Source organism: Equus quagga, chromosome 6 (assembly GCF_021613505.1).
Source record: "Equus quagga isolate Etosha38 chromosome 6, UCLA_HA_Equagga_1.0, whole genome shotgun sequence".
Taxonomy (NCBI): domain Eukaryota; kingdom Metazoa; phylum Chordata; class Mammalia; order Perissodactyla; family Equidae; genus Equus; species Equus quagga.
The window spans coordinates 96,072,554-96,136,971 of NC_060272.1; the positions used below are offsets into that span (position 1 = coordinate 96,072,554).

General features: G+C 41.8%; 1 protein-coding gene across 3 annotated transcripts; it reads right to left on the minus strand.

Moving 5' to 3' along the window:
* Nucleotides 1–12,248: 12,248 nt before the first annotated feature.
* Nucleotides 12,249–58,247, minus strand: GCNT1 (glucosaminyl (N-acetyl) transferase 1). 3 transcript variants are annotated; one of them, XM_046665126.1, is made up of 5 exons: nucleotides 58,111–58,199; nucleotides 57,462–57,666; nucleotides 57,184–57,348; nucleotides 18,816–18,964; nucleotides 12,249–16,997 (listed from the first exon to the last, which is right to left on the minus strand). In XM_046665126.1, exon 5 carries the CDS (start codon nucleotides 16,955–16,957, stop codon nucleotides 15,569–15,571), a length of 1,389 nt encoding a protein of 462 aa, XP_046521082.1. In that variant the 5' UTR covers nucleotides 16,958–16,997; nucleotides 18,816–18,964; nucleotides 57,184–57,348; nucleotides 57,462–57,666; nucleotides 58,111–58,199; the 3' UTR covers nucleotides 12,249–15,568. The 3 variants fall into 3 exon arrangements, with proteins under 3 accessions (XP_046521082.1, XP_046521081.1, XP_046521080.1); XM_046665125.1 differs by lacking the exon at nucleotides 57,462–57,666 and having other exon boundaries at nucleotides 58,111–58,247; XM_046665124.1 differs by lacking the exon at nucleotides 58,111–58,199 and having other exon boundaries at nucleotides 57,462–58,093.
* Between the last annotated feature and the right edge of the window lie 6,171 nt (nucleotides 58,248–64,418).

Sequence of the window (64,418 nt, forward strand, 5' to 3'; positions counted from 1 at the left end):
CCTGGTGTCAGGGACATGGTGGTGAATAAGACAAACACAATCCCCGATGCTTACATTCTGCAGGAGAGACAAATGATACACAATAATTGGCACTGAAAGTAATTGCGATCATGGTAGTGCTGAAAAGAAGTAGAGGAGATGTCATGTTTAAGGACTCTTTTGATCCTTTTTTCAATTTAGAAAGAGAAAGAGAAAAAGAAACCCAGGATAGTATTTCATTTCTCTTGAGAATCAAACAGAGAGAGAAATATTCCCCATACACTGATCTTTACTCCTTTAGGTTCAGCTGCCTTTTCTAAAAGTGAAAGACTATTTCAGTTGTGCTTTTTTCCTATCTTAATCCTGTGGTGGTAACCTAATACTTGTAGACTTCCATTGCATAGAAGAATTTTTTTAAAAAATCTAGCTGCTTATCTCTAGTCAAAAGAATAAAAATGATTTCTCCAATGAAAGCTCAACAAATGGTAGCAGCCACAGGTACAGCATAAGGCATAGGTGTAGCTTTAAAAATTTTTTCAGTTGGGGCAAAACAGTAAACTGGAATGTCATAGGGCTGGGTGTCTTAAGAAAATTTTATAATTTTGCACCATCACAAATAGAAGCACTACTTTACATTCGTAAATTGTAATTTAGAGTTTCTTCAACTTGGCTATATATCACAATACCATTGGGAGCTTGTTAAAAATACAGATACCATTGATCCTCATTGTTCATGGATTCTGTATTTACAAATTCTCATACTCACTAAAATGTACTTGTAACCCCCAAATCATTAGTTGTGGTACTTTTTGATGGATAGAGAGGCAAAAAATCTCAATCATCCAATCCACACATTCCACAGTTCCACAGTGAGGCGGTACAAGCAAGGCGAGGCTCTGCTTTCTCATTTCAGTTCTCAAACTGTAAACAAGTGCCCTTTTCACGGTCTATTTAGTGCCACGTGTTTTGCATTTTGTGCTTTTTGTTGACAATTTCACTGTTAAAATGGTGCCTCAGAGCAGTGCTGAAGTGCTGGCTAGTGTTCATAAGCACAAGAAGGCTGGGATGTGCCTTACAGAGAAAATATGTATTAGAGAAGCTTTGTTCGAGCAGGAGTTACGATGCTGTTGGTGTGAGTTCAATGTTAACGTGGGTTCAACATGAAAGGAAGAGAAAATTCGCTGATCTGTATGTGAGGCCACCCCAGAAAGTGCTAAAGTATCACCTCAGTATTTTATGAAGCTACAGAAAAGATGGAAAAGCAGCCAAATTTGTGGATTCATGAGATGATGACAGATTAAAAGAAAAAAGTACAGTGGACTGCATTATTGTGAGGCTGAAAGTGAAGGAAATTTATGGTCCTGTTATCTGGAGTCACGAAATGTTAAACCTTTTTCGGCTAGTGCTGGCTGCCTTACAAGGTTCGAAAGACGATAAGACATGAAATATGTGAAACTTGCAGGGGAGGCTGGTTCTGCCAATCAGGAGGCTTCAGAAGAATTTTTAAAATATTTGCTAAGTGTTATACAAGAAAAGGGTTATGTGGAAGAGCAGATTTTCAGTGCTGATGACGTTGGTTTGTTTTACAAGAAAGTTGGCAGACAAACCTATATAACACAGCTCTTGGGTTGACAAAAATGTGGTGACCAGAGGTTCTTGGAAACCTAACCCTGTATTTCCCCCTGCAGCAATAGGTCAATAGATGCTAATTTAGTGCTTGCAGTGACTTTGTAGAACATTACTACCGCAGAGAACAAGAATCGACTCTCCATGGTTCACCCTCATTAATTCTGAAATCTAAGGTGGGGCCCAGACATTCTTTTTAATCAATTCCTTCATTTGCTTCTGAAGCAGCCTAGTATTTGAGAGTCATTGATATAACTAGTTTCCACATACTTCCAAAAACTTACCATAGTTTCAATAGGTATCATTTTTTGGGGGTTATTCGGATCTGATGGTGGACCATTTGGTCTGCCCTCTCACACGGATTGTTTTTACATCCTGCAATTGGCTAGAAAGGAAGTAATTTGGTGACATTTTTTTTTTTTCAAACACTGCTGATTCCTAAGAGAAGTCATATCTACCTACCAAGACATCCTACCGTCCATCCATTCATCTTCCCACCCATCAGATTTAAGCTGCATATGGGCAGCAACCATGAATCTTTGGTTCACCAGTGTAAATCTAATACCTGGTCAGTGGTTTTTCATATAGCAGACCCTTCCCAGGCACTGTGATGGGAACTGAACTCTTCCTATAAATCAATAGTTCTCAAGTAAGGACAATTTTGCCTCCAGGGGACATTCGGCAATGTCTAGAGGTATCTTTGGTTGTCATGACTGGGAAGGGGGCTGCTGCTGGCATTTAGTGCGTGGAGACCAGCGATGCCACTAAACTTCCTACAAGGTGCAGAACAGCCTCCACCCCATAACAACGAATTATCCGGCCCCAAATGTCAATAGTGCTCAGGTTGAGGAAAACCTGCTGAAATGGATGTAATCATCACAGTAGGCAATTTCTCCTCCTTGGACACCACACTCTGGCCAGTCTACTGTCGAAATGACACTGCAGTCCTGAATCATGTTGCTCCCCACAGCCCGCCTACCCCGCAGTAGTGCTGTGGAAAGATTCCTGGGGAAGGCTTTCCTCTCTCCTGGCACACTGGTTTGTTGTTGCTCGTCCTAAGCCAAGAATGCATGTATTTTTTTTCCCAAATTTTACACACACGTCTTCTCTATTTTCATTACCCATCCCTATTTCCTTGTTTGTACCTCATACAAAATCCAGTCCAGCTTCGTAGGAAACAGGTGTAGCCTGACCACTTTGTGGAGTTTCTATAAATGGCTTGGAAAAATGTGTCCAGAGGCCCACAAGCACAGCCTGCCTCCTGCTCCTCCTCCCTTCTCTTCCCCTAGTGAGTGAAAGGAACCCGACCTGCCAGAGACCCAAACTCTTGGAGCGCACATGCAGAATTGGACCAGCCTTCCAGTTACCTCAGTCACGTGCTCACGCAGGGAAGAAAGAACCCCAGATTCCTAAAGATCAAATTTTCTGAACAGAAATATTTGTGGGCAGGGAAAAAAAGGACAGGACAATTTAATTCAGGTGTAGCATTTCATTTTCAGTAAGGTTTGCTTTCACAGAGAGCATAAAGACAAGCTGAACTCAGATGGTTGTAAAGCCAGATTTTTCCCCTTCTATTGTTATGATTTCTATTTGAGATGAAAAAATATATCTAAAAGGTTTTTTTCCTTAAGAGAGGTTAATCAAAATTAAGCAAATTAATTGTCTTTCTCCATTTACTACATATTTAATGAGTACCTACTGTATGTCATGCTCTGTGCTAGGCCTGAAAATATAAAAGTGAAGAAGACACAGTCCCTTCCCCCAGGGAGCAATGTCAGCTATTAATTTAACATTTTTTCTTTTTTTTTTCTGAGGAATATTAGTCCTGAGTTAACATCTATTGCCAATCTTCCCCTTTTTTTGGTTGAGGAAGATTGGCCCAGAGATAACATCCGAGCCAGTCTTCCTCTATTTTGTACGTGGGATGCTGCCACAGCATGGATGATGGGTGGTGTAAGTCTGTGCCCGGGATCTGAACCCGCAAACCCGGGCCGCCAAGGCAGAGCATGCTGAACTTTAACCTCTCGACCATGGTGCCGGCCCCTAATTTAACATTTTAACATACATTTGTTAAAAAAATAGAGTCACAGGCTGAGAGGAAATATTTGCAAAAGACATAACTGATAAAGGACTGTTATCCAAAATATACAAAGAATCTTAAAACTCAACAAGAAAATGAACCTGATTTAAAAATGGGCAGAAGACGTAAAAAGACACCTCACCAAAGAAGATACACAGATGCCGTAAATAAGCATATGAAAAATTGCTCAACATCCTATGTCATCAGGGACTTCAAATTATAACAATGAGATACCACTACACACCTGTTAGAGTGGCCCAAATCCAGAACACTGACAACACAAAATGCTGGTGAGGATGTGGAGCAATCAGAATCTTCATTCATTGCTGGTAAGAATGAAAAATGGTCCAGCCACTTTGGAAGACAGTTTGGCGCTTTATTATAAAACTAAACATACTCTTCCCAGATGATCCAGCAATCACACTCCTTGGTATTTAGACAAAGGAGTTGAAAAGTTATGCTCACACAAAAACCTGCACATGTATGTTTACAGCAGCTTTACTCATAATTGCCAAAACTTGAAAGCAACCAAGATGCACTTCAGTAGGTGAATGGATAAATAAACTGTGGTACTTCAGACAATGGAATATTATTCAGCACTAAAAAGAAATAAGCTATCAAACCATGAAAAGACATGGAGGAAAGTTAAATGCATCTTATAAGTGAAAGGAGCCAATTTAAAAGGCTACATCCTGTATGATTCCAACTATATGACCTCCTGGAAACATGGATAAGGTAAAAAAAAAGTTCAGTGGTTGCCACTGTTAGGGAGGGGAGGGATGAATAGGCTGAGTACAGAGGATTTTTAGGGTAGTGAACTACTCCGTATGATCCTACAGGTGGATATACGTCACTATACTTCCGTCCAAACGCATACAACGTTCAACACCAAGAGGGAACCCTAATATAAATGATGGAACTTTGGGGTGATAATGATGTGTCAATAGGTTCATCTCTTATAACAAATGGACCACCCTGGTGTGGGATGTTGATAGTGGGGGAGGCTGTGCGTGTGGGAGGGGGGACGGGGTAAAGGGAAACTATGTTCCACTCAATTTTGCTGTGAACCTAAAAATAATGTCTATTTAAAAAAATATACACCCAACTACACAAACAGGTACACAAATAAGTTCAATGACCTATTTTAGATGGTGGCAGTAAACTCTGCATTTGGTACTGTGGAAGCTGGAGATCAGAGTGGTCATTTATATAAGGTGGAGTGGGGGGTGGGGTGACAGGAAGGACCTCAAAGAGGAGATGATGCCTGAATTGACTGTTGACGGGTGAGGACATTCTAGTCTGAAAGCCTGGAGAAACGTGTTCTAGCAGAGTGTGTATTGTGAATGAGGACCTTTTCTGATGCACGTTCTTAAAAAAAAAAGAAAAAACTAGCTCGAGCTCAAGCAATAAAAGAATTCATTGGATGCTCCCAGTGAACAGGCCTGGGCTCAGCTTGCTCCAGGACTGAAAGGACAGCCCCACGACACGGTCTGCATCCCTCCATTTCTCTACTTGCTTCCTCAGTGTTGGTTTACTCTCCGGCTTTCTGTAAGACGACTGCAGAAACCCAGGACCCTCTTATTGTTGGTTCACATTCAGTGGGGACGAAGTAAACAGGCTGAAAGTGAGGGAAGAGATGATTTCTCCTGACGCCTGTTTAATCAGATGTGTGCTGAGTAGATGACACCAGGGGCAAAAAACCCTATTCATGGAGACATGAAGTAGCATCATGTGCTCTGAGAACCACGTGTTGCCAATGGATAGAGCATTGTGTGCAAACAGAAGGTGGCTGGAGAGGCGGGTAAAGGCCAGATCACGGAAAGCCTTATGTGCCATTTGCAGAAATCAGGATTTTATCTTTTAGGTATTAAAGAGTCATTGAGGGCCGGCCCAGTGGCCCAGCAGTTAAGTTCGCAAATTCAGCTTTGGTGGCCTGGGGTTTGCTGATTCGGATCCCGGGTGCAGACATGGCATCACTTGGCAAGCCATGCTGTGGCAGGCGCCCCATATATAAAGTAGGGGAAGATGGGCATGGATGTTAGCTCAGGGCCAGTCTTCCTCAGCACAAAAAAAAAAGGAAGAGAAGGATTGGCAGTAGATGTTAGCTCAGGGCTAATCTTCCTCAAAAAAAAAAAAGTCATTGAAAGGGTTTAAGCAAGAACGTGAAACTACCAAATTTTCATTTCTGATGTATCACTCTGACAATGGAAATTCTATGTAACTTGGCCGAGAAACTTGATCTCTCTCAGCTGCTTCACTTCCTACATTTGTAGAATGTGGACAACAACTGTGACCATATCATAGAGTTGTGGTGAGGATTAAATGACCTAATATTTGTCGAATGCTTAGGACAGGGCTTGGCACATAGTGAGAGTTAAATAAGTATTTGCTTCTACTATTATTGTTACTGTTATTATTGTTGTTGCTGTTATTGGATTGGAAGAGTGAGAGATCTGAGGTAAGGAGATGAAAAGCAAAACCATCTACACCCACACCGTTTACTGTCTTCATCAGCATAACTTTACTGTTCCAGAAAATTCTTGCCCTGGAAGGTAAAATTTGCAAATAACTTCATTTTTCACTTCAGGAACATCCTCAAAGACCCATCAATTCTGCTCTAAAAAGCATCAAATGACAGTTTATACCTAGAAACTGTTTGAGTCATTGGCCTCAAAATCCTCACCTTGCTGTGTCCTCCAGGCCTAACTATTTTATCACTGTCATTATCCAAGATCCCACATCGTTGGAGCTAACTTAACCATAATTCAGAAACTCGTAAACAGCCCAGCTTGGCCCTCCTCCCACTGAGATGCTACCAGAAGCCTGGAGATGGAGCTCTCCATTACTGCAGTGAGCAAGAGACTCTGGTCCATCTTTGCCCAGATTGTTTTGGTGATATTTTCAGGAAGCCAGCATTCAGGAACAGGCAGCTTGGAAAGTGGTAACGCTCTGGGAGAAAGATGATGGGGGACTGAACAGGGCTCGAGGGAGAGAGAGGAGCGTTTGAATAGAAGCACTGTTAAGAAGAGAAACCCGGTAACTGGCTGTAGGGAGAGAGAGAACACTCAAGATGCCTCCGAAGTTGGCAGCTTCAGTAACTGGGTAGGTCAACAGAAGGGTTTTCCAAAGTAGAACCTGTAAGTCAGCAGGTGCACTGACATATCATAAGCGGGACCAGCTTTCTTGGGCTTATTCTGCTTTCTATCCATCCACTGCCCTCTCCACAAAGACCCCCTCAGAGCTGGGAGGGCCTGGAGGCAAACAGTTTGGGTTAGGCTTCTCAGGTTCCGTAAGAAGATGCCATCCCCACACCCTGCTCAGTTATAATTCTCTCCTTAATTGGAAACTTTGCCTGTATATGGCTGGGTCTACTTGTGGCCTGCCTGTTCTTTCTCTGCCTAGCTGCGGAACAATTTCTGAATTGCTAATGCCCAGAAAACATAAATTCCACTCTCAAGGCACTGATGTAGATTTTCCTGAAGATTAGGGGAAAAGACAAAAGTAGGGTGACCAACTCATCCTGGTTTTAGCACTTGAAGTCCAGGGTCCCAGGAACCTCCCAAATCCTGGGCAAATCGGGATGGTTGGTCACCTGAGGTCAAGGAGAAGGTTAACACACCCTTTATAATCTCCCCTTGCCCTCAAGTTCTTCTCTACAGGCTGCTGGCCCACCCATCACCCTGCCCCCAACATCCTTTGTGGTCTTTCCAGCTGGTACCTCCTCCCCTCACACTCTTTACCAAATTCCATCAGTTTGCCTAATTCCTTCAGCAATACAAAAGCAAGCACACAGGGCTCAGCCAAACAAAAATTACCTACGGTTCCTCTCATTCCGGGGCCACCCTTCTTTGTGTGTGGGAGGGTGTATCTATCACATTAGCCAGAGAAACAGTGGTCACTATAGGAAAGCGTACCTAAACAGAGACTGTCTCTGGAAGCAGACATATATTTTATGCCAAAACGTTTCTCTCTCAAACCTCCAATGCATTCATCAAGTGTTAAGACTGACAGCACTTCTTGAAACTATTCACCCTTGGGGCTTCTCGACTCCCCTCTCCTGCTTTTCCTTCTTCCTTCAGGACTGTTTTGTTCCAGGATTTCTCACCCGCCTCTCCCCTTCTCCCGTTGCCCTCATGGAATTTGTGCTCACCCACCACAATTCCGTTCTTTCTCCCCTCTGTCTCCACACTCTTTTGGGGGTGATTTCAGCAAGACTCAAGGATTAATTATCTTTGTTTCCACCCCTTTTATTTTTCAATGCGTTTGCTGGTTTAAAAAAAGTGCTACACTCAAAGCAGGGCAGGGTCTGGGGAAGGAGATGGGTCATTGAGATGGTGGAATGGAGGTGCACAGATCAGAGAAAAACATTCTTTTAAAGAAGCCATTTGTTACAGACTCAAGCGCTTCTTTGTCCCCTTTGTAAACGAGGCCAGTAACAGCACCCTCTTCCAACGTTGTTGTGAAGTGAGAGGAAGTGACACACGCAAAGTGCTTGGAAGATGCAGGAAAGAAATGCTCAACAGGTGTGAGCTGTCGTCATTATCATCACCTCAATGGACTTCAAGGAACACATTTCAAGGGGCATTTTCCTTTGAGGGCAGGAGCAGGAAAAGCTTCTTCAAGAGAAAACATTTCTCCTTTGAATCAAGTTAAATGAAGGAATTCTGAGCGGGCCAGGAAGCATTTACTAATAAGTCTGATGACAAAGAAAGTAAATTAAAATGACCAGCAATGTTGAAGCTAGTGATTAGTTCTGCAGAAATAAATCACTTAAAAAAAAAAAGTTTTTTTTTTTTAAAGAAAGCATTGGTTTCTGTTTCTCAGCTAATCTTAAAGGTAAAGACTTCATATGAAACACACAAAGTTCTCAAGTTTAATGAGATCGTCCTCCTGCACCAAGATTGCTCTTCCAAGTTCCTCCCACAGATGGTTGAATGAGTGCTGGAGACGGTGAATATTTTCAAGTCCTCCTGTGGAAGCGGAACATCTGTTTTGCATTGGCATGCAGCTGAAAGAACCAGACCATCCTCACCTAGCAAGCAATTAACATTTACTGGTATCAGAAAGTGAAATTCCCTATGTAGATTCTCAGGAGCTAGAAGTAAAACCTCTGGCAATCTAAGCCCCCTGGGATCTTGAAGCCAGGTTGACCGTGCCCTGTAGAATTGGTTAAACGATTCTTCTGGTAAGTGCTGCAAAAAATTCTCTCCACCCAGGGTGTACAATTGGACTATCTGAGAAGGTTGCCGAGTATAAGGCCTCGGGACACATTGCTAAGCGCCAAAGCTTAAATCTACAAACTTTTCGTGGGTGAAAAAGGAGTGGAGAGAAAGCAGGGCTCCTTCCAAGTAAAGGCTGGGGGTGAGGAGCTTTAATAAGATTCCCTAAGGCAAACCATATGTGGAAAACGCTCCAAATAAACACTTGGCAAGCAACAATTCCATGGAGCTGGAGGGAATCGCTCAAAATATCAAGATGTGATATTCCAGGGAAATTCTGAATGCTCCTTTCTGTTCAATATCATTTTTTTACATAATTGGGATCACATTATACATGATTTTCCAGTTTACTTCTCTTATAGTAATTTTCCATGGCATATGCATACTGTAAGATTCCATGATATCCCATCAGAGGAATGTAAAAAAAAAAAAGTACAGTTATTCCTCTGTCACTGGAGATTTATGTATTGTTACATTTCAACATGAATAAGGATGTGACAAACATTGGGCTTAAATGTGGATCCAGATCTCTGATGATTCCCTTAGGATATTTTCTAAAAAGTGAATTATTGATCAAAGAATTTGATTTTTTTTTCCTGCTTTTTCTCCCCAAATCCCCCAAGTACATAGCTGTATATTTTTAGTTGTGGGTCCTTCTAGTCGTGGCATGTGGGATGCCACCTCAGCATGGCCTGATGAGCGGTGCCATGTCCTCGCCCAGGATCCGAACTGGTGAACCCCTGGGCCGCCGAGGTGGAGCGCGAGAACTTAAACGCTGGGCCATGGGGCTGGCCCCAAGTTTGAATGTTTTTAAAGTCTCTTTGTGGGATTAAACTGCTTTTTCAGTAGGTTTTAACAATTCTCTGCAGTATAAGCATGTGTTTCTCAACATAGTCTCATAAGTATTGAGGACAAATATTAAAACAAAAAAAACCCTGCTAATTTTGCTAAAAATTAAATTGTTTTAATTTGGATTTTTATTGAGTTTCAATTTTTCATATTAGCCATTTCAATTTCTCCTTCTGTGAATTGTTACATATTTGGTTCATTTTACTCTTAGCATCTTAGTGCTTTTTAAAAATGTATTAGTATACAGGGGTGGAGGGTTAACGAGGAGTGACCACTCAAGGGGACAGAGTTTCTTTTGGGGGAGATGAAAATGTTCTAAAACTGATTGCGATGGTTATACTAAAAACCATTGAATTGTAAACTTTAAATGGGTGAGTTGTATGGTAATCTCAATGAAAAATATTAGCATCCATAATTTCCATATTAAGGTATTCACCCCCCCCTTTCAAAATTTTTTGGCCAATTTTCCAATTCTGATTGTCTTTGGTTTTTTCAATATTCCAAAGACACATACTTTTAGTTAAATCTATAATCTGTTCCTTAAAATGAATCCTTCTGTGGCCCTAATTTGCAAAATTCCATCACATGCAGATAGTCACTGATGAGGTCTGCTTTACTTTCCCTCTTAGCCCCCTGGATTTTGGTGTCCATTATAAGGCTATAGTCTAATGTTCTCCAAACAGGTGCTTACTGAATCAATTACCCTTCCCTTCCTATGTTCTGATGGTTCCTTTGCAATATTTTACATATACTAACATCTATTTCTGGGCTGTGATGACTGTTATTGCTCTGAGAGTTAAATGTAAATGAACAGTACACTTTTAGTATTTTTTAGCTTTACAATATGGCTTCATACTTAGTATTAGAAGACCTCATTAATTTCCTCTTTCAGTGTATTCCTAGCTATTCTTGCACATTTTTAATTTCTGATGAAACTCAGAACAATTTTATCAACCTCTTGAGAATGTGACTGGACTTACCTTTAACTGATGGATGATCTGGGAAGAAGGGACATGTTTAAAGTACTTATCAGCTAAGAGCACAATGGATTTTTCCATCTATTCAGGTCTTCAATTTTCTTCATATAGGTTCCACACACATCTTACGTTTGTCTATCCCTTTTACAGTTTGTTGCCATGATGAATGGTAACATATTCCCATGATATCTTAAAACTATCTTTTTGCTTGAATCTGGAAAAACTTAATTTTGTGCTATCTGGAGGCAGTTTGCTAATTTCATATTAATTCTAAGATGAGATTCCTAAGCGGTCTGCTTGGACAATCTTATCATTTGCAGTAATGAAAACAGTCTTTTCTTTCCCAATAATTATAAATCATTGCTAGTCTGGGTCTTATTGCACCAAGAAATATTAAATCAATATACTGATGACAAGCCCTGCAAACTGTAAGAAAGCACACATTAAACATTCAATCTCTGACAGGCTTATAAAGGATAGGGAAAGCTCTCAAGCTTTAGAGAAAGATCTGAGGTTAATCCATTTTGTCACTTTCTGCAGTCTGTTTTATCTGACATGGGGCTGAAGAGCACACAGAAAGGTTTAAGAGATCAGGTGAGAGGACGTTTGGAGGACACCAGTATCTGGGAGAGGGGGGTGGTTTCCCTTCTCCATCAGCTGTGCCCTGCACATGCAAACCACAGCAAGTAACAGATCCTGTTTGTGTTTGTGTCCACTGAGCTGGAACCGACTGGAACACTGCTTCCCTCCGCCAGCAGACACCAGCTGAAGGTAGTAAGGCCCTAGAAGGCAATCCTGGCTATTAAATTGCATTCTTCTCAAGTCCCCTTCTAAATCTTTCTGAATAATCTGTGTTAAATTTTCAGCCTTTGCCACACCCTTTTCCTCTCAAACAGTTTTGCCTGGAGAACGAATCTTATGTTTTTAATCACTGCTCATACACTACATTTGTGAAGCCAGGTACCTGAGGGTTACTGTAGATATTAAACCAATTGGCTGTTTTCCTGTTCAACTTGAGGGGTGACTCAGGTCTCAAGGATTTGTGAGCTTGTTTTGCAGATGAAAGAGAATGCCTACGGGGAGGTTACCATCACCAGATGGCTGGCCCTCAGCAGCTACTGAAGCCCAGAAGTCAGACTGCCCAGGAGCTCATCGGGAGTGACTCCCTTGTTTCCACGAAGCTCCTCCTGCCGGGCCCCTTAGCTCCATAACCCCCTGCTTTCTGTTCTTGGGGAGGTGGATTAGAGCGAACCCAGGCTCCCACCTACTGATTTGGCCAATTCTAGTAAATCATTCTCCATCTCCAACCACCAATGTCTGTGTTTGGCGTACTGTCCATCGGGCACATGAATTTGAGACTAACAGTATCATTTGTTCGTTACAACATACCACATCAACTACTTAATTTAATATTTGAGAGCTGGTAGCTAAGGAAAAAAGCATAATTTATAGAAACAAGGCATTGATTTCTGAATCGTCATGCCCACATTCAAAAGAATAAAACCGACTGTAACCATGTTTGCCATTTAATAGTATTGCATTTATTTTATATTGAACGTAACAAGAAATGATTTTTATTTTTCTAAGCCAACTGAAAAAGTCCAGTTCAATTGACCCTACAGATGAAATGAGTCAAAATATGGCTTCCTCCCCAACAAATAACTACAAAAGAAAATCCACTTATGTTATTTCATTTAAGTGAATTGTACTGGATGAATGACACAAATACATGTTTAGAGACAATAATGCTTCACATTTGCAAGGCTGAGCAGCTGTTTACCATGGTCTGGGAAGAGCCTAGGTAATTGCCTAAAAAAGAACTGTTTTTTGTTAACTCTTGTCCTTAATACGTGAATCTTGATGCAGTACTTTCTTAACTAGAATAATCCTTTCATCACAAAAGTGCAGTTCATGTATGTTTAAAGATTTATTTGTGAATGATTTCTAATAATTCCCTACAAAAGACCTTAAATGACAGTTAAAGAAATTAAGTGTTTAATAACTGACATACATGAAGCAACTTAAACAACTTCTATAACTTTCCCAAAGAACTTGTATTTTGCTCCTCCTGAATGCACCATAGACTTCCTGTTGAAACTGTCTTTTTGACTCTTCAAATTGCTGGTCCCAGTAGTATGATTTTCATTTGCTTTAAGTTATGCTGGATAGTATAAAAATAACGAATTACATACAATCCCTCTAAGAGGCATTAGCAATAGGGTAATGTTGGGACACGTCTCAACAAGGGCTATTCCAGAAAGATGAGGTACCACAGCTACAGGACAGATGGTGGGTCCACAGTTGCAGCATCGGGCTTGGGAGAATGGCCTTCAGAGTCCTATTTTTATACCTACGGTAGAGAAAAGTCCCTCAAAACCTGCCAATTTAAATGTAAATCAGACGCAGACACACCAGAATAAGAGTACTGAGATGAATGACATGAACTTCAGGTATTTACATATATATTTTTAACGTTCAACTTTGCTTAATTCAAAAATTCATATAATTTAAAGCAAATGGGCATGATGTTAACAACCAGTGACTCCAGGTGAGGGTTATATGGGGTCCACTGTACTATTGTTTTCAACTTTCCCATAGATTTGAAAATTTCAAAATGAAAAAATGTCCATAAGACAAGACACCATGAATAGAGTGAAAATACAAGGCACAGACACAAAGTGTCACTGAATATCACTGATTTTAGAGCAAAAATGCCCTACCTTAAAGGTAAAATCTTTCTGCTAAGAGAGAGCACGGGAGAAATATTTCACATGCAATCAAAGAATAAACAGGTCCAGACAGTCATGGAGATGGAACACTATGCATATAATGGCCTCACTGACATCATTTCTTGAGTTTTCAAAGCAAGTATGTTTTTTTGGGTCCAATATTGGCTGCCACATCAAATCATGCAACACACAGCAATCCACTGACTTGCACGTTTACAAATGATGAGAAAGGTTTAAAAAACTGAAGCTTTCTTTCGGGAGGGCCAGTATAACAAAGCTCTCCATAAAATAAAAATGCTTTCTACCTTTGAGGAATAAAAATGTTTTCTCAGTTGAATGTCTGAAAACTGATATCACAAACTTCTCATGTACCATTTAAGTGGGCTATGTTTTAAAAATAAAGTACATCATTTTGATTCTTGTTTAAAAGTCCAAGCTAAATGATAAACATTTCCAGTTAGATCATTGGCTGAATGGTATCAGTTTAGCAAAAGAGCAAGTTTTGAAAAAAATCTTCATTTACTTTGAGATATGAGACAGCACAAAAGCAACCTTAAATCATCCGTCTTTTGGCAAAAAAGTAGAGTAAAAACAATATGCTATGAATAATACCAATACTGAAACCATCTGCCCCAAACCTAACATTCCCTTTAGGGTTCCCAGGCCTTCATGCGGAACAACGTAACAGCTCTTCCCTCCTCATAGGTTCTAGGACAGAAAGAAACTTACAAGGGCTAAGGAACAACCAACGGGCAGGGAACATGAAGAAGAGAGGAGAGCAGGAGCCAGTTCCTTTCAAATGGAGACAAAGGTGACATAAGCATGCAACACCCTGGGAGGCTGGACACAAGTGGATCCCAAGAGCAACAGTCTCAATGTCTAGGAATAGTGCCCACTACTGGGTTTTAACATTCATCATAGGCCTCAGAAATTGTCTAAATATGACTCCTTCTCTTCCCCTCTCCCATACCAACTTCACCTTTGTGTCTTAGTTCTCCACACTAATTACCGTGGATCGGATCACTCAAGAGAGCTGAGGCAGCCACACAGGGCACTAGGAAAACAAGTTTTTATACAGCTTGATAGCAAGGTCTAGGGAGACTGAAGGGAACAATAGAGAAACAAATATTTGGAAAAACTGAGTGTTACTCTGTAGAAACTGGTAACAACAGACAAAGATACTTAACTTTTCTAATAATCTAAGATGATATCTTTTCTAATAACCTAAGACGATTCATAGAATCAACTAAACCGGAAATAGCCAGTTTTTTGTTTTTAAAAACAAATGCATATTGTTAGAAGCAAAAAATTTGTCAGAAATATTCAGGTTCAATCAAGCCCATTTTTCAAGTTCCCTGAGATGACATACAGATACACTACATAGAGCAATATGACAGCAGAAACTGAATTATTTAGAAGGATCATTTAAAGTCAAAATTTCTATTTCAACAAACATAACCTATAAGTTAAATTACATCCTTACGATTGGTTGTTGCTATAAATGTATTCAAATCAGGAAAACTGTCATATTTAAAGCTCTCAGAGTAATTTTGGCACAGGTCAAATCTTGTTTTAAGTCCCTGAGCACTTTTAATAGGCTGGGTTTTTGTGTTTTTTAAAGTTTTTTTATTTTTCCTTTTTCTCCCAAACCCCCTGGTACATAGTTGTATATTTTTAGTTGTGGGTCCTTCTAGTCGTGGCATGTGGCACGCTGCCTCAGCATGGTTTGACGAGTGGTACCATGTCTGCACAGAGGATTCGAGCCTGCAAAACCCTGGGCTGCCGAAGCGGAGCACGTGAACTCAACCACTCGGCCACAGGGCCGGCCCCAGTAGGCTGGTTTTTATATTCGGCCTCTTCCCTGGCCACCTCTCCCGACAATGCCTTGCAACCTGCCCTGGCGTCACATTAACTCTAGGTCAACATTTAATGCTGGAACCTTTCTAACTGACTGTGTTCTGCAGAAACCATGTAGCTTCTCTGACATGAAGAATTAAGAGTCCCCACCTGCTATAGTTTTTCTGATGTTTGTTAACAGGGCAGAAGCATCAGAGGGGGCACCTCTCATGCATCCTTCTGATTGTTTCTAAAATTGTCTACAACAAATGGTCAGTGTTTTAACGTCTCCAGGGCTTTATGCCTCAGATGCTCATCCAAACACTGGATGGCAAAGAGGTCAATGTCCGTGTCAAACTTATTGGCAAACAAGTGGTGCATGCGCAGCATCCAGTTCAAGTCACCTGCTCCAAAGACGCACACAGAACGCACGTGGACCCCGCTGCAGGGTGGGTAGGGGGCACCCTTGGAAATGTCACCTTCAAAGTACTGCCACTTGACAAATCTAGCAATCGCATGCATGTCGGACATGTCATACTTATGGCTTAAGGACAGCGAGCCTGGGACTTCAGGGATCCGCTGAAGAGTGGCCCAGAGATACTCATCCGGGCTGTATGTGTCTTTGGCCCACTCCATAAACTTCTGGATTTTTTCATTCTCTAGAACGTACTCCACATACTCCCTACTGACCACAAAATAGGCACTGCCTGAAAACAGAGGCGTTTCAAGAGGAGGGTGCACTTTGTCAGTCCCTGTGTTTGTCAGCTTTCCATTTACAACTGCATAATGCTTTTTCCACCTTTCTTTTTTATTGGATGGCATTCTCTCAGTTTCTAGGTTGTTTTCTCCCATTAACGACTTGAGCTTCCTGACAATTTCCAGGTTGGTTTTAATAGGAAAATCCATACCACAAAGATTGATCAAGTACTTCCAGTCTGCACTCATTCTGTAAAGGTCCTGCATGCAGTTGAGGTCAGCCTGAACGCGACTCCATGAGGCGTACACCACGCTCTCCAGCTGACTGGCCACAAAGACATTACTGAAACAGGATGCGATGCCAATCACCGCCGCCAAAAAGGAATCCTCTGATTTTCTGTCCACATGAATGCAATAGAAATTCTGTGGCATGTAGATGGCCCTCAGGAGCCTGTCAAGCATTTCAATTTTGTGATGAACGACTATAGAATATGCTATTGGAAACTCTGCCTCTTCTTTACTAAGGGGTTCTACAATATATTTGCGCCTCTTGATGAAAGAAGTACAATCACTGGTCATGTTTATGTAGTCGTAGGCTGTCCACCGGGGGCGCTTTCTAAATTTCACTGTTAGAATCTCAAGCTTTACCTTTTGGATTTCATCAACATCACCCTGTAAAACTTTGGTGCAATTAATATCACTACTAGGATTCTCGCCAACCAGCTCCAAATGTCCAACGCTTACAAATTCAGGCTTTTGATGAATTCTTAAAACAGAGAAGGTGACTACGGAAAAAACAAGCAGCAAGAAGTAGTATTTTGTGGGATAAGAAAAAAGTCTTCTCCGCAGTAACTTCCTCAGCATCTCAAACAACAATCGGGGACTTTCCTTCATTAAGGGCAGTCTTCTGGGCTTCAAGCAGTAATGGTTTTCCCTGTCGTGGCCTTGAGAGTTGTCAGTTTGCATTTATCAGAAGTGTAAAGACATCTTGAAATGGAAAATAGCACTAAAAGAAAAATAGAAAGGATATCTATGAATACAGTCCTTTATAATATCTTCCTAGGCTCAAAAACTGTTCTCTTTGCTATTACGTCAGATGTTTAAAACAAAGTGGGTCAATCAGAGGAAAAGGGGTGGTGTTACAGGAAACCAGTTTCCAGTATTAATGCCAGATTTAAAAAAAAAAAAAGTCAAGTACAACGATGTGCTAGAATATCCTACAACAAGCATTTTACCTCTCAGGTATATTGAGGTGCAAACACAGTTGAAGACCAAGGTTATAATGACTGAACTCTCCATAGTTGGTGAGTTTTTGATCCCATGCCATTTCTAATTAGCATCCCTCACCTTGAAATCATTACTAATCTGGATTCCACCTGACATTCATTAATGTCCATCAGTTGGCATCAGCAACCTCAAATATTTGAAGAGATTGGATCCATTCTGCTTTTCCCAATTTCAGATTGGGGTGTGGGGGGCTGGTCTTGGCCACGCCAAGATATGTCTCTTTGGCATGAGGATTATTTGAGGCTGGTTTCTTTGCAGACAGGAAAGCAACTGAAAAGTAGAACTTGCTTACCCTTTTGTTAAGAGACATTTACATTGTAAAAGAACTCTCCATCTGTAAAGATATCTGTAAAGATATCTCCCTCTGTACCAGGAAGAAGGGGAGATGACCTTATCTCTAGAAACGCTTACTCAATGGGGAAGGCAAGGACTTAAATCTGCATTTTATTGTGCTTGTCTGGTAACCTCCTGTAACTAACTTCCCTCCCCCTCCCAACGTTGGCATTTCTTTAAGGATTAAGCATCTTTCCTTTGGCTAGGAACTGATTGCTGCGCTCACCTGCGACTGCCCAGCTCAAGACAATAGACTTGCCTCCGGCTACGCTCTCTGAGACAGCAGACCACTACCTGCTGTGTCCATCAAGCACTGTGCTGACAGGGCAATCTTGTGACTATTGTGGGAGGGACATTTCAATCACATGTGAAACACCCTGTTTGGGGGTATATAACCACTCTGTATACCTCACTTCTTCGGTGCCCTTTCTTCCTTCAGGAAGAAAGGCCCTGGGCCATGGTCCTCACAAAGCTTTGTTTAATTTTCTCTTGCTATTCTGTCTCATGTAAATTTAATTCATTCTCTGGCCAGACGAACCCAGGTAATGGAGAGGAAAGGTCTTCCTCCCCTACATGGGCTACACTTAAGGAGAAGTTCAGACACGGCTGTGACTTTTAAGGATCTTTGAAAGAAAAGCAGGTCAACTGAATTTTCAAACGGGACTGGAAAGGGTCAGCTGAAACCAAGCCAGATTTGGGACCGTACTGGGTTGACCTCACTTAGGTCACTTCACTTCCATTCCAGGCGCCACAGGAAGAGAAGATATACACAAGCCAAAATAGAGACACAGCCTTACATTTCCTGCATTGATTACAAGAGGTTATAGTAAGTAAGCCTGGCAGAAAAACAGTTGTATACAAATTGTCATCTATGACAGACTTTTTGTCTATATTCAAATTCCAGGGACCCGACCCGTTTTTATTATGCAAAATGCTTACAAATATTGTTTTGTTTCCAAAAGTCAATTTTATAACTTGGTAACTGGTTCTGTAACTAAGAAGTGCTACTGTTCTAGCAAAGAAAGTCAAATACCATCAATTGTCTCCATACCAGATTTATAAAGATTTGAAACTAGAATTAGTACTAAAACTTTAAAATATTTAATTAGGAAATAAATTGGGAATATTAATAACACAAATAAAAATAAATAATTGACCATTATTAGTATAGAATAATGTTATGAAAAGTCCTTAGACTTTTTACCATTTAGGGTTAAGGAAAGTTTGGATCATTTAGTTCTGATTCCAGGTAACATCCTTTGCCCAGGTAGAGTGCCTCTCATGCAGTCGGGTTTCTTGAATGTAGTAGCCATCCAGCAATGGTGTCATGTCCCATGAGGCTTTTTAAACAATCTGTGAAATGAAAAGGGAAATCAATGAAGGGATGTAAGTATACACTCACTCAGAAAGCATGCTGTCGAACTAATCCCACATATTCACTTTTTTTCCACAAAATTATGGCTGGGTGAGTTTTCTCTTTTAACACTTGCTTCTCTGCCGTCTTATTTTTCTAACGCTATGTTTGTGGATTGCTACAGGTTTGAAAACATCCTGCAATTAAGATTGAACTTTTTCAAAGAAAACTCCAGTAGCATGTCCCAAAGTGTGTGTCAAAGAACCGTTTAAGGGTCTGATGTGACTGGAAAATCCAACATGTGCTATCGCTACTGGGAGGAGTCCCAGTGCTCACCGGCTCGTTACAGACAATCCTGCCACTGAATTAGCCGCTTATGTCCTTCCAACTACCTTGCCCATCACTCAACTCCAAACCTCTCTTAGGAAAGCAAACATTGGGAGATTCTGCTAAAATACAAAAGCATCTCAACCATGAAAACATCAGATCCCTACACAAAATTACACCCTTAAGTAATTTCTGCCCCAGATTGGTTCAAGGTATTTGACAAAATCACTATCGGGGCCAGCCTGGTGGTGCAGCAGTTAGTGCACACGTTTTGCTTCTCGGTGGCCTGGGGTTCGCCAGTTCGGATCCTGGGTGTGGACATGGCACTGCTTGGCAAGCCATGCTGTGGTAGGCGTCCCACATAGAAAGTAGAGGAAGATGGGCACGGATGTTAGCTCAGGGCCAGCCCCCCTCAGCAAAAAGAGGAGGACTGGCAGTAGTTAGCTTAGGGCTAATCTTCCTCAAAAAAAAAAAAAGAAAAGAAAATGACTGTCTAATCATTAGGCGACCTCTAAGCTAACAGAACAGAGACTTATGTGGCTTCACACAACAAAAAATATAGACTTTAGCAAATTTACCCAGGAAAGTCACTGAACTAGTAGCAACACAAACCCTGGGCAGGGCAGGGGCAGAGGTCCGATTTCCAGAGCTGACACATTATAAAATGTCCACTTTCAATAGAAAAATTACAAGCCATGTAAAGAAATACGACATACATACACAGGAAAAAAGCAGCCAACAAAAATTATCCCTAAGAAGTCCAGGTGTTGCACTTAACTAAACAAAAACTGTGTCAGCTATTATAAATACGCTCAAAGAACTAAAGAACAAAAAGAAAGCATGAGAATGATATTTAACTAAACTGAGAATGTGAATAAAGAGATAGAAATTATAGAAAAGAACCAACAGAAATCTGGAAATGAAAGTACAATAACTGAATTGAAAAACTGATGAGAGGGGCTCAACAGCAGATTTGAACTGACAGAAGAAAGAATCACTGGAATTGAGGACAGGTCAAGTGAGAGTATTATATCCAGTCTGAGAAACAAAGAAAAAAGAATTAAAGAAAATGAACAGAGCCTCAGAGACCTGTGAGATACCATTAAGCATATCAACAAATGCATAACAGGAGTCGCAGAAGGAAAGTGGGGGAGGGGAGGTAAGAGAGGAAAGAGGAGGCTGCATGCACGAACAGGAGCAATAGAAAAACATTTAAATAATGGCTGAAAACTTCCCAAATTTGATTTTAAAAAATTAATCTGCACATCCAATAAGCTCAATGAGCTCCAAGTATGTAAAATGGCACAATCACTTTGGCAGCCAGCTTGGCAGTTTCTTACAGTTAAACATAGGCTAACCATTTAATCCAGCAACCACATTCCTAGGTATTTAACCAAATTGAAAACGTACGTCCACACAAAAACCTGCATGTGAATGTTTACAGTAGCTTTATTCATAATTGCCCCAAACTGGAAGCAATCAAGATGTCCTCCAATAGATGAATGGATAAACAAACTGTGGTACATCCACAACATGAAATATTATTCAGTGATAAAAAGAAGTGAGCTACTAAGCCATGAAAAGACATGGAGGAAGCTTAAATGCCTATTGATAAGTGAAAGAAGCCAATCTGAAAAGGCTACATACTGTATGATTCCGACTATATGATATTCTGGAAAAGGCAAAACTATAGAGACAATAAAAAAGATCAGTGTTTGCCAGGGAGTGGTGGTAAGGAAGGAACGCATGAACAGGTTGAGAATAGGGCATTTTTAGGGCAGTGCAACTACTCTGTATGATACTGTAATGGTGGTTATGTGATATTATGCATTTGTTAAAACCCACGGAACTGTACGACAAAAAGAGTGACCTTTCGTAATTATAATTAATAATAATGTATGGATATTGTTGCATCAATTGTAACAAATGTACCACATTAGTGCAAGTGATTAATAATAGGGGAAACTGTGTGAGGGAGTATATGGGAACTCTGTACTTTCTGTACAATTTTTCTGCAAACTAAAAACTGCGCTAAAAAATAATCTATTCAAATTGAAAGAAAATTAATCTTCACATTCAGGAAGCTCAATGACTTCAAAAGATGATAAACTCAAAAAAAATCCACATCTAGGTACTTCAGTTAAACTGCTCAAAGACAAAGACTAAGAAAGAATCTTGAAAATGGCAAGAGAAAAGTGATTATACAAGCGTCATAAAAATTATGAATAGCTTCAAATCAGAAACAATGAAGACCAGAAGATAGTGGATAACATATTCAGTGAGTAGAAAGAAAAGATCTTCAATGAAGAATTCTATAATCAGCAAAATTATCATTCAAAAACAATGAGAAATTAAGAAATTCCCAGATAAACAAAAGCTAAAAGAATTCATCACTAGCATACCTGCCCAAAAGAAATACTAAACAGAGTCTTTTGGGCTGAAATGAAAGGATGTGAGATAATAACTCAAATCTACATGAAGAAATAAAAAGCAGCAGTAAAAGTATATACATATGAAATGCAATATTCTTTGTAAGTCTTTTCATATGAAATTTAAAAGACAACTGCATAAAGTAGTTATTATAACACTGTGTTGACAGGCTTGTAATGTATAGAAATGTAATTTACATAATAATCGTACAAAGGAGGGGAAGGGAACAGTTATAGTAGAGCAAAGGTTTTGTATACTATTAAAATTAAGATGGCATTAATCTAAAATGAAATGTTTAAAGTTTAGAAATTTTTTTTTGTAATTCCCAGGGCGATCACTTAAAAAAATAACTAAAAAACATATAGCAAAGGAGACATCAAAGGAATTAAAATAGGATCAGCAAACCAGGTTTTTTTAAAATGATCCAACAATATGATTCTACAAGAGACACGATTTAGATTTAGAGACACAATTAGGCTGAGATAAAGGAATGCAAATAGATATTATGTAAAAAAATAGCCAAAAAAGGGCTAGAGTAACTATACTAATACCTGACAAAATAGACGTTAAGACAAAAATTAGAAATAAAGGATATTTTATAATTATGAAATGGATAGAAGAAGGTCAACAAAGAAACACAAGACCTGAACAACACTATAAACCAATTAGACCTAACAGACATTTATAGAACACTGCACCCAACAAGAGCAAAATGTACATTCTTCTCAAGAACACACGGAACATTCTCCAGGATATGCCATATGCTACAGCATCAAACGAGCCTCAATAAACTTAAAAAGACTGAAATCAAGAAACATATGTCCTTTCACTACAAAAGAATGAAATTAGAAATCAGTAACAGAAGGAAATTTGAGAAGTTCACAAATACGTGGAAATTAAACTATACACTCCTAAATAGAGTCATGTGTCGCTTAATGATGGAGATACATTCTGAGAAGCGCATCATTAGGCGATTTCATCCTTGGGCAAACATCATAGAAAGTGCTTACACAATCCTAGATGGTATAGCCACTACACACCTAGGCTCTATGGTACAACCTGTTGCTTCTTGGCTACAAACCTGTACGGCATGTTACTGCACTGAATATGCAGGCAACTGTAACACAATGGTGAGTATTTGTGTATCTAAACATAGAAAAGATACAGTAAAAATATGGTATGAAAGATAAAAAAATGATATTCCCGTCTAGGGCACTTGCCACAAATGGAGCTTGCAGGACTGGCAGTTGCTCTGCGTGAGTGGGGGGAGAATGTGAAGGCTAGGGCATCACGGTGCACGACAGTGACTTTACTAACACTGTACACCTAGGCTACACTAAATTCGTATAAAAATGTTTTTCTTTCTTCAATAATAAATTAATCTTAGCTTACTGTAACTTTTTTACTTTACAAACTTTTTCATTTTTTTAAAACTTTTTGACCCTCTTGTAACAACACTTAGCTTAAAACACAAACACATCGGATAGCTGTACAAAAATATGTCCTTTATGTCCTTATTCTATACGCTTTTCTCTATTTTTCAATTTTTTCTACTTTTTCAAATTTTTGTTAAAAACGAAGACACAAACACACACATTAGCCTAGGCCTACGCAGGGTCAGGATCACCAAGATCACTGTCTTCTGCCTTCACATCTTGTCCCACTGGAAGGTCTTCAGGGGCAATAACACACACGAAGCTGTCATCTCCTATGACAACAATGCCTTCTTCTGGAATACCCCCGGAGGACCTGCCTGAGGCCCTTCTTCAGGAGGTGTCACTCTTTTAAAAAATATGCCCATGGTGGTTTGCTTCCTTTTTTTTTTACCACAGATTTGCTTGTAAGCAAGATAATGCACCAGGAACGTTCCTCTCTATTAACGAAAACCTTTTTGGTGTGGGGTCCATGTTATCAAACTTTTGAAGGAGTTTGTTGAGGTCTGCAAAAGCTTCTGATAAACCCTTCATTGTGAATTTTCTTGGCAGCTTTTCTTCTTTTTCTTCTCCTGTACTTTCCTTTCTCGTGCCTCTTCTTGAGCTACGTGTTCCTGTTCCAGTTCCAACTCCTCATTAGTCATTTCCTCAGGAGCTCCTCAGCGTCACGCTCATCCACATCCAGATTAAAGTTGTTTGCCATCTCAACCCGGTCTTGTTGATTTTTGGAACCTCTCCACCTCATCCTTGGAAAATCCTTTGAAGTCACGGATGAACCTCTTGAGCGTCTTCTAGACGCCATTCATATCCTCCTTGGTGACATCACCACAAGCCCACACAAGGTTCTTGATGCAGTCATAGCTGTTGTAATCCTTCCAGAATTGCCTCCATGTCTTCTCAGTGTCTTCCTCAGTTGCAACAATAGCCTGAGCAAAGGTCCTCGTCAAGTAGTAGGCATTAAAATCTGCTATAGGGGCTGGCTCTGTGGCTGAGTGGTTAAGTTTGCATGCTCCACTTTGGCAGCCCTGGGTTCACCGGTTTGGATCCTGGGCACAGACCTACACACCACTCATCAAGCCATGCTGTGGCAGTATCCCACATGGAAGGACTAGAATGACTTCCAACTAGGATATACAATTATGTATGGGGCTTTGGGGAGAAAAAGAAAAAAAGAGGAAGATTGACAAGAGATGTTAGCTCAGGGCCAATCTTCCCCACCAAAAAAGCATACCTTAAAAAAAAAATCTGCTATAACTACTTGATCCATTGGTTGGATGAAAGAAGTGGTGTTTTAGGGGAGAAGCACGGCTTTAAGTTTGGGATGAAGATCATCAATAAAAGGAGAATGTGTGGGAGCGTCATCAACAATAAGCAAAATCTTGAAAGGTAGGTTATTCTCCACGTGGTACTTCTCTATTTCACTGGCTGCTTTAGCAGTTCAGAAGGGCATCTGGAAGAGGAGCTGGGTCATCCATGACTTCTTATTGCTCCTGGAGTACACTGGCAGTGTGTGCTTACTGATATGCTTGAAGGTCTTGGGGTTCTCAGTACGCCAGATCACAAAGGGTTTCAATTTGTGGCCTACAACATTGCCCCCAAGCAAGACTGTTAAATTGTCCTTAAAAGCCTTGAAACCTGGCATTGACTTGGCCTCCTTATGGATGAAAGTCCTCACACAGGCATCCACTTCCGGAATAGGGAGATTTCATCCATACTGAATTTTTGCTCTGGCAAGTAATTTTTCTCCATCATCAGCTTATCCAGAGTTTCCAAACAGTCTTCAGCTGCCTTGACATCAGTACTCACAAACTCACCACACACTTTCACACTGTGTAATGAATAAGAACTATCGAATTGTTTAAACCAGCCAGAGCTAGCAGTAAATTTAATATCATAGCTGGGTCCAGCTTTTCTTCCAGCATCGCAAACAAACTTTTTGCTTGGCTGTGATCAGATCATCATGGTGCTGAGAGGCTTATTAGGTTTGTGTCGGCCCTTCCATCCAGGTCATTACAAGTTTCTTGTCTGATACAGGCCCTTCTTTAATTTTTGTTAATCTCACCGCCTTCATGGAAGCAGATCCTTTAACAGCTTCCATCACTTTGTTCTTGGTCTTCAAGATCATAGCTATAGCAGAATGGGATACGCCTGATGGGAGAACAATAACCATCGCTGATTCCCAGCCTCATAGTCCTTAAGCACTTTTAATTTTCTTTTCAGGTCAATCACTTGATGTGGCCTCTTACTGATAACATTAGCAGCGGATTTTGTATGCTTAGGGGCCATGGTGAGCAAAACAACATGAGATTAAATCAAGCACAAGAGAAAATGATGCAATCAAGAGACTTGATAAACACAAAATGCTGCTGGCATAACATGGCATACTGTTTTACAGTAAACTTTTTTTATTAGTATAAAGAGTATACCCTAAACAGTAAAAAGTATAGTATAGTAAATATAAAAACAAGTAACACAGTAGTTTATCATCATTATCAAGTATTGTGTTCTGTATATAATCGTATATACTATACTTTTATAGGACTGGCAGCACAGGTTTGTTTGCACCAGTGTCACCACAAACACGTGATGCATTGTGCTATGATGTCACTAGGTGACGAGAATTTTCCAGCTCCATTATAATCTTATGGGACCACTATTGTACATGCAGTCCGTTGTGAACTGAAATGTCGTCATGTGGCACCTGACTATAACCAATGGGTCAAAGAAGAAATCACTAGGGAAATAAGAAGATATTTTGATATGAATGGAATGAAAACAAAAATAAAACAAAAAAACCTTATGGGATGCAGCAAAAGCAGTGTTCAGAGAGAAATGATACCCATATTAAAAAAAGAACTCATATCAATAATCTAAGCTTCCACCTTAAGAAACAAGAAAAAAGGAGTCCAAAAGAAACCCAGAGCAAGCAGAAAATACTGGTGCAGAAATAAATGAAATTGAGAACAGAACACAAAAGGAAAAACAACGAAACCAAAGGTTGGTTCCTTGAAAAGCTTAAATAAATAAATCTTTAACTAAATTGACCAAGAAAAAAGAGGAGAATCATTACTAAAATTAGGAATGGAAGAGGGAACATCACCTCCAACCTTACATAAATAAAAAGAATTATAAGGGAATATTGTGAAAAATTGTATCCCAGTAAGTTAGAATTGTATCCCAGTAAATCTAGGTTATTCCTTATATAACCTAGATAGATGGGCAAATTCTTAGACAGATACCAACTACCGAAAGTGATGCAAGAAGAAATAGAAAATCTGAACAGAGTTCTAACAACAGTTATCAAAAAACCTCCCACAAAGAAAAGCCCAGGTCCAGATGACCTCACTGGTAAATTTTACCAAACTTTTAAAGAATTAACAACAATCCTTCAAACACTCTTACCAAAAAAATGGAAGAGGAATGAACACTTCCCAACCCACTCTATGAGGCCAGTAATTAATTACCCTGAAACCAAAATCAGACAATGACATCACAAGAAAACTATAGATCAATATCACTTATAAATATAGACACAAAAATTCTCAGCAAAATACTAGCAAACCAAATCCAGCAACATATAAAAAGGATAATATGCCATGACCAAGTGCGGTTTAGCCCAGGAATGCAAAATTTATTTAACATACAAAAGTCAATGTAATATACCATTATTAATATAGAATAAATGACAAATACTCTGTTATCATCACAACTGACACAGAAAGGCATCTGACAAAATCCAATACCATTTTATGATAAAAATACTAAAATAAACTAGGAATAAAAAGAAACTTCCTCAACTTGATAAAGCCATCTATAAAAAATGCACAGCTAACATCATACTTAATGGTGAAAGACTGGCTGCTTCCCCTTAAGAGCAGGAACAAGACAAGGATGTCCATCCACTCTTGCCACTTTTACTCAACATTATATCGGAGGATCTGGGCATGTCAATTAGGCAAGAAAAAGAAATAAAAGGCACCAAGCTTGGAATGGAAGTAACACTATCTCTATTTGTAGATGACACAATCTTCTACAGGCATACCTCGGAGATCTTGCGGCTTCAGTTCCAGATCACAGCAATAAAACGAATATCCCAATAAATCAAGTGACACAAATTTTTTGGTTTCCAAGTACATATAAAAACTACGTTTACGCTATACCGTAGTCTGTAAGTGTTCAATAGTGTTATGTCTAAAAATACATACATACCTTAATTTAAAAATACTTTATTGCTTTAAAAAATGCTAATCATCATCTGAGCTTTCAATGAGTTGTAATCTTTTTGCTGGTGAAGGGAAGTGCAATAAAGCAAAGTGCAATAAAGTGAAGTGTGCCTCTATACAGAAAATCCTAAGAAATCCATGCACACAAAAAAATTATAATAAATGAGTTTAACAAGTTTGTAAGATATAAGATCACCATACAAAAAGCAACTGTTATTTCCATACATTAACAATGAACAATCCAAAAATAAAATTTATAATAGTATCAAAAAGAATAAAATACTGTAAGGAAAAAATTCAAAAAAAGAAGTGCAAGACTTATCTGCTGAAAACTACAAATCAAAAAACTTTAAGACCTGAACAAATGGAAAGACATTCTATGCTTATAAATTAGAAAACTTAGTATTGTAAAGATGGCAATATACCCAAAGATTAACCAATAAAGTTTTCAACACAATTTCTATCAAATTCTAGTTCCCCTTTTTTGCAAAAACTGACAAGTTGATCCCAAAGTTCATATGGAAATTTGCGGAACCCAGAAGAGCCAAAACAATCTTGAAAAAGAACAAAGTTGGAGGACGTATACTTCCCAATTCCAACACTTACTTTAAAGCTAAGGTAATCAAAAGAGAATGATGGTGGTACGAGAACAGATATATAGAACAATGGAATAGAGTTCAAAATATAAAGCCTTACATTTACAGTCAATTGATTTTTGACATGGTACCAAGAGAATTCAATAAGGAAAGAACAGTGTTTTACATAAATGGTGCTGGGGCAAGTGACTACGCGGATCCAAAAGAAAGAAGGTGGATCCTTACCTCACAGCATATACAGAATTTAATAAAAAATGGATGAAACGCCTAAAGATAAGACCTAAAACTAACAAGAAAACAGGAGTAAATCTGCATGACCTATGGCAATGGGTTCCTATATATAACACCAAAAGCTCAAGCAATAAAAGAAAAAACAGATAAACTGAATTTTATCAAAATTTAAGTTTTGTGGTTCAAAGAACCATCAAAAAAGTGAAAACACAACCTACAGAATGAGAGAAAATACTATATTTTCAAATTCATTATTTGGTAAGTATCCAGAAAATATAAAAAACTCCTACAACTCAACTATAAAAAGGACAACCCAATTGTGTCACCAGTGGGGTTTTTTAAACAAGTAGAACTATCCTAAACAGATTTTATTTTTCTTAAGATTTTATTTTTCCTTTTTCTCCCCAAACCCTCCCCCAGTACATAGTTGTGTATTTCTAGTTGTGGGTCCTTCTAGTTGTGGCATGTGGGACACTGCCTCAGCATGGCCTGATGATCAGTGCCATGTCTGAGCCCAGGATCCGAACCGGTGAAACCCTGGGCTGCCGAAGCAGAGCTTGCGAACTTAACCACTAGGCCACGGGGCCAGCCCCTACACAGATTTTTTAAGAATATGAGTACAGAAGGAGTCAGTCTAAAATGCATAAAGAATATGCTAAGCTCCTAACTTGGATCTCACCTCACAAAGGCGTAAGTCTTTACCATTCTCATCCACACCCAAAACATCCACCATGCTTTGCAAAATGCTTTTTAAAATGTAAAATCACCTTAAGTGTCTATAAAGTAGGTAAATGTGTGAGATAAGTGTATTTCATTAATAATGCTTTTGACTTTGTGTATTTATCACTATGGTAAATGGAGAAGATAAATTATCAAAAGAAATTTTAATTAACCAGCCTAACTTCAAGACATAGAATATTCTCTTAACTAAAATTTGCTGAGAATTAGAAGAAAGCTGATAGGAAAATATTTCATAGAGAAAAGGATTTCTGTGAGGAAAAGTTTAAAGGAAGCAAAAAGTGCATATGCTATACTAATTTAATGAAACTTCAGTCATCAAACATGCCTTAGTTTAAGCACACACACGAAGAATATTCAAAATACTCAAAAATGAATAAGAAAGCATGGCAGAGGTTAATACTGCTGGGCCCAGTGTTTCCTCACCTTCAGATTTCACAAAGGGCATAGATAAGAATCGGGAGTGAGAACAGTCAATGACTAAACAATAAGACCTCATGAATGCTGAGACAGAAAGAAAAATACAAGTCCCAAACACATGCCAAGCCTTCCTCACTGAGGGTCTCCTACAAGACTCGGCAATTGTCTTAGCGAGTGTCCTGGAGAAGGTCCCTCATTGGAACACAGATGCCTTTCATTCATGAAAGAGAAGACTGGCCACAAAAAGTTTTAAGTAGAAAAACACAACCTTAGAAGAAATGGTGGAAAAAAAATAATTCCACCATGTGAAGAAAAGAAGGAAAGCCAGTACCTGAAGGCAAGGGTTCTTAATTTGTGGCTTCTTGAAATCAAAACCAAGAAGCGCAAGAATACTAAGTTCTATAGACAATGACAGTAAACTCTGATCTTTCATAATGCTCGTAACAAGGACAGCTAGTCAAGGAAGGGGACAAGAAAAAAAGTATCAAATGCATCCGAGGTAACAAAATGGTCACTAGAAGTATTCTAACATAAAATGAACAGCTCCAACCGGTCAGGATTAGGGTGCCATTGAGTATTTCCTGGAGTGGGAGGACAGACAAAATGACCTCAGAGAGCACGAGAGGAGGCAGCAAGTAAAATGCGAAAAGCAGATGGATGAATGGTAACTGAGTAAGCAGACCTAAGAAGCCCAGACTGACAGCAGGAAGGAGTGAACCAGCTGTATTTACACTACGGGATCGTCAAAAGGTTCAGGGGAACGGTGGCACAGATACCAAGGGAGGATGAGAGTATTTAAAAAAAAACGTATTGACTGACAGCTGTTTACAAAGCAGTTGGGTCTCCACCACAAAACCCGGCAAAGACCCAAGATTTAGTCTCTGCAGAGGTTCTCCAGGCTGGACACGCCGGGCACAATGGAAAGCAGAGCTCTAATCAGAAAACAGCGGGAGTAAGTGAACCCAAGGACAATGAACAATGAGACCTCCTTTCCTATCCAGCTATCAGCTCCCAGAACTTTGGCAGCCAAGCCAACGCAGGCGTTTATTTACCAGGGAATCCAATCAGACCAAGAGGAAAAGACTTAAATGTGCTGCTTACATTGAAAATTCCCCCAAATGTTCAAAGGAAACACTGCAGGGAGAAGAAAACTACTAATAATATCCTCAGAGAGACAAGAAAAGATAGTGCATTCAGTCAATCAATCAATCAATAAGTGAGGCAGATTACACTGTCTGAAAATAGGCAAAATACTCCCATCCCATAGGCTCTTCCACAATGCGACCTTTCCACTCCCCAATCGAATTCACTCCCTTTGAATTTGGACAACTTATGATTACACTGACCAGTAGAGTTTGGCAGAAGTGACACTATGGGGCCACCAAGGCTGGGTCATGTAAAAACACGCAGCTGCCACCTGATCGTCTTGGAAAATTTGCTCTCCAGAAGCTCCCTTTCAGAACCAGCTTCTGTGTTGTGAGAAGCCACGTGGAGAGGCCAAATATAGATGGGTAACCAAGTCAAGAGTCCCAGTTGAACCCACACTTCAATTCATCCCAGCCCAGGTGCCAGACATGTGAGTGAAGAAGCCACTAGACGACTTCAACCCCTGGTCACTCAAGTCTTAACTGAATTCCTGACCCACAGAATGTGTGAGCAAAAAATAAAATGGTCATGTTTCATGTTACTCCATTTGGGGTAGTTTGCCTCATAGCAATGATGAAAACAAACAGGAAACCACATAAACAGAACAACTAGCAAATAGAAAGATCCTAAAAATTAAGGACATAATAGTAAAAACTGAAAAGTGCAATAGATGCATCGGAAAATAAAGTTGAGGAAAACTCTCAGGGAATTAAGCAAATAGGCAAACTGATTAATGGAAAAATTAGAGAAAAAAATATAGTAACTTAGAGAACCAGCCCAGGAGATCCACCCTCTGAATAACAGGACAACCAGAAAGAAAAAACAGAAGAAATGGAAGGAAGTCATCAATTAAATAATTCAAGACTATTTCTCAAAATGAAAGAATGGTTTCCAGACTGAAAAGTCCCTTGGAAAACCAGCACAATGGATAAAAAGAGACCCACCCCAAGATGCATTCATTAATCATGAAATGTCAGAACACTGGGAAAAAGAATATCATGTAGGTTCTCAGAGAGGGGGGAAATAAGCCGCACAACAAGGATTCAGAAGCAGAATGTCTTTATACTTCATAAAAACCAACCGCAGAAGCCAGATGATAATGGAGCAACACCTCCAAAGTGCTGAAGGAAACTGAATTCCAGATGGGAATTCCTAGAACCAGATGAACTATTAAGTAAATTACAGGGAAAATAAAAACATTTTACATTTTAAGATAGGCAAGGTCTCAAAAGACTTACTTTTATGCACCCTTTCTCAAGAAGCTACTGGAGGACGTGCTCCATCAAAACTAAAGTACAGGGGGCCAGCCCAGTGGCCTAGTGGTTAAGTTCACACACTCAGCTTCAGGTGGCCCAGGGTTTGCAGGTTTGGATCCCGGGCACAGACCTATATACTACTCATAAAGCCATGCTGTGGCGGTATCCCACATACAAAATAGAAGTAGACTGGCACAGATGTTAGCTCAGGGCCAATCTTACTCATGAAAAAGAAAAAAAAAAAACCCCAAAAAACTAAAGCATAAACCAAGAAAGAGGAAAACATAAGAATAAGAAAGAGTGTCATGACATAAGAAGAAAGAAAAGGAAATACCAGGATGCTAGTAAAGGAACATTCTAGGCTGTGTAACAGGCCAATAGACAATCATAGTAGTTAGAAGCAGATCACAAGACCCTGGGAGAATTATCTTCAAGAAGATGAAACCAGGGCCAGCCCTATGGCCGAGTGGTTCAATTCGTGTGCTACGCTTCGGTGACCTGGGGTTTGCCAGTTCAGATCCTGGCCAAGGACCTACACACTGCTCATCAAGCCATGTTGTGGTGGCATCCCACATTGCAGAACCAGAATGACTTACAACAAGGATATACAACTATGCACCGGGGCTTTGGGGAGAAAAAAAAAGATAGGAAGATTGGCAACAGATGTTAGCTCAAGGCCAATCCTAAAGGGAAAAAAAGAGATGAAACCGATGGAATAACTGATGGGAATAAACATATTGAGAACCAATTTAAACAACTGGTAGAGTTTGGGGGGTGAATTTGTAATAACCACATTGAAAACAAAGCAAATGAAGGGGGCCCAGGAGATAATTATTGACTCCAAAGAAATCAGAGTCATGCAATGATGAAAAAAGCAATCATACTGTACTATAGCATACTATGTACGTGGCAATGGTGTACTCTGTGGCTTAGCTCTGAAGACCATCCATCTTAATAATGTAAACACTAGTTTTCCAACCGAGATTCAGTAAAACTCCATTAGGAGCACAGAGCAATGGGAAAGATGGGTGTGGAAAGAAACGGTCTGCGTACATTGCCCAACCTCATATAACTGGCCATGGGGGATGTTTTGAATTCCATTGCCGCTCCAAGTTAAAGGCCTCTTTCTAAATGTCTTCTACCACCAAATGCTCATGCCTGCAACAGGTCAAATGCTAAGGATCAAATGGAAAAAATAAAGTGGAGGTAAAGGGGACAGCTCAGTGCAGGACTGTTTTCACAGGGATAAATAGGAAGAGATACATGTAAGAGAAATCCAAAAGCCACTGATCATCAAATCTAGATTTCAGCCTGGAATAAGTAAGAAACATTAGAAGACCTTACGATGTAAAAAATAAGAAGCTATAGCAGCATTTCAAAATTAAGATCTATTAGATATGACTAGCATATGCCTCTGTATTTTAAAATAAATCAATTCTAGGGGCCGGCCCCGTGGTTGAGTGGTTAAGTTCACGCGCTCCACTGAGGCGGCCCAGGGTTTCGCCGGTTTGGATCCTGGGTGCAGACACGGCACCGCTCATCAGGCCATGCTGAGGCAGCGTCCCACATGCCACAACTAGAAGGACCCACAAATAAAAATATACAACTGTGTACCGGGGGGCTTTGAGAGAAAAAGGAAAATTAAAATCTTAAAAAAATAAAAATTAAAAAAAAATTCTAAAACATAATATTCACCCCAAACATACAATACACCTACTAGTTTAATTTAGAAAAATATCATTATATAGAGAAGAAAATGAAAAAAACATTTAAAGAAATGAGTTACATGTGGCTCAGGCTATATTTTCCTTAATTCCTTTTTTAATAATAAAAAGAAAGGCAAGGTGTGGGGCCGGTCCCATGGCCGAATGGTTGGGTTCACACGCTCCGCTTCAGTGGCCCGGGGTTTTGCCAGTTTGGGTCCTGGGCACGGATATGGCACCACTCACTGGGCCATGCTGGGGCGGCGTCCCACATGCCACAGTTGGAATGACCCACAACTAAAAAATGCACAACTATGTACTGGGGGCTTTTGGGAGAAAAAGGAAAAATAAAATCTTTAAAAAAAGAAAGGCAAGGTGGGAAGAGGGAAGGAAAAGGGAAATATATTTATTTTATTATAAACTAACATGATGTAACATATTCAGAGCTTGAAGTAGAAGGATTTAATCTATTTATGTGACCATACACATACACACATACATACCTCTAAGAAAAATCTGGATTTTCCTGTTCAACCTCTATTTACACCCGAGATTCCTAGACAAGTAGAGCGATGAGAAGGGCTCTGGACTGGTCAGCTTTGTTAACCTTTGTTAAGGTTAAAGCTGACAGACATAACTGTCAACTATAATAAAGAAAGGGATAGAATTTTAAAAGGTAAACTCTTTTTTTCTCAACAGTTTCCACCAAGGTAATTCTGGTTTAGGTCCAAACAAAACTGTTATTAATAACTCTCCTTACCTATTGCCTATTGCACCTTTTTTAAAAGTAGGGGAAATATGCTTTCTTAAAAAAATACACGCACACACACAAACACTTACAAGTATACGTACACATCTGTGTGTCTGCACAGACGTGCATAAACAAACAGCTGGGTGGATACATGAGAGTCCACAACCCACTGTCCTTCTGCAGCAGGAAGCACGGCCTAAGTTAGTTCACATGGCCCACGGCATACTCCTCTGGGGCTCAATTTCACCCACTCTCCAAGACTATTGTTCTGTGGCCCAGAGGCTGCAGTGACTGGAGCAAAATACCCCTACTGTGACTGATGCCAAGGCCATGCAAGTATCTCAGAGGATCGTGAGTCAACTGAGGATGCCCAAATGTCACCCGAAACAGGCCAAGGGAAGGAGCAGGAAGCAGATAAGATCCCAAGGCGATCCCTTGCCATTCAGGGTGGAGTTCTTTCCGGCATCTGTGCCTCCATGGCCTTCCCCCATCTGGGGGTACCTGGTGTCTGCCCCATCCACAGGCTTGCCCTGTCAGGAGGGTGGTCTCCGCTGCCTGGCTGCTGTCTGTGACTCACTGCGGTGAGCTGCCTAGCTTTTCTGAGGTCTCACACTGAAACAAAGTCTTGAGACCCCAACCACGCCTGCCCCTCCAGACTTTTCCAGACAAGAAAAGCTCTTGAGGCCCCCATAATTAACACCATGATTAAAAACACCAAGCTCCACAGTTTAGGCTGTTGTCTCTCACAATTCATCCCAGTTTTCTTGGGCTCCAGCCAGGGAGACAGAGGTAACAAGGGAACTTCTATGACCAGCACTGGACCACATTTCCTGTGTCTCCTTTGGAAAGCAGGCTTTCTACATGAAATAAGATATTACAATTAAAGCCAGATGGTGTGATGAAGGAAGAGGAGGGCCAAAATCATGTTCCCTTCTTCAGATCCCCACATCCCAGAGCAAGGCACAGAATGTGGCACAGAGAACCACTCAATTATGTTTGCTGAATGAATAAAGTCTCCTTCAAGTGAAGCCCATGTTCCTCTGCTAAAAATCTAACATCTATCTAAAAATTTAACATCTATCCCCTTCTCCCTTTTGAAGGTCAGAGAAGAGTTCTGTTTCCAGTCTCTACACTTGCAGCACGGACTAGCCTATTTAGAGAGTATATCTAAAAGGAGGATCTGTTTAAAGATGAAATGATAATAAGTGATTTTTTAAAAAGCTCAAACCCCTCAAATACAAAGAATATAATGGAAGAAATGACATCAAAATTTTCAAAGCTAGAGCAGGTGAATGGTAACTGACTTGGCGATGTCAGAAAGCTGAATCCTAAAGCAGGCACTAGGGGAAGCTGAGAGACAACCCACTTTACAGCACAGCTGCCACCCCCGCGCCCAACATCCGTCCCTTCCTCCAAATGCTCTGAAAGTGGCAGCACGATACCTCTGGAAGCAGTGGTGAAGTGGTGTTCAAAACTAAGGACTGGTTGAAAATCCTTTCAAGAGGCACTTAAGATTCCCAGGCCCCTCCCCGTATCCATCATAACCCAGTAAATTACCCTTCCAGGCACCAGCAGAAGACTCTGGAAAATCTAAAACGGAAAGGATCTGACCTGGAGGGCAGAAGGCACAGTGAGGGCAGGGGTACTGACCTGAAAACAGGGGAAATTAAGTCAAACTTTCTCATTTCCAGAATGTTGGCAGGCAGCACATACCTTCCAGGCTTATGCCTCAGAGAACAGAGAACCAGCAGCCTCTAGGAAAAGCTCATGATCCAAGGGAGATCAAAAGAGAAAGAAAAACAACTGCGGAGGGTATCAGTTAACTCCTTCTATATAATCAACCACAATCCTTAGTGACTTAAAACAAGAATTTATTATTTCTCACTACTTGTAGAGTTGGTTGGGCAGTTCTTCTGGTTTCCCCTGGGCTCACCTAGGCAGCTGCATCCAGATGGAGGACTGTCTGGGCTGGAGGGTTCAACATGGCTCATTCACGTCTGCACATGGTGCTGCTGTCAGCTGGGGTGTCTCTCATCCTCCAGCAGGCAAGACAAGCTTCCTTACATGGCAGCCTCAGGGCAGTAAGAGAGCAAACACAGCAGCTCCAAAGCCTCGTAAGGCTTACGCTCTAGAAAATGCACAACATCACTTCTGTCACATTCTTTTGGTCAGAGAAAGTCACCAGCCCAGATGCTATTCAAGAGGAAATAAGGTTCTACCTCTGGATGGGAAGAGAAGCCAAATCATATTCCAAGGGACATAGATTGTGAAGTGAAGAATCTGGACCTAATTAAATATTCTACCACATAGAAAAATTAAGATCAAGCAAAGAGATAAAAATTTCAACAACAAAATCCTAGTATTACTATCTGCAGAGACATAAGAGAAACAATTGCAGCCATGAAACAAGAACAAGAGGCTATGGGCCAGCCTGGTGGCGCAGCAGTTAAGTTGACACATTCCACTTCAGTGGCCTGGGGTTCACCAGTTCAGATCCTGGGTGCAGACATGGCACCACTTGGCAAGCCATGCTGTGGTAGGCATCTCACATATAAAGTAGAGGGAGATGGGCATGGATGTTAGCTCAGGGCCAGGCTTCCTCAGCAAAAAGAGGAGGATTGACAGCAGATATTAGCTCAGGGCTAATCTTCCTCAAAAAAAAAAAAAACGAACAAGAGGCTATGAAAAAGGAACAGAAAACAAAAATGAGCTTTTAGAGATCAAAAATATGATAGCTGACATGAAAAACTCAACTGAAGAATTAGAAATTAAAGTTGAGGAAATCTCCAAGAATGTAGAACAAAACAAAAAGTAAATGGAAAAATAGGAGAATTAGAGGACTAACAAAGGAGATCCAATATTCAAATAACAGGTGTTCCACAGAGAAAGAAAAAAATACAGAGGAGAGAAATCTATCAAAGAAAGAACTGATGGAAATGAAGGACAAAGATTTTATCAGTCTGAAAAAGCCCTATCGGTACCCAGCACAATTCATTAAAAACAATCCTAACCAAGGAAATTTCCTGTGAAATTTTAGAACACTGCAGAAAAGAAGATCCTACAAGTTTCCAGAGAAGTGATGTTCATAAATCCAAAGCGGAGCCGGCCCCGTGGCCGAGTGGTTAAGTTCGCGCACTCTGCTTCAGTGGCCCAGGGTCGGATCCTGGGTGCAGACATGGCACCACTCATCAAGCCATGCTGAGGCGGCGTCCCACATGCCCAGCTAGAAGGACCCACAACTAAAAAAAATAAACAACTATGTACCGGGGGGGCTTTGGGGGAGAAAAAGGAAAAATAAAACAATAAAATAAAAAACAAATCCAAAGAATCAAGAATTTCAAACGGCAGTGAAGTTCTTAACAGCAACAATGAAAGCTAGAATAAAATAGAAAATTTAACATCTACTCTCTCTCCCTTTTGAATGCCCAAGAGTTCAAAGTTCCAAAGGAAAACTATTTCCACCTAGAATTTGAGATAACCAGCCAAGCTATGGTTCAAATGTGATGCAGAATAAAGGCATCCTCATGCATACAAAGTCACAGGCACCTTCTCTCAGCAGACTCCTGCAGGAAGCATACCACCAAAAGATGAGGTACACCGGTAACTACAAAAGCACTAACACCATTTTGGAGCACTTAAGACGTTCCAGGAGCTCTTCTAAGTGACGTGCCTACGTAACTCATAGAATCTTCACGATAAGCCTACACAAAAGGTACTATTTTCCAGATGAGGAAACTGAGGCATAAAGAGGTTAAATAACTGCAAATGTCACATAGCTAGGGAGTGGAAGAGCTAACATTCAAACCTACACAATCCAGCCCCCAAGTTTGTGCTATGCTGCCCATCGAGAAAAAGACAGAGGGGCCAGGAATTAAGGCAGCCAATAGAAAACAGAGGCAACAGAAACCACCAGGATTAAGGAGTAGACAGATCCCAGGACATGTTGGGGTCCTAGGAAGAAACCAGCCAACTGAACCAAGTCAAACAGCTATAAAAGAAATTTCTGTAAGACAAAACTGAGAGAACTCCTGCTGCAAATGAACGTATTTCGAAGAGATTTTGACAACTAAGGTAGAGTTCAGAGTTGAATAAGTAACATGTACAGGGTAAACAAAAAAACACGAAAATAAGACTATCTCTGGAGAAAACAAAAAAAGCACAAAGGAAGAAATCATGTTATGCTACCATAGCTCAGCTTATACACGGCCATAACAATACAAGCATTGAGTTGTAGTCTAACAAAAATTATGATAATATTCAGAGGATCTCAAAACTGTTTTCATAATAGTGCTGAGACATCATTCACCCTTTTCACTGCCGTTTTCTTACAAGTACACAGTGCAGTTTTTCAGAGGCCACATCATGTGTGACTTCTCAACAGAATGAGGGCAGAAGTATTTTCTGTTTTCTGTTAAGCCAAACACTAAACAGATTTGCAAAAATATAAAATGTTGCTACTCTTCTAATTTTTATGAAACGGTTTTTCATAAAAAATATTACTGGGGTCAGCCCTGTGGCATAGTGGTTAAGTTCAGGGTGCCCTGCTTCAGCAGCTGGCTCGGTGGGTTCAGATCCCAGGAGATCTGCACCATTCATCAGCCATGTTGTGGTGGCGACCCAGAGATAAAGTGGAGGAAGACTGGCACAGATATTAGCTCAAGGCTAATCTTCCTCAAGGAAAAAAAGGGAGGATTGGCAACAGATGTTAGCTCAGGACTAATCTTCCTCAGCAAAAAATATATATATATATAAAAATATAACATGTTAATATGTAAAGGTCTTATCACTGTTATTTTGACATGAACATTTATTTTTTCTCAGTTTTAATTTTTAATAGGATAAATACTGATAAACATACCGCACATAAACGAAAGTTCTTTGTGACCTTCAATAATTTTTAAGAGTGTAAAGGCTATTGAAAGCAAAGTTTTCAGAACCATTGATTGGGAAAATGGGAAACAGCTGGGAAGTGAATAGGGGGAAAGTTTGGAGATAAAAGAGAATTAACTCCTCTTTAACAGTAGAGAGTCAAGAGGAAGAACCTAAAACTGAAAAATCTACAAACAGTATAACCATATTATTTAGAGAGAGAGAAATACACACGAAAGGCCCACCCAGTGGCGTGGTTAAGTTTGCACACTCTGTGTCAGTGGTCCAGGGTTCGCAGGTTCAGATCCCAGGCGTGGACATACACAACACTTGTCAAGCCATGGTGTGGTGGCATTCCACATACAAAAAGTAGAGGAAGACTGGCACAGATGTTAGCTCAAGGACAATCTTCCTCAAGCAAAAAGAGGAAGATTGGTTACAGAGGTTAGCTCAGAGCCAATCTTCCACACAAAAAAAAAACAAAGAAAAAGAAAGAAACACACACACAAAGAAATCTGTAAAAAGTTGAAAACAGTTCCCTCTACTGTTATGCTGACCATATGGCAGCCACTAACCACATGGGGCTACTGAGCACTTGAAATGTAGCTGGCTTGACTGAGGAAATAAATTTTTGTGTGTTTATTTTAATTAATTAAAATTAAAGTTTAAAAATTGAATCAGTATAAAATGTCTTTCCGTGAAACACAACTTTATTCTTGTGGTAGGACTCCATTTCTCTTTGATGGCTGCATCGTGTTAAGATACTACTGCTGTATTTTAACACAGGTATTGGACACAGGTGTCATTTTAATACCTCATTAATAACTTCTTATATTGCTTACCTTTTAAAATGATAAAATTTTGGATATACTGCATTAAATATTAAAATTAATTTTATATGTTTCTTTTTTCTTTTTTTTTAATGCAGCAACTACAAAATCATGTGTAGCTCACTTCGTATTTCTATTGGACAATGGAGTTCTAGAGAGTCCGAAGTTCTGGGGGGTCATAGGGAGAAGGGTGCAGTTTTTTATAACTACAACTCTTTGTTGGGAGACAATGCTCCATGCGCCCCCCACATTTATGCATATCTTGTGAAGCATTAATTGTTCTTTTTGTTCCGGGCTATTTGTTCAAGGTTATTTGTAAAGCAAACAGCCTTGAAGGACAGAGACAGTGTTTTCCTGAAAGTTTCTCAATGACCCATTCCAAATTTTAAATTAGATAACATTAAATAAAACTAGGTTTCATCTGGTGGTCACCTACCAAAGGAAAAAAAGAAAAAGGTTCAACATGCCTCAATTAATGGCATGAAAAGTTCTACAGAATTTTTTTCACATACTCATTACACTAGTTTGAGACAAAATGTCACTTACATAACGAACTCTTGCATTCTCATTCATTACTAGAAATAGTATTCATTCTTCTCTGTTCCCATTGCTTCCCCCACCCCGACCCCTGCCCCGGCACGTGTAGGGACACAAGCGGTTGACGGCCTGAGAGGTACTGAAACCTACCATTTCTGCTTACAGGCTTGGCAGGAAAGACGAAATACCCCAGCTGATGCCACGGAATGGACAGCTGCAAGGCCATCAAGAGGAAAAGAAAGAATCCAAGAAGGCTTCCTCGATTCCAGTTGGCCAGAAGCTTGAGCGATGGCTAGGATTGAGATATTAGGAAATAGGGCAGAAGTGCATTCCCTACTTTCTCTGCATACTTAGGAAGTGAAAGCCTGAAGCAGAGGAAGCCTAAAAGGAAGAAGCGATTGTGAATGTGTAAGGAAAGCAGTTTTAAAAAGAAGAGGAAGATGAGTAAGACCTAATAGCTGTTTGTCACTCAAGTTCCCTAACCCTAAAGCTCCTCCTTTCCCACTCTCTTATGACATGAAGTCTGTTCCTCAATATGATGAACCACAATGAACAGATATTTCAGCCCATCTGTGGAAACCAGGGCAAGATTTCAGGAAAGGAATCATAAGAGTGATGATAAGCAGGGGACACAGACACACACACACACACACACACACACACACACACACACCCCAAATGATGAAAATGCTCACTCATAACAAAGAGCCCTTCTGAGCTGCAGCCCGGAAGGCTGTAGAAAAGTTCTGCACTGAAGGCAGCGGTGGTGCCCTGGCTCTGGGGCCAGCTCTGCCCTTCCCTGGGATGGCTCCTCATCCACAAAATGAGCTTTGCTCAGTAATAATGAAAATAATGAACATGCTCAATTTCCAGAAAGGAGAGAAACTGAGAAGAACCAAGATACTGTTTCAGACATTTCCCTTGCAAGTGTAAGGTAAACAGTAAGTACAGAGGTCAAAGAGACTAGACCCGATTTGCTGCTTGTTCTCTGAACACCTTCTTTTCATTGTCCATCCCTTACACACACACGCTTTCTCTCTCTCTCTGAATATTTGAGACTAAGGACCAATGCTCTTCATCTGGGCCTCTCTTGAAATGCCCAATCACAGCCTGAAAGGGTGAAAGGCCAATAACTGGCCTGTGTTAGTCCTTTTCCCAAGGACTAAAGGAGTCAAAAAACAAAGCTGAGGGATGGGATGAGGGCACCACCAGGCCACACACAATGCATCAGTGAGCTTGCTGAGGGCCTTTCTCTCCCAGGGTCATCTCTTTTCCCCGTCAGGTCATCTGTGTCCTTTGAGCATCCGAGCAGGGCCCATGGCTGAAGAAGCAGGCCTTGAAGACACTGGTTCCAGCTCAGCACAGAGGCAAAACGGGAAACGAAGAAATGCAGGGGTAGAGCAGCTCAATTCAAGCAGGATTCTATGTTTATGTGCCCTTAAGACTTAATATTTGTGCTTTCCACAGCAAAAAAATTCCATTAATCCCACTACTGTTAGTTCCAGTGTTGTCTCATTATCTTTCATCCAACTTCTCTTTAAATTTAAGATTTAGTGCTAGAACTATATATGGATTTAGCCGTACAAGTTCTATACACTCCCTTGAAAGCCAAAAAAATGTGCGTGATTGTACAGAAGTATCAGGATTAAGACATCATATTAGTACGTACTTAGGAAAAGCAAATGATAAACAAAATGTAGGGTATACATTCAATGGAGTATCATTCAGCCTTAAAAAGGAATGAAATTCTGACACATGCTACAACATGGATGAACCTTGAAGGGATTACAGTAAGTGAAATAACCAAATCTAGAAACAGATACTGGTGATGGCTGCACAACACTGGGAATATACTCAATGCCACTGAATATTCCCTTCTCCATCAGCGACACAGTTTTAACCTTGAGGGTTATTATTTTCTTTACCTCTTTGTTATGATTTTAAACCTCCAGAGTAGGTGAGGACAATTAGACAAAGAATATTACTCAGAAAAGTCTTTTTAAATTAAGAGAAGGCAGACAGTGAAGGAAATATACAGACCATAGGGAGGTGTTACCCCAAGTTATCTGAAAACAAAATAAAAAAAGAACCTTTTCCAGTTTAGTGTCGTGAAAATTTGGAAGTAAAGAACAATGATCATCTGTCCAGCTCCTTCTCGAAGACCAGTGTTTCCTGCTGCCTTGGTGGCTTGAGTGTTATCCCGGTTTCCTTAAAGTCTGAGTAATGGCTAAACTCACTTTGAAATGGGAAAACCTGTCCTCTAAGATAGCAGAGTTCATCCACACAGGCTGACCTTGATGGACGTGAGGAGAAATAGATCTGTTTATGCACACACACACAAAACAGAAACACAAAACAGTTTTTTTTCTTTTTAAAGGAATCTTTAACCTCATTACCACTGCAGGGCAAAAATGAGTATAAAAGAGCTCATTGTGCACTTTAAAATTCCAGACTGAAGAGTAATAAACATTTTGTTTTCTCTCCTTTTTTAAAATTTTCACCTAATAGTAAGCTGTTTATAATACTGAATAGAACACCATAGTTTCATGGAAACAACATGTTAGATTTGAAAAGTGCTTTAAAGTTCATTTTTTCCACTCTTAAAGATGAGAAATGGGGCCGGCGCCATGGCCAAGTGGTTAAGCTCGTGTACTCCATTTCGGCAGCCCAGAATTTGCCAGTTTGGATCCTGGGTGTGGACCTAGCACCGCTTATCAGGACGTGCTGTGGCAGCATCCCACACAGAAGAACTAGAATGACTTACAACCAGGATATACAACTATGTACTGAGGCTTTGGGGAGAAAAGTAAATAAATAAATAAATTTTCATTTCCCTTAAAAAAAAAAAATGCGAAAACTAGGCCACAGAGGTTACGGGGTTGGCTAGGCCACACGTCAAGAACAATACTTTGGCAGAGACATCTTAACAGTGGCCCTGGTTTCTGTCCCACCTGCTCTCACACAGCCCACAGGTCCTGGGTTTTGGGAACAATCCCAATTTTAAATACTCTAGGCCTTAAACACTTCCTAGGACCCAAAAATTCTAATTCCAAAAATACTGGATTCCCTCTTGTTTTCAAAGGAGGTTCTAAAATTCCAGGTCATACCATGTGCCTAGATTTTTGGTTTCTAAAAGTGATTGCCACAGTCAATATTCTCAATCCGTATGACTAAATGTAAGGCTAACCATTGGCAAGAACGAGAAGCGCTCTCTTTGCCTGATTTCCTCCAACATGTTAAAATCCAGCCCAACCTTCTTTGAAACCCAATATCACTCACTATTGGAGGTCGCCGAGCAAACCGGAAGTGAGAAGTCAAACAGAAGTGAGTATAAGTCCCGATTGCGCCACATCCTCAAACGCAGCTTCAGCAACCACCTGACCTCTCTGAGCCTCAGTTTCCTCATCTGAAAAACGGAGCTCATCATACCCTCCTGGTTTGGTTGGTGGTGATTACAAACCCATAAAGCACCTGCACGATGACTGGTACGCAGGAGTTGCTGAGCAGGAGTTGTCACCATCGTCTCTCATTTCAGCACTTAATTCCACATAACGCGTCTCTGTGAACTGAGCCCTGCACGTGCTTGGTGAGCTCCTAGTAACCAACGTCTGGTCTCAGGCTTCTTTCCCTCCCCCTTCTACTCACAAGGCTCCCCGCACCGAGCACAGGCTTATTCAATTGGAAAGGACTCAAAAAATGTTTTAAAAAAACAGACAAAAAAGTCCAAATATTTAAAAGTCCACTCCCTTCCACTCCAAAAAGGTAGGGCAGTATCTTGGATGCTTTTTGTTAAATGTGCCTTCTAGCTCAGTCTTTTCCAGATAAGGAAATGAAAGCACCACATTTAAATGCTCTAAATTACAGTGGGTCGGGGAGAGCAACATGAATTCAGAGCACTGTGTTGGGTCTTACAGAATATCTGCAAAGAAACCCGAAATGACTGGCCTCATCCTGGGTGGCTCTCACCCTGTCTTCAGAACTGACCTCACCTTTCTTGACCTTTCTGCTCTTCAGTCCCCTCACCTGTGCACAGGAGCGGCTGGGTTTGCTTAGGGGTCCCAGCCCCTGAGTGATAAAGCCCTTCGCTGTTCCTCAGCAGATGGGTGACGGGTGGGGACAGGGGACTGAGCACTGGCTGGGCTGAGTCAGGAGAGGGGAGGATGCTGGGGAAGTCCCGCTGCCAGACAATGCTAATCAGCCTGTATTTCCAGTGTGAGAACTTATATTTTTCTCACATTGACATTTTTGAAATCGATAAGCATCTGACACACTGATACAACATGTGTTCATTACTATCGTGTTTCTTTTTCCATTTCCTTACACGCTGATGTTCAATGAATGGTGCTTTTACAATAGAAGTTATCTCAGAATTATGGAAACAATTAACGTTAATGGTTACCAAGTACTTTGCCAAACATTTTACATACATTTTCTCTTTAATTCTCACAACCACCCTGTTAAGTAGCTACTATTATTCTCACTTGACAGTTAAGGAAACTGAGGCTTCGGTGGCTTCGAAGATGGTCATTTGCTCCAGTTGACCAGCAGGGAGGAGGTGAGCGGGGGCTCAACCAGGGCTGACGCCCCCGAGGGCAGAAGCAGCAGCAGCCCCTCTCTCTGGCCAGAACACCACGGGACCCAGTTATTAACAGCTTCGAATTAGCCCTCGCCTACCTCCTGACCTGCCAAGGAGCCCCAGAACCTTCCAAATCTTCCTGCGGGTATAAACACGACGAACTCCCCCGAAGGCTTCAGCCCTCAAGCACCGCAGAGCGGCCTCGTCACCCTCAGACACCCACCTGCGACCTGGGCCCTCAGCCGTCCCTTTAGGAGGCTTCAGAAACCTGAGCGGCAAACTTCAGCATTTTCATTTTAGCTAAATCACATTTAGCATATTTGTCGAATTTGAAAGTATTGCCAAAGCCAGGAATGAAGGAATTCTCTACTCAACACAGAAAAGGGGATTTGAGATGAAACGGCATCCAGAGAGGAGCTGCGCCTCAGTCTGCACAGAAGAAACCCATGAAAAGACAAGCCTCCAATTACACTGACTGTGCAGGGAAAACGCTGGAAAAACGTGAGAAGCGCACGCAGAGCTCTGCAGGGACGGCTTCCTGTTTGCGGGGGAGGGGGACGTATTCTAACACTCTTGTAAAGTGTGACTTTTTAATTTTCACTTCAGGAATTTTTTTTAATTGCAAATTGAGGTACAATGGCCTCAATCCTCCAACATAAGCTCCAGTTAAATATGTTTGCAAAGCATTAAAGATAATTTCCAAATGGAAAAAAGCCACTCACAGTCCCAGCCCCGTTACACTTCACTTTCATGTCCCCTTCTGAGGCCTGAAAATCCGACTTTCCTCTGCTCACTCACACCTGTGCTCAGGCGGAATCGCAGCTGGGATTCCATTTTCTCTTCTGCTTTCTTCACTTAACGGACATCAAAGAGTCTTCACTGTTTTCACTGGTTAGTTTGTGCCTTGTGTTTGGATACTAAGGGTATTTCCAAATTATGTTACAATAAACATGAGCCATGAACACTTTTGAATATGCTCATAGCTTTGTTTTCTCTTAGCTTTTTAAAGGGTTTCCTTGGAAGTCCCAGGAGCAGAATTCTTGAATTGAAACTTAAAAATTTCTATGGCTCTTGATTGCCTTCCAAATGGACTATACTTATACCGCCACCAGTAGTATCTAAGTACCATTTTCTCCACATTTACTATATAATTATCTTAATTATGTACTGCAGAGTCATAGACTGTATAATTATTTTTGTCAATATTGCAGCAGTAAAATGGCACATCACTGAGCTTTCATTTCGTATTCCTCTCGTAACCAGTGGCTCAGTATCTTCTCCTGAGTATGTTTACATGTGAGAGGAAGGAGAGTTTGGAAGCAATGATTCCAGCTCTTGAGCCAGACTGCCCAACTCAAAAACTGGGCACCATCATCCACCAACTCAGACTTCAATAAGCCCTTAACCTCTCCAAGCTTCAGCTTCTTCACTGGTAAAAAAATAAAGAAAGAAAAAAATGTTTAAGTGATTTATTTGACACATAATGAGCCCTTAATAAATATTAGCAATTTATTCATTATTATTGTTTAGATTTTCTGTTTTCTGGACTTTGTTCAAATCTTTAATTCATGTCTAAAGGTAACTTTTTCACATTTCCAAAATGAGAAACTGTATTTCAAGTTTACTAACAAATACCTAAATACACTCAATTTAATTCCACTCTGAGCATCCATTATACAAAACAGAATCCTAGGTTGGGGGGGTAGGGGGGAAATGCAATCATAAATGATGTATCTCCCTGATCTCAAGGATTCACACAATGGTTATTTTCTGGGGGAAATTATAGGGTTGGTCAATAGAGTTAAAAACTATTTAGGGAACAATACATCCATTGTAGAGATGAAAGGAACTCTGGAGGGCATCTAGACCTGCTAGCAACACCAGCTCTGGGAGTAGTCACTAGGTCGTGGCGGTGGGGCTGGATTCTGTGGCCCAGTAAATTAAGAGAAATGCAGTCACAAAGAAAGTTAGACAAGACTCTGTACTCATGAGCTTCTTATTTCTTAGCCTTTAAGACAGCAACGCTCACTGTGAATATTTAAAGACAGAGACAGGTATCCAGTATTTCTCAAAATTATTGGACCAGGAAAGGGTTTCAGAGGAGCCTATTACTAGACCATAAGGAAAACTCCATCTAGTCCCAAGCCCCACTCTCCCCTCTAGCTCTCGAGGAAGCAGGGCCCAGGGGCACAAGGGTCTCTAAGGGCCAGCAACGGCAGAAGGCAGGCTAGCCAGCGCTGGGAACCTCGCCCTGTGGGAGTGTGCCCCTTCACACTCTACTGCACTGCCCAACTCAGTTCCTTCTTGGGGAGGAGGGAGAGCGGGCCACCCACAGAACCCCAGATGGGAAATCTGACTTTCCTTTGAGCTCAGTTTCCATCAAACACGGCTTCACTTTTTTCCATTCCCGCTTTCAATACAGATTCAAATTTCATAACCAAAAAACAGGAAGAAAAAAATCTCTCTCTGAGTCAAAGAAACCTAGTCTATTTTTTAAATATTTATTTATTTTTTTTAAAAGATCTTATTTTTTTTTCCTTTTTCTCCCCAAAGCCCCCCCGTACAGTTGTATATTCTTCGTTGTGGGTCCTTCTAGTTGTGGTATGTGGGACGCTGCCTCAGCGTGGTTTGATGAGCAGTGCCATGTCCACGGCCAGGATTCGAACCAACAAAACACTGGGCCGCCTGCAGTGGAGCACGCGGACTTAACCACTCGGCCACAGGGCCAGCCCCCATATATTTACTTTATTTTTAACAGCCCACCCCAACTCAAAAATGGTATTACTGAGCATGATCAATCTACATTGTAAGGCTGACTTTCGTCATGTTCCAAAATCACATTGACCATCAAACACTGGTCCCTTTCCTAATGGGTCCAATTCAGCACAGAGGACAATCTTCAAAATGGTCAGAAATGTTGGTGGATACCAAACAAGGTGTTTAGTTTGAAAGCACTCATTTCAACTTACACGTTTTTTAAAATCCTGTCTTTTTACAGCCATGTCTCCTATTCTCAGGGAACTCACAAGTTCTCTGATAAAGGCAATCAACACAACGTTGTTAGGCTGTCTATAATGTACTTTAAAATACCTCTGAATAGGCAGTCAGATGTAAACGTGTGGTTTTCATCGACAGCCCAGGGCTGGGAGGTCAGAGCCCCAAAAGGAACACATTCCTGGGCCCCACACTCTAGAAGCTGCAGCTACAGGTGCTTCGGGCATTTTCATTGCAAACCACAGGTTTTGTTCAGCAGGAGTGTTAGAACTGGGTCTTCCCAGAAGAATTTAATGACTGATTAGCAAAATAACAGATGTGAGAGAAGAGTGAAGGACAGTGAGATCCGGTGCTCCATCCATGTGGATGGTTAGGGATATTCTAGAAGCTCATCCTGCACTTACTTCAAAAGCACAAACAAGCCTGGCTAGTAGCATAGCCAAGGATGGTGCCCTAGGCACGTTCCTGGGTCCAGCTGCTGATTCCAGAAAATTCCTGATTACTTGACTCCAACTCGATGGTCAGCTGAATCCTGTGCCTAGAATGCTGACATGACTGCCTTATGTGAACCTTCCACGAGAGATGCAGTCAGAGCCCCAAACAGGGCAGAGCTGACCGGAGACTTGCTTTTACCCTTCACCTTCACCTGCCGGGAGACCTCTAGCCCTCTCCAATCTGTGTTTACCAAAGAGACCCAGACTGGCTCAGGCAAGTTCTCGGACAAAAGCACTGACAAGGCTAGTGGACAAAAGAATGAGAAACCGCACGGCCTATGTTTAAATGACAAAGCATTCACCTATCCGGGAGCAAAGGGATGATCACAAGATTTCTGGAAGTTCCATGTTTGTTTTTTTAAAAAGTATTTAAAGGAGCTTATTTAAAGGAAGTTTACGGGCCGGGCCTGTGTCCGAGTGGTTAAGTTTGCACGCTCTGCTTCGGCGGCCCAAGGTTTCGCTGGTTCAGATCCTGGGCGTGGACATGGCACCGCTCATCAGGCCACGTTGAGGTGGCGTCCCACATACCACAACTAGAAGGATCCACAACTAAAATATACCACTATGTACTTAAAAAGAAAAAGAAGAAGATCAGCAACAGTTGTTAGCTCGGGTGCCAATCTTTAAAAAAAAATAAAGGAAGTTTAATGTACACATTTCAAGAGAAACAAGATACACACACACTGTATTCATTACTTTTCAGAGTTGAGCACTTATTTCTACTCTAGGAGCAATTCTATTTTACACTGAATGAACTATAGGAGCACAGCATGTGGAAGAGGCAGTTTTAGATTAAAGTTTATGAGGAAAGCAAGTTCTCAGATAGTGTGTGTATGTGTGTGCATGTGCGTCTGTGTGTGTACAGAGAGAAAGGAGACTTTGATTCAAAAATTTAATGATAAGCTTGCAAAATTTTTACTACAAACACTAAGAGTAAAACTTTTGAGTAAGAATCCTCAATAAATGGACACTTCTTTTAAAATTATATGTACTACTTACTGTACAAGCAAACTATGTGCATTACAAAACAAAAGGATGGTGGAAAGAGGAAATAAAACCTATTAGTTTAGTCACTTAGGGCATAAAACTTCTTGTTCACTATGAATTGTTATTATTATTTGTAACGAAAGCAATACATGAAATATGTTTCATTGTTTTTGAAAACTCTCAGTTAGTTACTTTGTGATTCAGCACCCTGAGGGATGGCTTCCAGGCTCCGTGTAGTCTAACATCCTGTTTTAATGGCTGTCTGGGTGACAGGGACACACTGGAGAAACAGCAGAGCACTCCTGGCTCTGCTACCTAAATCTTGACACTTAGTTTTCAATCCATCCAACAATTATACAAAGTTTTTTGGTGAAATTCAGCTGGTAACTTTCAATCAATGTCCTTGCAAAGTGGTCAGGAGGTGTCACATGTTTATAAATTTAACAAATGGATTCCACACTCATCGACATTCTTCACTTAAAGGTTTTAATAGACAAGTCTGTTTCCAAATTTTAAAGTTTTGTGGGTTTTTTTGAGCATCAATAAGTCACAAATCTGCCATATTTCTTAGCAAGACGTTAGCATGACTACGAAAACATTTCCAAACAGCCTCTCTGTAGCATAAATTTCTTTTGAAAAGCAGTCACTGTCCATCTCATCGTGAGAACTTCACATTTATCTTGGATTGTCCCTTCTCTGCAGAGTATCTGTGACTACTGATCGCAGAGCAGAACTGGCAAAGGGCAGCAGATTGGGAAACCCTGCCTTTCTGTTAAAGAAAGGTGCAGCCACCTGTAACCTCAACCACTCTTGGGTACGTGCCCACAGAGAACCTGGGATGCTCTGAGTGGCACAAAAGATGGTCCCTGCTCTCTCCCTTTACAAAGACCTGTAAAGCTTCTACCATCTGAAGCAGCGATTCCTTTTCACACCACGACACACATCCAGAAAGGCAACTGCTGGACTTCAGCTCGCTCAGCTGACAGGAGAGGGCTGAGAGAGAATCACCATGGCAGACACCTGTGACCCACTCAGGAATGAGTCTAAGGCCGGATGAGAGATGCTCTGATTTAAAGCCTTTGTGTTTGTAAAATTAAACGACTCAGGGATACCCTGTACCTCTTAAAATGCAATGTTTTACAATACGCTTAACAGCCTTAACAGCCGGGTGAGCAGGCCTCGCCTCCGGCCCCGCCCCCCCGCAAAGCATCTCCGCCCGTAGGAAATCACACTCACGTGCAGGACACAAGCCTGAGAAGGCACCTCTGGCCGTAAAGACTTTACACGTTAATTATTAATGCAGCTTGACTTCTTTCTTAAATGCTTCTAAAATTATGATAGAAGGTCTGAGACTTTCCTTCGACACCCCACAGGACTGCCATTCGCATTCTGCTCTGGATGGCAGTGTATTTGGTTCACAATGGTCTCAACTTCACCTTCACCCCCACTTGGCAAATAACAGTAAACTCCAGGGAACCGGCTGGAGCTCCACAGGGCAGATGGCTTCACCTGGTCTCAGGGCCACCTCCTAGATGACTGGCTCGCAACTCGAGCTGTGCATGGAACTGCCAGGGAGCTGTCAAAGAACACCATTACCTGAGTCCCCCCCACCAGAGATTTGATGGAATTGGTGTGGAGTTTGACCTGAGCAGCAGGAAGTTTAAAAACTCAGAGGACCTGGACATCTATCTACCTGTGCGCTGAGGAGGGGGTTTGAAAAGCCTTTCCCCTCCAGGAACCTCACCCCCAGGCTTTGATGTCCTTCAGAAGAGTAAGCTCTCAGTTAGCATTACTGCCTCTAGGCGTAAGGTTAAAGGTGGGAAGTAATTTGTAGAAAAAGTGGTGAGAGGCTATTTCAGGTTTACAGGGCTGAGCTGCTCTTACGACACTTCTGACACCAGATGTGGAGGGGTTTTCTCCTCCTGACGCCAACCAATTTCACACCAACTAGATGTCTAACCATTCAATTCAATTCTGTCACTAACTACCTGAGTTAGTGCAGACGTCATAGATTAAGGTCTCAGTCCCACAAGGCTGCCCCCACCTCAGATGCCAGCTGCAAATGGGCTGCCTAGGGCAACTACAAATTTGGGGGTTCCCATGATCCGCTCCCCAGATTTGAAAATTTGCTAGTACAGCTAGGACTCCAGAAAACACTTTACTTCCTACGACCAGCTTTTTAGAAAGGCTACAACTCAGGAACAGTGAAACGGAAGAGATGCACAGGGCGAGGAATGGGGGAGTGGGGCAGAGCGTCCATGCCCTCTCGTGGCACGCCACCCTCTCGGCACCCTGATGTACTCGTCAACCAGAAGCTCTCCAAACAGCAGTGCTCAACAGTTTCTATAACCCAATCTCTAGGCACACTCCCCTTCCAGAGGTCGGCAGCTGGGGCTGAAACTTCGAGCCCTCTAATCACTTGGTCTTTCTGGTGACCAGCCCGATCCTGAGGCTACCTAGGCCGGGGACCCCCACCTAAGTCACCTCATTAGCATAAACTCAGGTGTGGAAAGGGGCTCCTTTATGAATAACAAAGGATGTTCCTATCACCCTATGACTCAGGAAATTCCAAGGGTTTTACAAACTCTGTGTCAGAAACCAGAACCAGGGACAAAGACCAAATATACATATTTCTATTACATCACAAGGCTGGCAATCAATGTCATTCGTATACCTTCCAAGGAGCCTACCACAATGACCGGCACTGGAACGTGCCCAGTAAATACTGGCTGAATGTCTGACTTCACACACAAACACATCAAACTCAGAAGACGGTTTTGCCTCCTTCTTCACAGAAAACAGAATTCTGGTCCCCAAATCTAAGGCCTCTTTATCCATCCTCTCGCTCCCTCTTCCCGTCAAAGACCAAGCCCCACGCTGTGTTTTGGAATCCATCCTCTTTAGCTTTCTCTGAAAGCTGGCGCTATCATTTGTTTCTCACTCCCACATCTTTAGTCTCTCTACCAGAAACTTCCCAGCAGCATTAGAACATGTTCAAGTCTCTCCAGTCTCAAGTGGGAAAAAAAAAGGAAGAGAAAGCCACAGACCCCATCTCCTCCTCATCCCTCATGCAGACTGGCTTCTCGGTGGCCTGACGCCCCTTATCCTTGTCTTCCAAACACAAGGATCTGGCTCTCCAGGGCCAGCCCCTTTCTCCTCTCATCTACACCTTTCTTTGGATGATCCTTTTTATATGCAATGATTATTTACATGCAACAGGCCCCAAACAGGTATTTCTACCCCAGATCTCTTTCCTGGGTTCCAATTGCCTATTCTTGTCCCCACCTGAATGTTTCATAAGCAAAACATGTTCAAAGGGAACCATCTTCCCTCCCACCTCATGCCAACCCGTTCCTCCTGCAGTGTTACTCTAACACCGTAAATGGTGTCACTAACCTAGCCCACTCACTTATTTATGCCAGAAACTTCTGAATCATCCTTGATACCTCCCTCTCCATCAATTGTATCCAAATAATCACGACTTTCTTACTTTTGTTAACTACGAACTCAACCTCTCTCTCTCCTACCACTGACTTCTTCTCAGCATCCCTGCACCATCCCTGGGTGACTGCAAAAGCCTCTGCACTATTTGCCCACACGCCATGCTCCCCCTCCTTAGGGTGGCCATGTATGTGCAAAGTGACAGCTGAGGGGCTGAGGCCTTTGGCCTGGCCTGGCTGGGACAAAGCAGTACCTCTTTTCTAACTGGTCCACCCAAAAGGAAGCCTTTTTCTAGCTTGTGCAAAGGCACCATAGAGGCCAACAGGGCCCAGCCCTGCAAACCATTCTCCACATAGCACGATGATCATTTAAAAACCCCCAGTCTAATCAACCATCTCATAACCCATTTAACACCCTTCAGTGGGTTCCCACTACCTTTCCGTTAAAGTCCGAAGTCCTAAAAATGACCCGAGAGGCCTCACCCCAAGCCGCATTCCTGCCTTGGTCTCCACCCTTTCAGCCCAGAACTTCAGCCCCTAACCCACCTGACTCCATCCTCGTCATTTTCCAGGCCTCATTTTCAAGATCACTTTCGAGGGAGACCCACCCTGAGTAATCCCCTCCCCTGGGTTAGGTCCCCAGGGGAAAGGCTCTCCGGACACACTGTAAGAGCCTGTAGACCATGTGCTCATCTGTGCGCCTCCTCCAGCCACTGGACTGGATGCTCATGGAGGCAGCGCCCCTCCATCCTGTTCACAGTTGTAGCCTGAGCCAACAATGCGGGGCATCTAACAGGCGCTCAGTAAACAGTACCTAGGTACCCAGGGCCATCACAAACAATTTGGCTATCTCTTTAGCAAAAGAAAAATTAATCGTGGGAGGAATTTCTTAGTAAATTTAGTTCATTGATTACCAAATACATGTAGACTCCTGATTGGAAATATAATCCAATTGATTGGAAGTATAATCAACGAATCAGAAACTCTGACGCTTCGTGGCAGCAGTTAACGTTTCCTTCTTCGGGTTTGCATTTGCGATTGCAATCCTCTTCTGAGCCGGGGACAAAGAGTTTTATGGGGGCAGCTTCCTGGGTGCGCAGCCAGTGCAGCCGCCCGGGGCCGGCGCTGTGCTGCATGCGCCCCGCCTGCCGCCATCTTGAAATCCTGAATAATATTCAACAAGGGGCCCCACAAATTGTGAAGCATTCTAGAGTCTTACAAATGAGCTTGATTTCCAGAGAGGGCCCAGTGGACAGCCAATCCCTAGCTAAGGATGCATCTTTCATAACCAGGGCTGCTGTGTTTGCAACCTCCCAAGCTTAATGTCTAAAAAAAGGTTATATTTTCAGGACATTTTTTCTTCTAGTATGTAATATTGTATATTATGTAGGGCTGTTTCATAAAATTAAGATTTTTCAAACTACAGAAACACATGGTTGTCTTATTTACTGCTGTTGGCTAAAAAGGTTTTAATTTTTCCTAAAACTCAATTCTACTGCAAACATGATTTACACTATCATTATTAAAATTTTGCCTTCAAATTTTTCTTTAGGGTTCTAATATTAGCGATTGTGTCAATTTCCCCAAATCAACACACATGGCCCATGGATACTCCATCGCCTTAAAAAAACTGAAAGACTGGGGTTGGCCTGGTGGCGCAGCGGTTAAGTTCACAGATCCACTTTGGCGGCCCAGGTTCACCGGCCCGGATCCCGGGTGTGGACATGGCACCACTTGGCAAAAAGCCATGCTGTGGTAGGCGTCCCACAAACAAAGTAGAGGAAGATGGGCACAGATATTAGCTCAGGGCCAGTCTTCCCCAGCAAAAAGAGGAGGATTGGCAGCAGTCAGCTCAGGTCTGATCTTCCTCATAAACAAACAAACAAATAAACAAAAAACTGAAAGACATCAGGTATACTAAAAGGAGAAAAATGAAAACTACTGTGGAATTCCTTTTTAGTTTCCACCATTTTAAACTTTAGAAATTTAACAACTGTATCAAACATTTGAAATTTCTTTGGAGATAAAACCTGGCAGGACACATGGGCCATTCATGAAGAACGCTGGTTTAGTCATGTTTATTACAAAAAATATTTTAAAAATCAGATGTTTGTTTAAACTTTACAAATAGCTTCTCTAGTCATTAGGATTTTAAAGTTATTGTGTTTAATTTATAGTTTAGTTCATAAATATCTAGAGCATTTTAAATGTTGGCTCATCTTTTTCTCAGCTGGGTGACTTTGTCCCCAGGGGACAGGTGGCAATGCTGGAGACATTTTCGGTTGTTGTAACTGGAGGGCGGGGACCACTGGCATCTGGTGGGTAGAGCCAGGGATGCTGCTGCCCATCTTACAACGCACGGGACAATCCCCACAACAAAAGATGATCTGGCCAAAGATGTCCAAAGTGCCAAAGTTGAGAACCTCTCGTCTAAACACACACGGCATTGGCCACAGACGGGCAACAAGGAAACAGGTCATCCCTAAGCCACGCTTCCACGTCAAAGTGGTGAAGAACACGGACAGGCCTCAGGAGAAACACACCTGATTCAGAGCAACAGTCATGGGGGAGCTCCCTTCTGAAGGCAGGGAGTCAGGCACCTGACGTCCCCAGCTGGAACCATGAACACGTTTTTCATTAGCATGAATATTAAAAATAGTGACATGATTCCTTGGCTGGCCCATGAAAGACTCCTTTACTCAATGCTCCTGAAATAACGTACACTTCACAGAAAACAGAAATTGAGAATCAGAAGAGATCATTTTCAAGAGTAGTAACTTGTTTCCTACCATCTCATTTCAGCAAAAATGTACAATATCTACATCATAGGTCAGAATTTTTCATTCACCTGAGGATGTAATCACCATATACAGCAGTTTCTTTCTTTTTCCTTTTTCTCCCCAAATCCCCCCAGTATAGTTGCATATTTTTCTTTTAGTTGTGTGTCCTTCTAGTTGTGGCATGTGGGACGCCGCCTCAGCATGGCCTGATGAGCGGTGCCATGTCCATGCCCAGGATCTAAACCGGGACACCCTGGGCTGCCAAAGCAGAGCGCATGAACTTAACCACTCAGCCACCGGGCCGGCGCCAAGTACAGCAGTTTATAAGACAGAGATTTGAAAATGGATATTGCATGAACCAAATTTGATCAAATTCCTTCTGTTAAAAAAAAAGCCAATATTTAAAATCAAGTTTTACATGTTTTTAAAAAATAAGGATTTTTCAGCTATTTTTGAGGAAAAAAAAGTTCTGGTCACACTGGGCCCAAATTACTGCGTGGTTATGGGGAGGGAATCACCAATACCCACAGATTTCAGCAGGCGCTCTGCAGGTCACCTGGCACCAACCCAGCCCACTGGGCTCCCCCCTGAGGTACCTTCAGTCCTGTAGATAGCAGACTTTGCAGACAGTTGATAGTTTTCAGAGAAAACATTTTTATTAGTTTTAAGCAACTAAATTACAAATGGAAAAGAAGCACTCATATATAGGACCTATTACAGGCCTCGGAGTCCTATAACTAATCAAGGATGAACTATAATTAATGAAGGGTGGGCTCCAGCACACACTCGGGGCTGAATCTAAGCAGGTCCTCTCCAGGGTCAGGCTGAAGCAGGGGCCGAGGAGCCGACAGGCAACCTTCCAACCCTCACCGTGAAATGGAAAAAACGTCAACTTTTTCCATCTACCAATAAAACTTCTTAAAAGTAAATTCACGGTATGTTACATTGTTTTTAAAAATAGACGCGTTAGCCATTTCTAAGTACTCAGTTTCCCAAAGTACCATCTTGAAGGCCTGCAAAAACTCCATCGAGCAAAGCAGATATCCACAGGGCTGGAGTTGTCCTTCTTCCAAACCTGAAATCTGTGACCAAAGGCTCTGGCGGGGGCTTGTCCGGAACCGCCTGGGCTCCGATCAGGGAATTTACACTGATCTTTAAAAACCATTCCCCTCCTCCTCCCTGTATTATAACCAACCTGCCTCTCAGAACAGGTCTGACAGGGGGCAGAATACCCAGAGGAGGGGACGAGCCCCGCCCGCGGGCCTCACCTACCGCGCACCCAATTCAGGCCGCAAAAAGCTGTGGCCGTTCTCACCTCAAGGCACCACCGCTCTCTCTGAACACCGTACATCCTCCCTTTCGCCTCTTGTCTTACTGTTTGTACAATGAAGGCCCTCTTCCTTCCAGAAAGCAAGCAAGCAAGGGTGCGAAGGCTGCCAGGTGAGTACAAAGCTTACCTCCACCTGGGCAGTGCCCGGGCGCGGCCGGATCTGCAGGCGACCTCATCCACCGCGAACGACGAGGAGCGCGGGGCAGGCGAGCGCGCCCCTGTCTGCGCTGTGCAGAGAGAAAGCGCCGCCAGGGGAGAAGCTGCGAGCCAGAGCCGCTTCCACTTCGAAAGGCTGATAACCCAAAATTGGAAGAGTCTGAATCAGAAAGTGGGTGCTAACAAAACAAAACAAGAAAACAAAAAAGAAACCTAGGAGGGGACGGGAACACGTGTAGGAACGATCACCTGGTTCCACTCCGCCGCGCGAGTTTCCCAGACGCGCGCGTGAAGGATGGGGGAGCCGGGAGCCAGGGGGAAGCGCGAGGGCTTCGGGCCCCCGGACTGGCGTCTCCTGTCCAGTGGTTTGCCCCAGGGCGAGTCTCTTATCGTCCTGGTGTCGGCTTCTTTATCAGTAAAACGGGGGTAATAATGCCTCCTCGCAGGGCGATGGCTGGGATTAAACGAAGTTAAAGCCGCTGGCACCCAAGGGATGGCAGTGAGCGACTGATCGCTCTCCGCCTACCCACGCCCGCAGCAACTCCTCCGATTTCTAAGCTCCTACTCGCTACGCGGACCAGGGGAAAAGAGGCCAGAAGAAGTGGCTTCCAGGTGACAGTGGGCACCAGAGACCTGGCCCCTGACTCCACTGGTCCGAGGGAAGAGCGGAGTCTAGGGAGGGCGCCCTGAGCCATCCCCGGCCCCGGGCGCACGCGCTCGCCGCGGATCCCCACCGCGCGTCCTCTCTCTCCTGCCCCGGCTGCGCGGCCTCTTCCCCGGCGGAGCCCACCCCGCTCGGGCAGAGGGGCCCCGGGAGGGAGCCGGCTCCCTCGGTCCTCCCGCCCATCCCTCCCCGGCCGGCGGGCGGCCGAGCAGGGGGCCGTGGGGAGCTGGTTACCTGCAGCGGGCGTCCGGCCCTGGGGCGCAGGAGGGAGCCGCGCCAGGCCGCCCCACAACCGCCGCGCGAGGGCCGGGAGCTGCGCTGTGCCGCGCTCGGAAACCGAGCCTCTGCTCAGGGGGCCGCCCGCCCGCGCGCCACGCCCCTGGGCCCGCCCCTCCAGGGCCCGCCCCCCGCATCCCCGCCTCGCCCGCATCCACCGGGCGGCCCCGGCGCGCGGCTGCGGGCCGAGGTCAGCGCGCCCTCTGGGCGGTGCCGCGGTCCGCGTGGAGCGCCGGCGTCCGTGCGCTCCCTCAGGCTCGCCCGGGTTCTTCGCTCCCCGAACCGCTAAGGGCTGGGCGCGAGTGGGGTCCTTGTCAAAATTGTGTGTCCCCTTCCTGGGAGGCAGGAAGCGCGAGAAGTGCTGCCTTTTCTGATTTTAAATATGAAAATATTTTATGCCAGAAAAAGAAAATAATTTAATGCCAAGGTTTATATCATGTAAAGTTTAGAGATGACCATGTGTTTTTTTTTTTCCCCTGATGTGCCTTGCTTACTAAATTTAGCATTTAAAACCTCATTACATTCATATGTATTTTCACATAAAAACTAAGATTAAATCGTGGAACAATCCACGGCGCTGTGCAAAGCTGAAAACACTTGTCTCCCGCCCTTACAGCACGTAGCCCTGTGTCGATTATAAAAGTTGATACTGTCTCATTGGTAGCAAGAAGAATATTGTGGATGTGTCTTCCGCTGGATTTTTAGCTCCCGGAAAGCGGAACAGGTTCTTATTCATCTACATTTCATTTATTCACCCGACACCCATGTATTGAAGTAAAGGAAGGCACTAACTGTATGCACACTCACTTCCCCGCCCGCCGTGTCCTGCTGGGGCTGGAGGGTAAAGCTGAGACCCTGTGAGTACGTGGGTTTCCCCGTAACAGCAGGCTTGCCTGGTGTCCATCATTCTAACAAAAGGAGGTCATCGCTCTTGGGAGACACTCGTGAACGCTGAGCAGGGCTGGGCTGGCTTGGAGGGAACCGCTGAGTCTCTGAGGCTCACCCTCTTGGGCTTTGGAGCTGAGGAGGTTAGATACCCTGGGGGTGCTTGCTTAGACATGTCCACACGGAGCAGAGGATGACAGTGCCCCGTAAGTGAAGCATGAATTAGCCACGCCACATGGCATGCTGGGTTCATGTTAACCCACCTTTCCCCTTCGTGCAGACCTGGCCTTCTCTCTTCTAGGCTTTGGGATATTCTGGAAGGATTGCTCTGGACTCTTCTGTCCCCTCCCCACCCTTGTGCCGGAGTGTTACTGGGTGAAGTCACCATGCGGGCGAGCTGTAGTGACGATGGCACAGGAGTTAATGAAAGATTCCTGGGGGAGGGTAAATCTTGCCTCTTCCCCAAGGAGATTCCTCCTCCAATGACAATCTTGCTTTAATTTGATTTAGGAAAGTAATCTTCTTATAATGCATCATGTGCAAGACCTAGAACAAGAGGAACACGAGCTCCTTTTAAACTGTGGTTTATATTTTTATTATGGAAACACAAGTATGAACCCAAAATATCTCCTGCAGGTATACACAGAATCTGCATTCTGGTCAGAACTAGAAAAACAGCAATTGCAATTTGTTTTCTCCATCTATTGCTAATCCAGACTACCCTTTTTACTAAGGGACAAAATGATACCTTTAAATTCCTTAAGTAAAGCATCGTGAAGGCAAATAGGCTGTGAAAACCCTCATAATGCATTATGAAATTAAATTCATAAATTTTATCAATTCGATGTTTGAAGCTAAGCCTGTGACTTCTTTCCAGGAGGCTAAACATGTTTGCTCCATCCTCACTGGACCGGTTTTTTCTTACTGGGCTTATGTCAAGAATATGTTAAGTTTGTTTTTAATTGTCAATACTCAGTATGCCTACCAGAATATTCTTTTTAATTGCCAAAGGAGTGATCAAATTTGCTTGCTTTTGAGTTACCTGTTCATATCATTAAGCATTTGTATCTTTAAAAAAAGAAAAGAAAATGTGTGTATCTTATGACCCAGCAATCCTAGTCTTTGGCACATCCTCAGCAGCTGTATCTCTACTGTAGCTACTGAGCCAGTGAAATGTGTCTACACTGCATTGAAAGCTGTGGTAAATGTGAAATACACACTCGATTTTGAAGTTTTAGTATGAAAAAACAGCTTTAAATATCTCATTTAATTTATTTTTAAATATTGATTATACACTGAAATACTATTTTGGATATATTGATTCAAATAATATTATTAAAATTTTTTAAAGTAAAAATAGACAAATAAAAGTGTGAATAAAATTTGTTACTAATGCGGTAGTTGGAACTTTGAATGTATCTTGCCAAAGCACTGCTAATTCTGTTCCCTAACACAATCTGTACAATATTGTTCTTCAGACATATTATGAGCATTGATGGATTGATCCGATTGTCTAACTTCAATGTGTAATATTGTTTTCATAGGAAAATTAATTTCAAGATCCAAACAATAGACTTATAAATTAACTTTTAGAATGTATCTTTTTTGTCAGTTGGATACTGCATGTATCCCATAAATGTAACCTGCTTATTTTTAATTACCGCAATAATATATACCCATCATAAATCTACATGAGTAGTTCAGAAGGTGTTTCTGGATCTCTCAGGGGTGTATCAGTCAGAGGCCAGTCAGAAAATACAGAGGCCGCCCCGTGGCCGAGTGGTTAAGTTCATACGCTCTGCTTCGGTGGCCCTGGGTTTTGCCAATTCAGATCCTGGGCGCAGACATGGTACTGCTCATCAAGCCATGCTGAGGTGGAGTCCCACATAGCACAACCAGAGGGACCTACAACTAGAATATACAACTATGGACTGGGGGGCTTTGGGGAGAAGAAGAAAAAAACACGAAAATAGATACAGCAGTTACTTTTTTAAAATTGTGTTAACATTGGTTTATAACATTATGTAAATTTCTGGTGTACATCATCATATTTAAATTCCTGTATAGATTACATCCTGTTCACCACCCAAAGACTAACTACAATCCATCACCACACACCTGTGCCCTGTCACCCCTTTGGCCCTCCTCCCTCCCGGCTTCCCCTCTGGCAACCACCAATCCCGTCTCTGTCTCTATGTGATTGTTTGTTGTTGTTTTTATCTTCTATTTATGAGTGAGATCATACAGTATTTGACTTTCTCCCTCTGACTTACTTCACTTAGCATAATGCCCTCAAGGTCCATCCATGTTGTGACAAATGGCCAGATTTCATCGTTTGGTTTTTTTTTTCATTCTGGTGAGGAAGATTGGCCCTGAGCTAACATCTGTTGCCAATCTTTTTTCTTTTCTCCCTAGAGCCCACCCCCAGTACATAGTCGTACATCCCAGTTGTATGTTCTTCTAGTTCTTCTATATGGGATGCTGCCCCAGCATGGCTTGATGAGAGTGCTAGGTCCATCCAGTATCTGAACCTGTGTACCCTGGGCCACCAAAGCAGAGCACGTGAACTTGACTACTCGGGCACAGACCAGCCAGAGTTTTGTTTCTTATGCCTGAGTAGTATTCTGTTGTATATATATATGGCACATCTTCTTTATCCATTTGTCCCTTATTGGACATCTAAATTACTTCCAAGTCTTGGCTATTGTGAATAAGGCTGCAATGAACATAGGAGTGTGCGTATCTTTATGCATTTCTGTTTTCATGTTCTTTGGATGGATACACGGCAGTGGAATAGCTGGATTATATGGTAGTTCTATTCTTAATTTTCTGAGGAATCTCCATACTGTTTTCCATAGTGGCTGCATGAGTTTGCAGTCCCACCAGCAGTGTATGGGGCTCCCTTCTCTCCACATCCTCTCCAATATTTGTTGTTTCCTGTCTTGTTAATTACAGTCATTCTGATGGGAATGAGATGATATCTCATTGTAGTTTTGATTTGCATTTCCCTAATAATTAGTGATGTTGAGCATCTTTTTATGCACCTGTTGTCTATCTGTATATCTTCTTTGGAGAAATCTCTGTTCAGATCTTTTGCCCATTTTTTAATTGGGTTGTTAGTTTTTTTGTTGTTGAGATGTATGAGTTCTTTATATATTTTTGATATTAACCTCTTATCTGATATATGGTTTGCAAATATCTTCTCCCAATTGTTAGGTTCTCTTTTCGTTTTGTTTTGTTGATGGTTTCCTTTGCTGTGCAGAAGCTTTTTAGTTTGATGTAGCCCAATTTGTTTAGTTTTTCTTTTGTTTCCCTTGCCTGGTCAGACATGGTACTTGGAAATATGCTGAAAGACCAGTGTTGAAGAGCGAACTGCCTATGTTTTCTTCTAGAAGTTTCATGGTTTCAGGTCTTACATTCGAGTCTTTAATCCATTTTGAGCTAAATTTTTGTGCATGGTGTAAGATAATGGTCTGCTTTCATTCTTTTGCATGTGGCTGTCCAGTTTTTCCAACACCGTTTATTGAAGAGACTTTCCTTTCTCCATTGTATGCTCTTGGCTCCCTTGTCGAAAATTAGCTGTCCATAGCTATATGGGTTTATTTCTTGGCTCTTGATTCTGTTCCATTGATCTGTGTGTCTGTTTTTGTGCCAATACCACGCTGTTTTGCTTACTATGGCTTTGTCGTATATTTTGGAATCAGGGAGTGTGATACCTCCAGCTTTAGTCTTTTTTCTCAGGGTTCCTTTGGCTATTCAGTGTCTTACATTATTCCGTATGAATTTTATGATTCTTTGTTCGATTTCTGTCAAAAATGTTGTTGGAACTTTGATAGCGATTACATTGAATCTGTAGATTGCTTCAGGAAGTACGGACATTTTAACTGTGTTAATTCTTCTGATCCAAGAGCACAGACTATCTTTCCATTTCTTTGTGTTTTCTTCAATTTCTTTCAGCAGTATTTTATAGTTTTCTGTGTACAGATCTTTCACCTCTTTGGTTAAGTTTATCCTTAGGTATTTTATTCTTTTTTGCAATTGTAAGTGCAATTATATTCTTTTTTTTTTTAAGATTTTATTTTTTTTCCTTTTTCTTCCCAAAGCCCCCTGGTACATAGTTGTATATTCTTCGTTGTGGGTCCTTCTAGTTGTGGCATGTGGGATGCTGCCTCAGTGTGGTTTGATGAGCAGTGCCATGTCCACGCCCAGGATTCGAACCAATGAAACACTGGGCCGCCTGCAGCGGAGCGTGAGAACTTAACCACTCGGCCACGGGGCCAGCCCCGCAATTATATTCTTAATTTCTCTTTCTGCTGCTTTGTTGTTAGTGTATAGAAATGCAACTGATTTTTGTGTGTTGATTTTGTGTCCTGTGGCTTGACCATGTTCATTTATTATTTCTAAAAGTTCTTTGGTGGATTCTTTAGGGTTTTCTGTATATAAAATCATGTCATATGCAAATAGTGACAGTTTCACTTCTTCCTTTCTGATCTGGATCCCTTTTATTTCTTTTTCTTGCCTGATTGCTCTGGCTAGGACTTCCAACACTATGTTAAATAAGAGTGGAGACAGTGGGCATCCTTGTCTGGTTCCTGTTCTTAGAGGGATAGCTTTCAGTTTTTCTCCACTGAGAATGATATTAGCTGTGGCTTTGTCATATATGGCCTTTATTATGTTGAGGTACTTTCCTTCTATACCCATTTTATTCAGAGTTTTTAAATCATAAATGGATGCTGTATCTTGTCAAATGCTTTCTCTGCATCTATTGAGATGATCATGTGATTTTTATTCTTCATTTTGTTAATGTGGTGTATCATGTTGATTGATTAGTGGATATTGAACCATCCCTGCATCCCTGGAATAAATCTCACTTGATCATGGTGTGTGATCTTTTTAATGTATTGTTGTATTCAATTTGCTAATGTTTCGTTGAGAATTTTTGCATCAATGTCCATCAGGGATATTGGCCTATAGTTTTCTTTTTCAGTGTTGTCCTCGTCTGGTTTTGGTATCAGGGTAATGTTGGCTTTGTAGAATGAGTTAGGAAGGTTCCCCTCCTCTTCAATTTTTTGGAAAAGTTTGAGAAGGATAGGTACTAAGTCTTCTTTAAATGTCTGGTAGAAATCACTAGGAAAGCTGTCTGGTCCTGGACTTTTATCTTTTGGGAGGTTTTTTATTACTGTTGTGATCTCCTTATTGGTGATTGGTCTGTTCACATTCTCTGTTTCTTTTTTTTTTAAAGATTTTGTTTTTTAAAGACATGGCACTGCTTGGCAAAAGCCATGCTGTGGTAGGTGTCCCATGTATAAAGTAGAGGAAGATGGGCACAGATGTTAGCTCAGGGCCAGTCTTCCTCGGCAAAAAGGGGAGGATTGGCAGTA

Bases quoted from the DNA above. Each gene is read 5' to 3' on its own strand.
- GCNT1 (XM_046665125.1), bottom strand. From the start codon at position 16,957: ATGCAAACTGACAACTCTCAAGGCCACGACAGGGAAAACCATTACTGC.